The sequence below is a fragment of the Diceros bicornis genome, chromosome 6 (assembly GCF_020826845.1).
Source record: "Diceros bicornis minor isolate mBicDic1 chromosome 6, mDicBic1.mat.cur, whole genome shotgun sequence".
In the NCBI taxonomy this organism is placed as follows: Eukaryota; Metazoa; Chordata; class Mammalia; order Perissodactyla; family Rhinocerotidae; genus Diceros; species Diceros bicornis.
Window position 1 is genome coordinate 82302994 of NC_080745.1, and position 57723 is coordinate 82360716.

At 47.4% G+C, this 57723-nt stretch overlaps 1 protein-coding gene across 2 annotated transcripts; it reads right to left on the bottom strand.

Moving 5' to 3' along the window:
* Positions 1 to 4704: 4704 nt before the first annotated feature.
* RGS10 (regulator of G protein signaling 10) lies at positions 4705 to 39700 on the bottom strand. 2 transcript variants are annotated; one of them, XM_058544113.1, is made up of 6 exons: positions 39592 to 39682; positions 34104 to 34300; positions 28823 to 28941; positions 27290 to 27376; positions 17594 to 17737; positions 4705 to 5054 (listed from the first exon to the last, which is right to left on the bottom strand). In XM_058544113.1, the coding sequence occupies exons 2-6, from the start codon at positions 34108 to 34110 to the stop codon at positions 4908 to 4910; spliced, it is 504 nt and encodes a 167-aa protein (XP_058400096.1). In that variant the 5' UTR covers positions 34111 to 34300; positions 39592 to 39682; the 3' UTR covers positions 4705 to 4907. The 2 variants fall into 2 exon arrangements, with proteins under 2 accessions (XP_058400096.1, XP_058400095.1); XM_058544112.1 differs by lacking the exon at positions 34104 to 34300 and having other exon boundaries at positions 39592 to 39700.
* Positions 39701 to 57723: the final 18023 nt, after the last annotated feature.

The window sequence follows — 57723 nt, forward strand, 5'->3', positions numbered from 1 at the left end:
GGGCGAAGGCAAGGTGGGGCTGCGCTCAGTTCTCTTGGCCTTGGTCATAATCAGAATTTTTATTCTGAGAACAAAGAAGGGCACAGAAGGTGCTTATGCAAGTGAGCAGCATGGTCAGCTTTGTGCTTTTAAAAGATGGATGCTGGATGAAGATGGGGACAGGGTGTGGAGTGAGGAGGACTGACCAGCGAGGAAGCTGTCACAGCCATCCAGGCAAGAGACAAGGGAGGCGGCTTGGTCAGGGCCTGGGGCCGTGGAGATGGGAAAGCATGGACACATTCAAGCTGGATTTTGGAGAAGAATCTAGAGGACTTACTGATGGATGGGAGACTCTCAGGCCACCTCCAGGTGCCCCTACCCAGTGGCTTTGTGGGAATTGGGAAAAGGGCTCCCTTTCTCCAGGTGGATGCAGCACCATGAACACCCACCCCTCATCCAAGCTCCCAGCGAGGACGCGACCTGCCAGACCTTCACTCAGAGGCCCCAAGAGGAGGGAGCCCCACGTTTCTGCTTGAACAACTTTGGATTTACAAAGCTTGCAGTGCTATGGGAATCCAGGGAGAGCCCTGGGTTCTGTCCAAGGTTTGGGGACCATTTCAGTGGTGATTCTGCCCTGCCCCGAGCTGTGCATGAGGTTTCTCCCCTCCCCACCCAGGCGCCAGCCCTTTTACAGTCCTCACCGCATTGCATGCAACCAACCTTGAGAAGAAACACAATTTAAAAACCCTGGAAGCTAATGGTACAACAAGACTATTTAGCACTTAAATAAATGCAAGTTCTAGAACATCTGCAACTAAAATGAAAGTAAATAATGACAGAACGTGAGTCATGATAGCACTTGCCTGGTAGTCTGCAAAGCTTGTAAACAAAGCATGCTCCCGAATGCAGAGATGGTACCTGGGAGCTGGGTACCAATTCATCAGCTCTCAACTCCATAACACATTAAGGGACCTATGTCCTCGTCAGCAACACCATCATGGGAAACTTCATTAACTAATTCTTCATTCTCTAGAGTTCACCTGAGACTGGAATGAAAAACCTTATCCCCGTAAGAACAGAGTACTCATTCTTGTGTTTTTCAAAAGAAATCACCACGGGTGTCAACATGAAGCTTAACCTCCTGATATTTACGAGGAAAACAAAACAACTGAGCTTGTAAACTTCAGAGATAAACACAACTAGCCAGTCATGTCCCATCAGTCCCTCTCCCAGGGACTGGTCACTTTCTTTCTCGTAGCAGAGTTTTTGGTAAGGACCCCGTCTCATCTCCTGACCAGCTGCTCCCTGCAGGCAGGGTTGATGCCTCCTGCTTTCAGCCCCTACATTCCTATGGCTAGCATCTGGCCTAGGATGTAGCAGCTGCTCATTAAATATCTGTTGCGTGAGTAAATGAGCATCTACGCCAAAAGGCCGGTATTCACCCCAGCCCTGGGTTTCCCTGGGGCCTGTCCAGGCAGAGGATGGACCAAAAAGGGAGATGGGGTCAGGAGTTGAGGTTTGGTTCCAGCCTCAGACTCTACTGGTTTTCCCATCTCTAAAATGGGAAAAATAGCTGTTCTCCCAATTTTTAAGGTTTTGTGTATGACACAATGGGAAAGAAGCACTTGGAAGGTGCTCTGGAGGTGTGAGGTGGTCCCCACCACGCCTCACAGGGAAGTTCTGCAATGGAGAAGGTGGGATAGTGCAGGAAAATGGACCACAACTTACTCTGAGAAAGCCAGGCGGGACAGCCGAGTGGATTTGGAGGTACAATTAATGACTGCAAAGTCACAGAGAAAAACGTCACCCAGGCCATGCTCTCTGTACATGGGAAATGGAGATCAGGGCACAAACCACAGAGCTAGCAGATAACACAAATATGTGAGAGGCCTATTATAAGGCAATAGGGAATGATGGGGCCTGCAGCCAACTGGACAATACACTCACGCTCTGCCCAAGGCGTTTGCACTGAAAGCTTTAAAACACACAGCCCGTCAAACACAACATCTATGGCCTGCAGGCTACGAGTTTGAGACCCTGCAGGCTGTTATATTAAGTGTGTTTTTTATTCTGATGCTTTGACATCTGGGGCCTTGCTGACACTGCAGGGACTGTCCCTCCCAGGGCTAGCTAATTCCTAGAGATAGTAAACAATTTCATATGCAAACTAACCAATCCAGAGCTCTGCTGCCAACAACCTCCTTTACTGGGCTCTCACACTCTGGGCCACCTGCCCTCATCACTCAGGGCCAGTTACCAGACAAGCAGGGACAGCCCCTATGCCCCAGAGCCCACGGAAATTATTCAAACTAGCCAATCCTAAGCCTGCTTACCTTGCCCTGCCTTTCCCAAGGAAACCACAATAAAGGGTCTTGCCCACAATTTCCCTGCTCCCTCTGCCTCCTGACTGACGTTGGTGATTCCCCACGTGGCCCTGCGTGGTGTGGCCTGCCCCCTCCTCTTAGGAACTGTAACAAACTCTCTTTTCAATGGCAGTAGTCTCCTGATCTGTTGGCCTCACCATACCTGAATAATAATGAAACCTACGTTTTAAAACACCTGTAAACTCCACTAGAGCATGAATCATCGTGGCAGGTGTATTCCTCCCATCAAATCTCAGAACCTGACACAGTCCCTAGTACACTGCAGACACAATTTAAATACTAATCAATAAATTGATGAATGGATGGATAGACATAGGGTGAAAGTGAAAAGCTGGTAGAAGCATCTGTCAGGCTATGTGGATTCCCTTCACTTCAGTGTGACTCTTGCAATGGCCTCAGGAAGCTAAATTCTGTACATGCCTCAGTTCTGCAATTGGCATAGACGTAGGCAGCCAGGCAGGAGCAAGCTGGAGGAAGTGGCGTGAGTCCACGCTGGTAGGAGTCAACTGTGGTTCAACCTATAGGCTCACCATCCCACTGACATTCAGCCTTTCAGGCAGCTCCTAAGCAAGAGGCTTTGCTTTTGGTAGACAATCTTCCAGCTAACTCTAGCTGTTTCCTTTCTTCAAATGCTTATGAAGAGAGCGCCACCTCAAAGGGTCTCTGAACCCAGAGGTAAAGGGTAAAAGCCAGAAAGAGGGTTCACAGCCCGCCTGCGGTCTCTGGGACCTGCCTGGCACAGGCTCTCCGGGAGCACTGAGTGGGTTGTTCAGCTCCACGGGGCCCCAAAATCACCCTATATCTGCAACTGTGCAGTGGGGTGGGTCTGCATCCCTGCACTTTTCTGGTTAGGAAACTGCAAGTTGAGCTAGAAAACCCATGCTGTTTTTAATCTTTACTCTTAAAAGTGCATCAACCTACTCTGCTTAAAGGTGGATCGAATTTCTCGGATGACAAGGCCTTTAGGTGTCATTCTCAGCATCAGTGTCTCTCGCCCCAGGCAGAGAGAGGGCCTGTCTGGGACCTGGGGAAGACGGAGAACCCCTGCTGGGGGATCAAGCATTTGCTGCTTCTGACGAATGCTCAGTTGGATGACTTGGTTCTCAGCAGCAAATGGCTCCTTGAAGGCCATCCCTTCCCCAGGCCCAAGTGAGGACAGGAAGCATTCGCTCACAGTGAATGGACAATGAGGCTGGAGCTTCTGGAGGACCACCCAAGAGGTCACACTAGGGGAGGGGAGGGTCATCGCTAGGGTGACCATGCGAACTGGTTCACCCAGAACGGAACCAGCTTAAACCTTTTATCCCAGTGTAATTATTAAACTCACTCCCCTTCTCTCTCAAAAGTGTCCTGGTTTGATTGGTAAATTATACAGTCACCCTCAACATCAGGGAGTTTTGCAAATGGGAAAGTCTGAGTCAGAAGGCTCACAAGTAACCGAGGCTGGTTGCTTTGTCTGTACGAACGGGAGTTTAAGGTCTGGCAAACCTGCTGGCGAAGGTCTGGCTGTAGCAGACGGCGGGAACCATTAGCAGAAGGGAACTGTGCCTGACCTTCGGCTCTGCTGGGCTCCCCTCTAAAGGGGGGTGGGGGTGCCCAGGCCGAGCAGGACTTCATGCACAGCCTCTCCACCCGAGAAGAGACTTTCAGAGACAGCACGTCTTTCCCTTGTTGAAGTCTCATGCCCAGAGTTAACTAGTCCAGCAAAGGAGAGGTGCAGAGAAGAAGGGGTTCCAATGTCCCCAGATGGGCTACGGGAGAAGGGAACATCCCACCAACTCCATTATCGGCACGGGCCACGTGCCGCATCCCGTTCAACACCACCTTGCGCTGCCATGGGGACCCTGAACAATTCTCCATTTGTCTCTCTTCCTGGTTGAGATCTTGTTTCTGTCAAGATGAACTATTTGTCTGTGTCACATGAAATGTCACGGATTGTGGGCAAAACCCGGACAAACTCACGTACAAGAAATAAGAACCCTCTGATGACGCTCACATGCTGCTCCCCAAATCCATAGAGGCTGTCAGTGATGAATTTTCTTTTCCTAGCACTGAACTTGCTCTTGAGAAGCATTTAAGCCAAAAGGAGCCTGACAGACAACATCCCCAGTGGCCCGAGTCCGTCAGATCAACTCATTCTCGAGCTGAGTCGCCAAGGAAATCTGCGGACATGCATGACCCCTCCCACAGAGGCAGGGCAAAGACTTAAAAGGTAAGAGGTGGCTATAAGTTTCACCTGGTGGCCTCACATGACATTTAATCAAGCTATAAAATGCTCAAAGTGTCCAGTGTTTAAGGACTCTCTCTGCCTTTTTTTGTGCGTGTGTGTGTGAACTAAAACTTCAAAGCTATTTGTTTTTTTATGTAAGATTAGCCATCATGCAAAACTTACTGGTCAAGCAGTTAATAAAATACACATATCCCATGGAGGGGTTTTGTACATTTCGGTCCTTGCAGATAACAAAGCAATTAAAACCCCACATGGTCCTGAGGGGGAGTTCCTTCACTTCTGAAAGCTGCCAGTCCCGCCAGCTCTTTTGGGGCTCATGTGTTATAAATTCTCGAAGCTCTTTTAGCTGCAGTTTGAGCATCGGGTGGATCTTCTTCCTCTTCCTCGGTTCGCTTGTGTTTCAAAAACAAGTCAGACTTCAAGAAGCGGCTGTAGCTGTCGTACTTCATGAGGTTGAAGATCTAAGGAGGAAAAGAAAGAGTCTGAAGGATGAGGCTAATCAGGCCATGAACCATCCTCTTAAATATTTATCAAATACCTACGTGTGCCAAAGAATACAAATATGTGCAAAACACACACAAAGAAAGCTAAAGTCAGCCGCATGCTAGACGAGGCGGATTTCCTGGATGTTTTTGGTCATTATGAAATAATCTCAGTGGAATATATAATAGCTTAGAGAGTCACATGAACAAATCTATCTTTATTTTCCATGGAAGTATAGATTCACACAGCACTGATTCATACCCTGGCATCAAGACGTCCTTTAAGAATCCCTACTTTATTTGGATACATAATCCAGGGACGTATTTCTTCAGGAACTTGAGATAGTGAAAAGAAACTCTTCCTGCAGAGACAGTGGTGCTGTAAAGGCTGCTGTCAAATCAGGTGATGCCAATGTTGCTGAGACCCCCCCCAGAAATCTGGCATCCAAGATCTCAGACAAACCTATTATTATGCCTAGAAGCAAAATGGGGCTTATTCAATGCAGGGCAGGAGAGTGAAATTATAGTCTTAGCAAGGAGAGGTTTCAAGAACAGGCCCTAATTAAAGGAAACAGCAGTGGGCTGCAGAATGCAAACACCTGCACACACACATGGGCCCAGGAGCACGTCTCGGGGGAAGAAATGATTCTAAGGTATGCTCATCAGGTGCGAGAGGAGGACCCTTGTTGGAGCCTCCGTCCTCTGGACTAGAGGGCTGCCCCTACCACACTGCAGGTCCTCAGAGGGTTGTCCCCCTCTCTTCTCGGCCCCGGTCCCTATTCCCAGCATCCTCTCTCCCCCTCTCCCACTCAATCCTATGCCCCCTCCTCCCTTGCCCTACAAAAGGGGCGGGGAAAGGAGATGCGAGAAGAAAAGCAATTTCCGGCTGTGGAGGGGACTGTCCCATTTGAGAACTCTCTCCCCCTTCATCTCTCGCTCAGACCTCTCGACTGAGTGTTCAGGACATTCTGTGGACTAAAAATCCGCACAGTGCACCCTGGTGCCTTCACTTACTGCACTATCATGGGCTCAACCAGTGGAAAGTTCCAGAAGTGTCTAGAATGTAGATCACTGCCAGGTGGGGTTATCAAGTGGGTGGCAAAACTCTGACATCTTTTAAATCCGCCCTCTCCCAACATGCACACAAACTATTTTGTACGTTAAACCTCTGATGGAGTCTAGGACTCAGAACACCTGCCTGGGGGATGGGAGAGCGGGAACCTTCAGCCTTTCCACCTTCATTTTCCCAAGACGGCTTCAACCACAGGAGAACTGCCTAAATCATTTGGCTATCAGCCAGGTCCACAACCCAGGGAAACATTTAGGACTTTGGGTTTTCTTTAAACCCCTAAACTGCTGCCTGCGCTTCCCCAAGCGGCCTTCCAGTCTTCTCCAACTCTCCAACTGTTCAGAAAGACCATGCCTCAGTAAGCCCCCACTTTGAGCCTCTCAATAGCAGTCATCTATTTTGTAGCAATCTGGTAATCCTAGACTTATTTGTTGAGGTTTGGAGAAATTATTCATTAAAAAAAAACACTCCCAGAAAATACAAAAACCATAGCCAGGGGCGAGGTGGAGGATGAGGAATGCCACTATCGTTCCGTGGCCTCCCACAAATGTGCTAGCAGGCGTCAGCATCCCTCACCTGCATGATTCAGCCCTTCCAGGCATGATAGCCCCCAAAGGGAACCTGGAGATGCCCACCTAGTTCAAAGTCGGGAACGGACACCCAAAGAGTGACTAATGAAACCAGCTTCGTGAGTGCCCCTCCTGGCACCCAGCCCTGCACCCCCTCCCACACTGAGTCCGCAGCAGATGGGACCCACCACTGCCAGCAGGATGCGGTTGGACCCAAGCGGCTCATCTGAAGTCTCTGTGTGTGGGAGTGGAACATCCTGTTTGCCTGTGGTGGCTCTGAGGCTCACACTTCAAAGGAGAGAAGAAAAAAGGCCGGGGCTGGAGGCAGCCAGGGCCAGAGGAGGTGGGGCAGGGAGGGGAAGGAGGTTCAGCTGGGGGGAAGGCTCAGGAGATGCTCAGGGGCTGGCAGGACGTTCAGCCTCCAGGAGATCCCAGGGGACCACAGGCTCTTCTCCCCCCACCTGGCACTCCAATGGTGCCTGCAAGCTTGAGGGGAGGGGGCTGCAAGCTATTTAACAGGAGCATAAGGGCCACTCCCTGCCTGGGGCAGGTGTGAAATGCCCATGAAGTCCTTCAGGCTGGGCTCCTTCTCCAGGAGCCCTTGCCACCTCCTGGTGCGGCTGTGGAGTCACCGGGAGACAACTGCAGCCGTCAGACCCCAACAGATTAGGAAAGAAAAGAGATGCCATTCCCAGCGGCCTCCTTTTCTGGGGCTGTGAGTTGCCTGATATCTCTGTGCGGGGCCTGCAGAGCAGGCTTCCCACTGGCACCGGCAGAGTCCTGGGCGCCAGCCTAGAAGCACACAGCAACAGAGTGCTCCTGTTACAGGCCCTTGTGGGTGGTGCCCAGCAAAGATGGCTTAGAGGATAGAGAACGCTCCTAAAAACCTCCTCCAAGAAAGTGACCAACGACAGTGTACCCAGCTGCTGCCCAGAGCCTTATTTATCATAGGGCAAATGGCCATGACCGGGGTCCAATACATGTTCACCCAGTGAATGAATAAAAACTACTCAACGTGCAACAAAAGAGGGCTGGCAAAATAAATCAGGCAAAATAAATAAAGAGCTCCTTCTATCCACGCACCAGGCAGAATTGTGAGGGAGGCACAATTCAGCCCATAACAGTGAGCAAAGAGGTAGGCGTGAGCAAACACTGGCCGTCTAGCTCTGGAGCCCACACTCCTAACCACTAGGCAACACTGCTGCTTATATGGCAGACCAATAGGCAGTCATTGAAAATGAAGTCTACAAAGAGAGTTTAACAAGGAAAAATGTACATGAATGTTAAATGGCTAAATACAAGTTTTGAAAACACACTAAACCTAAAAACAGTGATCCTGAATATGTTTTTTAAGGGTGTGTTTGTATGCATAAATGGGAAATAAATACCCCAAAGGTCAGTGTAGGGGTTGAACAGTGTCCCTCCAACATTTATGTCCACCTGGAACCTTAGAAAGTGACTTTATTTGGAATTAGAGTTAGTTGAGGATCTCGTGACGACATCACCTTGCCCAGATTTGGGGTGGGCCCAAATCCAAGGAGTGGTATCCTTATAAGAAGAGGGAAGGACACACAGACACATGGAGGGAAGAGGGCCATGTGAACACAGAGGCAGAGGTCGGAGTGATGCAGCTACGAGCCGAGGATCGCCAGGAGCCACCAGAAACTAGGAAGAGCCAGGAAGGATTCTTCGTTAGAGCCTGCAGAAAGAGCGCAGCCCTGCCAACATCTTGATTTTGGACTTCTGGCCTCCCGAACTGTGAGAGAATAAATTTCTGTTGTTTTAGGCAACTGAGTTTGTGATAATTGGTTACAACAGCCCTTGGAAACTAACTGAGTTGGCTTATCGATTTCACCTAACTCCCACTTGAGCACAGAAAATGAGATGGCCCTAGGGGTTCCAGAAGGTTCTACAAAACCAGGACTCTCTGATGGGGAGAACTGGCCTCACCGGGGCTGGACTGTGACCATCACCTGACAAACACACCTCAAGCTGCCTGCAGGGAAGAGAAAGAGGGAGGTGGAGACAAATCTGGGAGGAGGGCTGGGGCTCCAGGTGGGCAGATGGCATCGGAGCAGAGCTAGGAAGCAGAGGGTTCTCTGAGACAGGCAGCCGATGAAGCAGAAAACTCAAGTTGGCAGCTAAGTTGCATTCCATACCTTTTTTTCTTTTTTGCCAAGACAGCTGTGGCTCAGCAGGTTCGGGTTTTGGCAGCCCCACATCTGTGAGCTGCGTGCCCAGAGTGTAAACTGTTTAGCATCGTTGCCTTGGGATCCAATCCTGCAGGCTGCTGGAGGTGGGACTCTCGGTGAAAAAGGAGAAGGGAGCCTTTCTGCCGCTGTGCAGCTATGCACAAGGGCCCCAACACAAGGTCATTACACAACCTAGGCGCCCCTCCCTCTCCAGATCCCAGCCAGTGAGTGATTGATCAGCACCGGCCTTCCTGCAGGGGAAAATATCCGTGTCGTGCTCCAACTTGAGAGTGTTCCGAGTCCGCTGACCTGGGAAAGGACTCCCTCCCTGAAGCATCCTCATCCACGTGGAGAAAGAGAAGCCTCACTAGCCCCAAAGGCCCCTCAGTGAAGATTTCATCACTGTCTCAATTAAGTGCATTCCAAGCCTCATAAATCTTTTAACACTTCTCAGAGGACAAGGACCTTAAAAGACCTCAACTACACATGCGTCCTCCCTTCTTTTCAAAACCTTCCGCCATGTTATTTCAACTGGGTACGAGGAGGAAAAAATAAATCCTTTAATACAACAGAAAGCTTTTTAGCGGGATTTCACATCTGCTTCAAGAACCAGCTTTAGTTCCTATACAGAAATTGCCGAGAGAAGACAGCAAGTGCCGCCGTCTCTGAACTGAAGTTCTAGAACGTGTTCTCCTCCCCACACACCTGGACCACAGACGTGCTTTCACAGCACACAGACAGGCAGAAAGTGCCAGGAAAGCAGGCCCCTCTCCCCCTAGCCTCATTCCATGAAATGATGACAGAACCGGCGGGGCATCGAAGAGGCTGTTGGGACAGGGCACAAACAGGATGTCCCCACCCCCTGAGTGGAAGACTGCCTCCCCCTCTCCTCAAGTGGGAATGGGGGGCACCCAGGAGAAGGTCTGAGGGCCACTGGCAGAGAGCAGGTGAGAAGACAAAACAGCTCAGGTCAGCCCTTGTCCCAAAGCTCCAGGGAGGGCCACCAGAAGTTTCTGTCACCCTGGACACTGCTCCTCCTTCCTGGATAGGTCTGCCAGAGATGGGCGATGTGCCAGGGTGGGATCAGAACTCCAGAAAGAGGCTGGACATGGACAGAGACAGAGAGACCCCTGCTCAGTGTGAAATCCCCTCACATGCCCGTGGGTCCAGGGCTGTCACGTGGAGGGGGGCGATTTGTCTTCTTTTTCCTGGAGTCCATAATACCCCAATCCAAGGCCCAAATGACACACTTTCTACAAGGGGCAAAGGTATCTTATTTTTGCCTTTTGCCATCAGGAGGAGAGTTAAATACTATTCTGGCGTCCACACCCCATTCTTCTTTCCCTAAATACCATTTTAAAGTCATTAAAAAAAAAAAAACTCAAAGTATTTCAAATACTGTCCTTCCTGCCCCACCCCTCAGAAAGCAAATGGCTGTGGCACATGCAGGGAGCCAACTTTCCTTCCATTTGAATGAAAACCCACAACCTGCCCTTTCTGGCTTTGCATGTTGGAAAATGCTGATTTCTGGACTGGGCTTGATCTTTGGGAGCACATGTCAGCTGGCACCCAGGAGAGTGAGGCATCCAGAATCCCTGGCTCCAGCCACCACTGCAGATTTGGAGAAGTAGGGCGTTGGGGGAGAGATGGAGCCCCAAATGACCCCCAGAGGCATGGCTGCCCCTCCCCCACCTCTGGGTCCTCACCAGCTGGTTCAGCCCGTCTTATTGATGTCTAAAAAGGAAGCGTTTCTCACTTCTTGGGTTCTGGGGAAATTCAAAGAAACGACACTGCTAAAAAAGGGCCGATGTACGGGTCTTTCTCTGTCAAGGATGTGGCTGGGAGCACTGACAACTCACTGAAGTCTTTCAATTTTTTTTAAACATCAGAGGTTGAGGACTTCCTTCTTAGTGGAGAAGGCCGCCTCCACTCTGCCTTCCCCAGACCAGACTTAGCACCAACCCCGAAGCCTGGGTGAGGGCGTCCTGGCAGCACTCGAAATCCACTTCAAGTGTAGGCACTGGGGTCCCTAAGATTTAAGGAAAAAGAATGAGCACCTCTGCTCCCTCTCAAACCTGTGGCCTTCTCTTTCATGGCCTGAGAAAGCAATGATCTCAAGTTGCCATCTGCAATGACCTTGACCCTTCCATCTTCTCCAATCTCCTTGCTGTTCCAGAGGGAACCGATCAGGCTATGCAGTGGAATTCAAACCAGAGGCTTCAGAGCAAGAAAGGTGTGTGACTGGTGCCGAGAAACTTGTAAGAGGAGACTTTTGTTTTAAATATTTCATATGGCACAACCTCAAGTCACTGAGCAGATTTCAAAGTGTTCCATTCTTAAATGTTCAGGGAAGGGTCTGGAAGGACACACAACATAAGGGAGTTACCACCAGAGAGTAAGGGGGAAGAGGCAGGGCCTGGGGGATTTTAAAGTTTCACTTCACACCCTCCTGGGTTGTGTGAATTTTCTTTTCTTCATCTTAACAATGTGCATGTAGTAACTTAACAATTAAAGATAATTTTAAAAATTAACTTGTCCGGAATCCTGAGTGACACAGTAATAGGGTGTGCTCATGGCTAGTGCTGGCTTAGCTGGTTCCTGTGCTGGCCTTCCTCCCTGGAGTTTGCAGCCATGTGGGTTAGCAGGACACATGTGTTCAGGCCACTAAGCTGACAGGGCCAGCACAGACTGACGCTGTAATTTCTTGTACAAAGACAAGCGTGTTAGCGTGCTGTGACTCATTTGATCCCTGCATGTTGTGGCTGACTCTCAGTGCCTGAGTAACTAGAATCAGCCAGGGCTGGAGGTCCAGGAAAGCACACCTGAGCAACGGAGACGAAAGTGGGAAAGGAAAAGCAGGTGACAGCCTTTGTGGGTCTTTAACTGACAAAGACAATGCTGCTGTACCAGCGTCCATGAAAGGAAAATGGCAGCACAGACCAGGAGACCCATAAAAACAAAGACCGCTGCTTCCGGTGGAGAAGGGTTCTCTCATGGCCACAGTGTGGTAGGACGAGTCTTGCTGAACCAGAAGCCCCGGGCTCAAGCTCTGTGTCCCTCTCCCAGCTCTGTGACCCCGAGTACTCGTGCCGCCTTCCCATGGAGGGAACTTTCTCACTGAAAATGGAGGTGCCAGGTCCCACTTCCCCAGGGCTCCTTGAGAGTCCAACAACACGGACACAGGGAAGCACGGTGAAAACTGTGGAGAGGTTCAGTCTCCACGTTTTCTTGGAATTTACTAAGGTGCAGAAAACCGACATATACATCATTGCTGTTTTTTAGGTGGGGATCTGAGGCTCAGCGAGAGTAGGCAGGTGAACTCTGCTACATTTTGGGGAGTCACATGAACCAGGGTTTCTCAATCTCGGCACCACTGACATTTTGGACCAGATACTTCTGTGTCGGGGGGCTGTCCTGTGCGTTGTAGAGTATTTAGCAGCATCCCGGCCTCTACCCACTAGGTGCCAGCAGCACCCCCACCCCAGTTGTGACAACCAAAAATGTCTCCAGACATTGCCCCATGTCCCCAAGGGGCAAAATCGCCTCCAGTTAAGATCTGCCACATTAGGCTCAAGTTCATCTTCGTGTTACCTCCTAAAGGATGCGCACAGTTAACCCTTACGGAGGGCGGACCGCACGCAGGCCCCGCACTGAGTGAGCATTCAAGATATGGGTGCATTTCATCCTCACAACCGCCTGATTATAACCCGCGTCTCACAAATGAGGAAACTAGGGCACAGAGAGGGATCGCCTCTTGCCCAAAGTTTCACAGCTACTAAATTCTAAAGTCAAAGAAAAGAGAAAAAAGTCAGGTCTAAGAAAATAAGGTTGTGGCCGTCAGGGAGCTCCTTTTTAACGTCGGGGCATTGAAGGCGTGTGGACTGCTTCACAGCGTAGCCTGGGAAACAACAGTGTTTGCCAAAAGCCCCATGTTCCAGATGATGGCACGGAAGCCACACCAGGAAATAGGACTCACCTGGGGGGTAGGATGGAAGCGGGACTAGAACACGAGCTCCCACTTCCCCGGCTGGGCTGACCTAACATACAGAGATGATGACGCTGAATCTGAGCTCAGAGTCCAGGAAGCGATGGGCAGGGAGGGCGGGGGGGGGGGGGCGCAGGCGGGACACGGGGGACAGGCCGTCTGGGTACAAATGATGAGCCACAGTCAGGAGGCCACGGGGTCTCAGCTGACTTTCTAGTAAGAGAGATGGCTCTGCACTGAGTCATCCACTTCTCTTGCCCAGCAGATGAGGGACGGGCACAGCTGGAGCTGGGGATCAGAGCCAAGGTGCCCAGTTTTCAAGAGGACCAAACCTTATTAACCCAACTGGCACATTCTATAAATAGTCACCGTTCAAAATCCTTGACATTAAACTGGTTACCACAGCCTCAGGGCCTAACCCTAGCCAGTCCTTCCCAACTCAGCTTCTAGCCCCTCACCACTCACTACACTCCAGCCACAATGACCTCCCCCAACACACCCAGTGATTCCTGCCCCAGGGCCTTTGCTCTTGCCATTGCTTCTCCCTGGAAAGTCCTGCCCCCAAGTCTTCTCTCCTGGCTCCTTCCTGCCACTTAGATCTCAGCCACCTCTTCAAGGAGCCCTCTCTGACTACTAGACCCAAATCAGGCCCCGCCCAGTCACTCTTAGCCTGTTTTATGTCCTTCTTAGCATTTATCTTTGTCTTCTCCATGGGAGGACAGGTGCTCCGTGCACACACAGTTCCTAGCACAGTCTCTGGTACACAGTAGGCCCTCCATCAACATTCACAGCATAAAGGAGTAAATGAAAGAACAAATCCTCACACCAGCAAACCAACCAGAACTCAAACAGACCTGCCAGGAGTGGACTTTCAGCAGAGAAAAAGACACCGCAGGGCACTGCAACACAAGGGAGACGCCAACTCTTTGTAAGGTCGCCTCCTTCTTCCTGCTTCCCACAACTGGAATTTGTCCAACAGCAGCCTTCGACTCGAGGCCAAAGTACCCCAGAGATGCCCACTCTCGGCTCTCCTGGCCTTACAGCACGTGCTGGGCACACACGGGGCCACGTTAGCAGAGCCGAACTCAATCAGAGAACAATCTGCAACCACAGGAATTTTCCAGGCCACAAAGTTTTAAGCCCCCAAACTTCTCTTAAGACATCGTTTTGGATGAAATGCCTATTAAAATGTCTCATGCATTCTTCACGGAATACGCTGACCACAATTTAAGTTTTGCTTGATGCTTTGGGGCCATTAGGATCACTAATTGTGTCACCATCCCGCGGCACAGGGATGCCCCAGTGTGGTCTGTGGGCTGTGGGCCCCCACGCTAGGTGGCTCCAGATCACTGTGCTGTGGTTTTGGGTTTAGTATCGCTTTTCTGTCTCCTCCCTGGCTGTTAGTTATCGCTTCTTGCTGCCCACCACTCCTCAGCCTCTACCAGCACTTCAAACCTGCTGTGAATGAAGTACCAGCCCCTGTTAGAACTCTGTGTAAACCAAGAACAAACAGGACCTGAATGAAGACCCGAGAAGCTCTCCTTTAAATAAGATGCACAGATGTTGGGCCATCTAATTTGATGCTCAGGGCGGATTTTCCCATCCTTCTAGGTTCCAGCTGTGCCCCAAAGTCCACACTGCCCTATCAGCAGCCTCCAGGGCGAGGAGCACTTCCCCCCTGCCCCCCACCCCATGAGGAGGGGTTGAGTCTCCCTGAAGCTCTCCTGGTGAGCAAGCGCTGGAAGCACAGAAGCAGCTGGCTCAGACAGCTCGGCGAGAAAGCCAAGCGGTGCCCAACAATCCACAGCTGCTGAGGAGGCTGTTGCAAGTTATGCGAGGGCCGGCCCCGTGGCTTAGCGGTTAAGCGCGCGCGCTCTGCTGCTGGCGGCCCAGGTTCGGATCCCGGGCGCGCACCAAGGCACTGCTTCTCCGGCCATGCTGAGGCCGTGTCCCACATACAGCAACGAAAAGGACGTGCAGCTATGACATACAACTATCTACTGGGGCTTTGGGGGAAAAGAAAATAAATAAATAAAATTATTAAAAATAAATAAATAAATAAAGTTATGCGAAACCCTGTGGTTCCAGACACGCTCCCCTCAGCTTCACGCTCCTTCACTTAGGAAAGCAGGGCTCTCATGGGGGCCTTTTGGGAGCAGAGAACCACAGACCATGCTGCGCACACATCTCGGTGGTTACCAGCAAGGCCCTTGAGAGCAGAGTTTTCTGAAGCGAAACAGAACCAGAGGCCCCGCACAGGGACTCACTGTGGAATCAGCTCAGATTCCAAATACCTTGTTTTCCCCCCATTATGCTTCAGGAAGATAGTTAGTGCCTCTTTCTCCCTTTTCAATAAATGACATTGAACAACAGGGTATAAAAGTACTTTCTTTACATTAAGTGGCTTGAACTGCACTGTGCCACATTTGTTATACGTGCGTGTGTTATGTGTATTTATAGGAAAAAAACATGAAAAGTCCAGAGATCAAATGTTATTTAGTGGTTATCTCCAGGTATAGAATTATGAATTTCTTCTTCATCTTTATATTTTGGGTTCCCAAGTTTCTTGTGTTGAGCGTGCATGATTTATAGTTAGGTAGATAAAAGTTATTTTTTAAATATTTTTCTTTGTCACTTAAAAAAATTCCTCCTCTGTCCCCTGCGTTTCCTCCTTCCTGTGCCAGCTAAATCCTCCAATGTAGGAATCCAGCGGGGTGTGCCCGGGTCACAGAGGTCCAGCTCCATTTTGAGATGGGTCACAGGCCTAACCGCAGGAGAACTGGGTCCTTGGGAGCCTGAGGCCCCACCGCCCGGAGTGATGTCAGCCTATCTCCTTCCTCACCACCTTGGCTTCTGCAGCCCTGGGCAAGAGACTGCCTGTGTTCACTGGCCTGTCCACCCCCTCTGCTCCAGCTGTCTCACAGGGCTTTGAGGAGCAGTGAGAGGCTGCCCACAAGCCCAGGAGAGCCGCACAGGCTGTGATGGGACAGAACACAGCCCTTGAAGGCAGGGGGGCGACAGTGACCCGGCCTCCAGCACTTCCTTCCTTCACACAGTCACCCGTGTGACTCTGCTAACAAACCACTGAGTCTCCTGAACTTTGCTTTTCTCATCATCAAAATGGAATAATAATACTCGCTGGAGATTAAATGAGATGATACATGCCAAGTGGGCATCAGCACAGAAGGGCACCCCTGAATGGTAGATACTGTTATTACTGAAAATGCCTAGAACACAGGGGCTTCAGGACAGTTTCTCAACCCTGGCTGTGCTCTAAAGCACCCTAGGACGCTTTTAAAAGATTCTGAGTCCAGGTGGAATGGATATCCCCATGTGACTACAGCCACAAGAACTGCCTTTTGATCAGACATTCCATTTCCTTTCCTTCCACAAATCCATGGCATCCTTCCCAATGGCTCAAAATCACCACCTCCAGGAGGCCCTCAGCAAGTCTCCCAGGCTAACTGGAGTTCCTTCAACACCAGCTGAAATTTGATTCAGAATTTATGTGGAATTTGCACTTGCCACTGTATCAATCAGAAACCATTCTCAAACTACTTCTCATATTTGTATTTTCTACCTGTGTATTTGTTTGCTCTCTGATGCTGAGCAAAGATGAGGCCTCCTGGGTGCCGGGACATGCTCTGGGCTCTGTGCACACTCCAGGTGATGAGAAAAGGCCAACTAATGCAGTGGACCAGTGGTTCTCAAAGGGCAGTCCTAGGGCCTGCAGCATCAGCATCACTGGGGAACTTGTTAGGACGGAACAGTCTCAACACTCCTGGGAACCATGGACTCTGAGGGTTAATTCTGGGGGTGTGCCCAGCATCTGTTTTACAAGCCTTCCAGGTGGGTCTGCGCTTGCTCCCGTTTGAAGACCGCTGAATTAAGCTAAAAGCTAGTCTCCACCTGTGTGCCAAGGAAGGCCTTTGCTTCCTTGATAAGGATGGGGCCACCAGAAGTTTGAAACTGGTCTGTGTTCCATTATCTACAAGTGCGTATCTAACATTTCATAAGAACAGAGCACGCTGTGAATAGTCAGATCTGCAAATTCACGTCTAGAAAACCTCCGGAGTGCAGTCTCATTCCTTTGCCTATGACTGCCGGCATTCCTCAAAAGAAAATTTGCCAGAAAACTAAAGTTTACCCCTTACAGGTCCATTCTTCAAACCTAATTTTTCCTGTTTTAAGTGGAATATGCCGCCAGACGTTAACCTTTCATTATGATGCAGGAGCCTCACTACGATCTAGCTCACGGTCTGGGGCCCCCAGAAGTAGGTGGCATGTTTGGATATTTGCACAAAAACAGCCCCAGGTTCCCGCCACTTTGAGTCCTTGTGCTTGCTTTCTAGATTTTTCTGTCTGTTCCTACAGTCAGTAGTGATCATGTTGCTTCCTCACTGTGGGCCCCTCAAATAGCCCCAGCCTCCCAGTCTGGGCTGAGAAGACAGAGAACCCTCCTGGTTCGAGTTGTGTGTAGACCAAGAGTAAACAGGCTGAGGGAGACTCCTCGGGGTCAAATCCTGAGCCTGGCATTCCTGTCCTCTCTCTCGCCAACCCTGCCTCCTCAGGGTGCCTCAGCCTGCCCGGCTGGATGGGACGGCTTCTAAGGGCGTCTAACATTTAGTGCTTCGCTGAATTCATCCAGGCCGGTCATAAATGTCAGTTTTCAAATCAAGGTGCAGGTAGGGAAGTTAGGTTACCTGGTCCTGGAGTTTCTGGAACATCAGTGGGTGTGGTTCTTCCAGTATCTTCTCATTGAGCCGGGACTGCCCCTCAACGTTGACTTGTGATGAGGCCTTGCTGGACAGAAAGGTCATGTAGATCTCCTTTGCCTTTCCCTGCATCTGGGGGAGACACAGAGAGCCTATTTGTTGTCTGCGAGCACAGCCTTTCCCAGCCTGCGCCCAGCTCTCCGCTCCGGCCAGACCCAGCACTGGGGGCTCTGGCTGCCGCTCCAGAGCTAAGCTCGATCTTGGGGGGCTCGTGGTCAGTGTAGCCCCCATCCCCATCCCTTCCACGCATCTGTACCCATGTCTCCCATCACAAAATGGCTACACTGCCCGTTGGGAAATGATGACAGAAAGAATCCTGGCCCAGAGTGAGTGACATTCTGTACCACTCATGACCACTCATGAATTCTCCAAATTAAGGACTCATGGGAATATTATTCAGCCATAGAAAGGAATGAAGTAATGCTTTAATGAAAGCATTACGCTAAGTGAAAGAAGCCAGACCTAAAGGCCACATATTACATGATTCTATTCATGTGAAACATCCAGAATGGGCAAATCCATAGAGACAGAAAGATGAGTGGTTTCCCAGGGCTAGGGGCAGGGGAAATGGGCAGTGATGGCATAATGGGTAACGGGTTTCTGTTTGGGGTGATGAAAAAGTTCTGGAACTAAACAGTGGCAATGGCGTACAACAGTGTGAATGTACTTAATGCCCCTGAACTGCACACTTTAAATGGTTAAAATGAGAGCCCTAAAAATGGTTAAAATGGTAAAATCTATCTTATGTGTATTTTACCACAATAAAACAAAATCAAGTTAAACCACACACACACATCCCCACCAGTTATCAAGCACCCATTGTGCTCCAGACACATGCTGGGTGATTTACAGCCATGGTCCATTTCCTGAATCCCTGAGCATCCAGCAAAGTGCCATTTCCTGTTAGCACCACTTCCCGGATGAGGATACAGAGACCAGGAGAGGTGGCTTATCCAAGGAGACTGCAGGGTGACTTAGGACTGTTTGGCTCCAAAGTCTTGTGTTTCCACTTAGTTCCATGCCTGCGAGATACATTATCCCCTTCAGGTTGTGGGGATAATGTGTGCTTTTTTCAGGTAACGAGATATGAGTATAAGCAAGAGAGAGAACATTCGCTGCCTTCCCTGAGTGCCAAGTGGGTCCTGCTGGAAAGCATCAGCCCTAAGTAGGTACCGGCCTTTGAAAGGCGTGTATGCAAAGGTGCACCCACCTGCACTGATGTTTCACCGAAAACCAACTGTGGCTGGCCCGGGAACACTCTCATGGTAAGTGCTTGTCTTAAAAACAGCGTGCCTCCTTAAGGGGCTGCAAACAGGAGCCTGGTCCTCCAGGGCGAACTCTGAGGGTTCTATTTTCTCTTTGAGAAAGGAGACTTCCTGTACTCACACCTCCAGCAGCAAAGATGGGGGCTGTTTCTCTAAACATCAGAGCCTGAGTATTACCTCACCCTATAGAGCAAGCCAGATGATAAACGCCTCTGAAAGGCAGCTGTGGAGCTATGATTTGTGGGGGGAGCCAGGGGGCTTTAGGAGGTCTGGAAAACTGCCATTCTCTCCAGAGAGCCCACCCGGGGCCTGCACATGCTGCAGAGCTTGCCTTAGGAAATCCCAGGCTTTGAAAACCTTTGGCCTTATGGAAACCACCAGAAGGCTTCAATACCTGGTGCTCGAAAGGAGGGGAAAAGCAGTCTTTTAACTTACCTTGGTTCTGGGGACTAATTGACAAAAGACCTCATGAGGCTGCAGTCTGACCATCTCCCGTCCCCCAGAAAGAAAGCCTTGACAGCTCGTGCAAGAAGACTGCCCAGGTGGGGGTCAACGCCCAAGACCATGGTGTCTGTTCTTGATCAACTATCAACATGAACAAGTAATTGATGCTAGACTCAAAGGCACAAGGAGCATCTCAAGATAAATATGGCTATTCCAAGGGACAAGTCTGGAGACCATCATGGAGACCTGGTGGGGCAGCACTTTGGGGCTGTCTGCCTCTCAAAGACCCACCCCCTCCGTGAAGCCATGAGCCTCCCTCCCACCACCCCCATTCTGTCGGGAGGGAACATTTTTGGAAAACCACTTCCTGCTTTAAAGATACTTCATAAATGTCGAGTTTCAGCCAGTCAGATTTGCAAACTCCACGCAGAGCTGTGGAGGCAGAAATCACTCCAGGCCTCCCCTCCCCCTTGAACATTCACACATACACGTTTTCCGGCCGAATCCAAGCTATCTTGAGTGGTTCTGAAAAGGAGAAGTGTAATGAGTAGCTTGAGGCTTAGAGGTGGGGGCGGGAGGGGCCAGGAGGAGAGGAAGCAGGTTGTGGGGGGGGGGGGCCTGCATGTCCACAAGCCTTGGGGTCGCTCAGCCCACCCTCCCGCCCCCAGCCACCCCCCTGAGTCTCTGTCTGGGAACGGCGTGGGGTCCCCGAGGCACGCAGCCCCGGACTGACCTCTGCCTGTCACCCAGAGTGACGGCTTCAGCGGCAGAGCTTGTCCGTCCAGGATGGGAAGCGTGACTGACCAGGGAAACCCCGAGACTGCTGACCGCAGGCCGGTCACGGGGATGCCTGCTGTCCATGTCGAGAACACAACAGAAAAGAAGAACCGGTCTCTCGAGTTATTTTGGTAGATTTTCCAGAGCTTTGTTAACCCTATTCTAGCTCGTGTCAGGATAGGAACAGAACATCCATCCACTGGTGGAGCTGCCCAGGGGCGTCTGGGCCTGTGATCTGGAAGGATAGCCAGCTTTTTCTCTGGCCCTCACAGCCTCCACCAGAGCACCTCCTCTGTGGAGAGCAAATGTGCCCGGCGTCCGACACCGCCCCAGAAGGTGCCGGAAAAGGACCCCGTCTGGGCCCACGTGATGACTCCTGGCCTCCACTCGAGGACGGCCTGTGGGAATGTTTGCACCCAGAGGAGCTCCTCCCTGACACCCACGAGTCCGGGGCTTTCCCTCCAGGCCGGGCAACTCCTCAGCCATGGTCACGCTCAGGTAAAAGCACGTGCAGGAGAAGCAACTTCACTTCAGTATCAGCCCCAGAAACAGATATCGTCGACTCAAGAACAGCAAAGGCATCAGCAGCCCCAAGCTCAGAAGAGCATTGCTTCTCATGTTCTGGTTCCTCTCCCTCATCCAACAAGCTTCAACTTTTTCCACTGGGAAAATAAAACAAAACCTCCCTTTGCTCCACATCCCGCTATAGCTAATGACGACCCCACCCCCTGCTTTCTTATTGAAACATCTCAAAAGAAAGTACGCACTTTGTGTCTCCGTTTTCTCCTTCCCACCCACTCAGTCTGGCTTCCGCCCACCTGCCAGCTCAGCCTCTACCAGCTCACTGATGTCCTCCAGGTAGCTAAGACCCTCAGACCTTCTTCTGGACTGCTCTCTGGCCCTGGCCCTGCTCACCACTGCTGCCCTCTAGGGATCCTCCAACACCTCCCTGTTTCTATCTATCTCCTTTGCCAGCTTCTGTCCCTCTGTCCCCCCATCAATTCTGGGGTTTCCCAGAGTTCTGCCCTTGGATGACTGCTTTCCTAACTACATGCTCCCCCAAGCTACTGACCATGTAGCCAACTGATTTCTAGAAATGTGGGCTTGGATGTCCCACAGACGCCTCAAACTTAACACCAAGGAGAGAAGTGGTCCCCTTCTGGCCAGTGAGTCCTGCGGTCTCTACTCCAGGAAGCTGAGAACCACGATCCCCTGACACCGCCCTCACCCCCACACCCTGCCCATCACCGAGTTCTGCTCACTTTGCCTCCCACACGTATCTCCATCAGCCCGGTCCCCTCCACTCCCATCACTCTGCCAGAGATGGGCAGTGGGAGAGGACACATAAGAAAACTGAAGGATCAAACCATTAATAAATATCAGCTTCAGAAAGAGAATGAGGCAAAGAAAATCTCAAGTAAATGATTCGGGAATATGTCCCAGAACTGGCTCCGGAAATGGACAGCAGACAGAGGGACAGCGAATGACTCCACAGAGAGCAACAAGAGCAACCCTAAGCACCGGCAAGGTTGGGGAGCAAGTGCCAACAAGAAAGGTCCGAAAATGGCAGGAACTCAGGGGCATCTGGTCACCCAGAGGGAAGCGACAAGAAGGGCATCAGAAAGAAGCCTTTAGACCCCCAGGTCCTTGACCCCCCCAACCCTGAGCTGTTTCCTCCCTCTCCTCTTTCCCTCTCTCCCCAGGAGACTGGAGTTTTCTTCTCTAAAGAAACTGACTTAGCAAAGCTACAGAACAGAGGCAGGAAGGTGGGCAGCAATGAGGTACCAAACTGACTATCAGGGTTACGGGAAATTCTGCACCCCCAGCAAATTTCTCCCAACCCAGTTGATTGGAGATGTGTTTAGTTTATAAACATATCGGGCTTGTGGCCACCAGGAAGAGACTGGAGGGTCCTAGTCTAGAGAAAACAAAAGCAGAAAAAATTCAACAGAAAGATTTGAAGATAAAGTTGAAATCTCCAAAGAAAAATAGGAACCAAAAGCCAAAGAGATAGGGGCCGGCCCCGTGGCTTAGCAGTTAAGTGCGCGCGCTCCGCTGCTGGCGGCCCAGGTTCGGATCCCGGGCGCGCACCGACGCACCGCTTCTCCGGCCATGCTGAGGCCGCGTCCCACATACAGCAACTAGAGGGATGTGCAGCTATGACATACAACTATCTACTGGGGCTTTGGGGGGAAAAATAAATAAATAAAAATCTTTAAAAAAAAAAAAAAAAACAAAGAGATGAAAAAATAGAAAGGAAAAAAGACAAAACTAAGGGCTCAGTCCAGGGAAGGAGAGCCAGCATTGGAAAAGGGACCAGAGAAAATGGAAGGAAAGGAGTTACTAAAAAATAATGATCATAATTATAATAATGTAAGAACATTTCCCAGAACTATAAAATTCCAGATTAAAAGGCTCTACAAAATGCCCACACAATGAATGAACACCCCCCCCAAAGCCTCTGACTGTACAGCTTTAGAATATTGGTGATGAAAAGAAGATCCTATGCTATTCCAAAGAGAAAAAAGCAAAGAAAACAAAACAAAATTAGCTTACATATAAAATACTGATTCTTAACAAAAATGGAAGACGATGGGACAATGTCTTCAAAATTCTGAGTGAGTTTCAACCTAGAATTCAATTCTATGCTCCATCAGGTTATCAGTGAAGTAGAAGAGTAGGAAAAAAATAACATTTTCACTCAACAAAATCTTTAAATGTCTACCAGCCTTTCTCAAGAAACTATTGCTTCACCAAAATGAGGGAGTGACTCAGGACAGAGGGGGTGTGGGTCCAGGAGGCAGGAGAGAGGCAAAGGGAATGGCCAGTGGTGGCAAAGAAAGCTCAGGGGATGCCCCAGTGGGAGCTGCGGTCAGAAGTCCCCAGGAGGACCGTCCCCAGGGGAACCCGGGCTGCAGAGATGATCTGAGAGGCCTGGGCCCGTGCAGCTCCGCATCGAGAAGCATTTTAAAGGCTATTGAAGAATGTGAAATAAGAAAAGCAAAAAATGGTCCAAGAAGAAAAAACGTAATCGTAGCATCCTCTTTGGCTCAGCAGCGAACAATAAACAATGAAGTCTTCACAATGAAAATACAGTACACAGGGATGGAAGTAAGTGAAACCTCGGTTATAGTAAAAGGAAGTCGGTAGATAACATCTAAAAGTGATGAAGTGAGCGCGGAAGGAACGGAGGCTCAAGGCACGCCAATGCCAGGCCCAAGACCGTGCCGTGAGCAGCTGAGCTCCAATCGGTCCAGCCTGGACCTGGCCAAGTCCACGCTGAAAGGCCAAGGTCAGAAAGAGACAGCCCAAACCAGAGGCAGAGGGAAATCTCTAAATGCCGGTGCAAGTTGTTCTCAGAGCTACGATTATTAGAAATCCTGTGTTACCCTACCACTTCCCTACCCCCGCCGTCAGTTTGGTTTTTACAAATATGTACAAGCTTCCACGTCCATTTCAATCCTTGTCCCATAGTAAACAGGCCCAATATGCATGTGCTGGTGAATGAATGAATGAATGAATGAATTCAGGGGTAGCCAAAGAATGAACACCTTGTTGGAGCTTTTTCTTAGGTTTTACGAGATATAAATGCTGCTTTGTTTTATAAGATAGATATATCTCATGTGCTAATTCACAGGGAGGAAGCACTTTACAGAAAAAACTTAAACCGTAAACAAATTGCAAAGGGAGAGAATTGCTCTCTGAAAGCTGACTGCTGAATATGAACACCTGGAAAGGACAACCACCACAGCAATCCCAAGGAGAGGGGGTGGCGGGCGTCACCCTCCCAACTTCTAAGGCCCCGCCATCCCCACCATAAATGCAGAGTGTCAAGACCCTCCCAAACCAAGGGGCTGCTTTCCTGCCTAGCAGGGGGAAAAGCCCAGACCAGGAAAGACAGTGAAGTCAGAGCACCGTTCCTTGGTTTGGATCCTCTGAGAATACAAGACCCAACAGAACAGACTGCACGTTCACCTCTCAAGTCCATCCCTAAGGCTGCCACTGCAGCACAAGGTGAGAGGGAGGCCAGCACCCCGCCTCGTGGATCCTCAGGTGTCGGCTGACTCAGGTGGAGAGAACTGGAAAGGCACAGTGTGCCAGGCTGTGTTCTGGGCACTCAGATACAGTGAGGGAGAAGACAAAGGTCTCAAATCTTATGGAGTCCGCATGAGAGAGGGAAAAGCAAACACAGAAGATAAATAAATAAGTTGTACAAGGTACCAGATAAGTTGGTAAGTACTATGGAGAGAACTGGCTGGAGAATCCAAAAAAAAAGAATGAAAAAACCAACCAGCACAGAGCCTATTTAAATCAATGGAGGCAAAAGATAGATTCACATGGATCCAACTGCCTTTGCTCACTGTAGAGATAAACCCTTGACAAACTCCCTGCTGGACCAGACGTGATAAGGCTGATTGTGAAATTCAGTTGGGCGGACTCTTCCCATGCTTACATCCTCCTCTGCTTTTTAAAATTAGTGACTTAGAACTTAGTCCTGGTTTTACTTCCCCTGCAGCCAGACACACTAGAGATACATGGGCCCTGGAGTCAGAAACCCGGGTCTGCACCCTGCCTCTGTCTGCAGCACCTGGCGAGCTGCTGCTTAACCTCTCAAACCACAGCCCTGGCATCTGGAAGGATGGGAATCGTCAGGAGGCTCAGTTGATACCCAGACTGAGGTCTAGATACTGCGGGCCTCAAGGACGCTTCCTCCCTTCCCAGTACTGTGTGCATTCTCAGGCTGCTGACGGTCAGGCAGCATTCGCTGCACCAAAGCCATCACAGGGCACATTCCAGACCTAAGGACACAAACCTTCAAGGGGTCATATGCTGGGCGTCAGGGGTGGGGGTGCAGGGAGGGGCTGCCAGATTCTGGAAGCTCCCTGGAGGATGTAGCTGGGGCAGTATGACCCAACACCATGGCTCTCCAGTGTTCGCTTGGCCCCCAGGGTCTCCCAGGGTGGTCCCACCTCCCTCCCAGCCTCAAGCACAGCAGAGCCAGCCTGCCACTCAAGCACGACCCTCCCACCATCTGGTCTTCCTTCAGCTCTTTTCTCCAGGCCTTCCTCCCCACATGCTGTTCCCTCTTCCAGGAACACTATCCCCATCCCCAACCTCTGCTTCAGGTGTCAGCTTAAAAGTCACTTCCCTTGGGGCCTTTCCTGACTGCCCACTGCCTGTGCTCCCACGGAACCCGCACTTCCCATTTCTATACTCGTCACACTTGCAAAGGCCTGTTTTGGCTTCCCCTCTCGATGCCTGTTCCCTAAAGCTCATCTGTCTTGTCCCTGTGTGTCTCCTGTGCTTTTCACAAGGGCTGGTCCGGAGCAGGCACTCCACAAAGATCTGGTGAACTCAACTGAATTGAAAGACACCCCAGCACAGTGTGCAGGGAAAAGAATGGGTGACCCCTGAGTGCTGGTTCAAGTCCTGGCTCGGCCGTGGGGGGACCTCAGCTTCCTGGTTTGTACAATGCAGGTGTGAGCTGGCCGACCTGTAGGCCCCTCTCACCTCCAACATGCAAAGAATAAGGCAGAGGAATGGCCATGTGTTCACTTGCTTCACCCTAAGCTAGGATTTTAGAGTGAGGCTGGACGAATTGGCTGCAAAGTCCAGCATTTATGGACGGTTGTCCCTGGGCACTCCTGCCTGAAGGGCGGCAGCCCACATCCTCGCTTTCCAAAGCAGCCCCCTCAACCCGCTCACTCACTTTTCCCCTGAGGCTGTTCCCCACCCAGGAGGCTTAGGCAAAGTCATCCAGGGAGGAGAAGAAGCCAGAAAGAAGCAAATGCCAAGGGTCAGTCATGCCCAAGACAGCTGTCTAGGCCGACCCGGGAAACTCAAGCTCAGGGACCTATCTTAGAATCCATCCTTACCCCCACGGAGAGGAAGGTGATAGAGGGAAGGCCATATCGCTCCATCCTGGGGGAAGTGTGTCTGAGCCGGAACAGCCTTTGAGCAAACCAGTGACGGACATTTTCCAAGCTGTTGTCTTCAAACGCACAATGACTGACGGCCCTGTGGATTCCAGCTTCTGGAGACAGAGGCTCAAAAACTGGCAGCCCACAAGCTGCATCTGCCCACGGATGTGTTTTGCTGGCACACAAGGTTTTACATTTTTTAAAAATTAGTTCCAACATTTACAAAATTGGATAGTTTCGCATAAGAATCCAAATGTCCAGATTCCCTGGAAAATTGGCAGCACTGGGCTGAAGACAGGAGAAGATGCCTTAGGAAGAAAGGCCCCTCCAGGTTCTGGGGATGACGGTGGGCAAGCAAAGACCTAAGTGGGCAGAACTCAAGGCAGGGAAAGCCGAGACAGCCACAAACCCCAGGTGTTCACTGCCCAAGTCAGCTAACCAACCAGCCGCAGCCCCTGGAGAGAGGGCTGGCTGCCCCCTGGTGGCCCCAGTCCCCACCACTCCCTACAGCCTCGCACCAAAAGCCTCACTCAAGCACATTACTTACCAGCCCCTGTAGGCACTTAGCCGGTAGCCTCTTAGAAATACACAGGCTCGGGCCTCATAAACACACTCAAACCACAGGCCTCCTTCCTCATAATCTTTTCCACCTTACCCCCAACTTTCAACGTCAGGAAATCCACTGACATTGGAATTAAAAGCTACCTCCTGCAAAGAGGACACATCTACCCAGAAAACAGTCAGAAACGTTCTGTGTGGGATGCCTGCCAACCACCGGATGTTTTGTAAGATATATTAAATAATTGACAATCCATCTGATGCATGATCTGCTTTTATCACCATACATCTGCTTATCATTTTACTATGTCCATACAAAATGGCGACATGTCAAACTCTAGGGGGAAGCATCCTCATAACTTATACATGAAGAAAAAAACCATATACGATGATGAACTCGAAATGACATAAATCGTTATTTTTACTTTAACTATCTGTCCATTTGAACAGCTCTATTTAAAAATGGATTAACGCACTCTTTTTAAAATTATTTATATTTGATCAAAACAAGATACCTAATCTGAAGCTTAAATCTTCCCCCCAATCCAATATGGACCAGATTTCTGGAGGCAATTTCGAAATCTATTGGAAAGGCAGCTGTAACTTTATAAGGAGAGAAAAGAATTATCAAGACCGTGATTACAGGGTGTAAGAAATACCTGCTTCTTATCTTGTGTTTTCTTGAAATCTTCACATGCAAGCCAAAATAACACATTTTCTTCACTGAATTCCTTTTTTAAAAATTCCTATGGATAAAAAGAAGAAAAAAGTATCAAACAGTATTCTACTTTAAACAAACAAACAAACAAATAATGCATTTCCCTTCAAGGACTGATTTGGCCAAATCTAACAAACGAGCATGGTTGGATCACCCTCTGAAAACTCCACCCTCAAAAACAAAGTGTAGGGCCGGCCCCGTGGCTTAGCGGTTAGGTGCTCGCGCTCCGCTGCTGGCGGCCCGGGTTCGGACCCGGGCGCGCACAGACGCGCCGCTTCTCCGGCCACGCTGGGGCCACGTCCCACGTGCAGCAACTGGAGGGATGTGCAGCTATGACCTGCAACTGTCTGCTGTGGCTTTGGGGGAAAAAATAAATAAATAAATAAATAAAAAGAAAAAATCCTCTTTAAAAAAAAAAGTGTATGTTTAATGTTAAAGCTAGAATTTCATATGCATTTGAACTTAATGGCTTTGACACAGTAAGGAAAATTAAAAATGAAGCAAGAATCTACTCACAATTCTAAGCTGACAATAAATTACCAAAAAGTAAATTAAAGTGGAAGATATATTAGTTCTTTCTAGACAGTGTTTAAACAAAGTACATTCCTCTAAAATCAGGCCCATTTTTTTTTAAACAAAAGAAAAGAAAACATATTAAGCATGTCTAAAAACACCATGATGAAAACTATTTTAAGTTGGAGGTGTGTTTTTCTTTTGGCAGTGTTGGGGGGTTGGTAGCACAGCCAGCTATTCGGCTATGCACAGAAAAGCGTCCTCCCTGAGCTCTCGGCAGTGCTCACCGTGGCCTGGTGTCCAGGAATGTTAGTAGCCCTGCCCGCCACCGCCGTCCCTGGAGGCTGCAACACGGACCAACAGCAGGAGGGCTTATCCTGGCCTGACCCAAGACTTAAAGAAGAAGTTGGTGGGACTCAGGCAGATACAGGGCATTCCTGAAATTCACATGTGGTTCTCCTAACTAACACCTGGGGTTTCTGTCAGCCAAAAAAGTTATTTCTAGGCAGCGCCGACATTTCCCTATCCATCAGCTCTTCTCTTTGAGTTCAACTTCATTTTGCCAGCTGTTGTTCAGCCTCCCTCACTTGTTAATAATGTATCCTGAGAATCCCTGACACACAAGAGAAGAAACCTTCACATCAGAGAGACCAAGACCGCCCCCCTCCCAGGTGTCACAGAGCTGGAAATTCTTTGTAGATTCTGCCAGTGTGCATGGTACCTCTTCCCCATCGCCCCCACTCTCTCCCCTCCAACTATATAAAAACCAGAAACAGTCTGTGCATGCCCCTCAGGGCCGGTCCGTGGGATCTGGAAAGCGTTTTCCTCTTGGTCATGCCAGGTGAGAAGTTCTTATTCTCAAGTTGGGACAGACAGTGTTAGAAACTGGCCTGTGCTCCCCCCATGCATCTAACTTCTTCACGTGTTGCATCAATCCCAGCCAACAATGAAAAAGGCAAACCCTAAATCTTTTCACGCCTTCTGGGTCTTCAAGCAGATTCTCCAGAGAGGCTGCCCACTTGGCTGTGCTCTTGGGGTTCTGGTGGCCACTGCTGGAACTCCCATCACTGTCGTGGATGTCTGCAAAGCAAAGTTCAGACTGTATATGTGGCCCAAAGACACTATCATTTAAAAATATCTGCCTATAATGGCCATCATCATCATCATCACCACTGTGGTGATGTTACATGCCAGAATTACTCTAGGCGCTGAACACAATGAACTCATTCTAGTCCTGACGACAACTTTAGGAAGTAAGCCCTACCATCCCTCCATTTTACATGTGAGGAAAACTGAGGCTCAGAGTGACGAAGGGACTTGTCAACACTCCCCAGACATCCTTCCCCCACCAACGTGGCCACTGGCCAACTTGCAGGCAGCCCTCAAGTCTCACTCAAACCCTCCTCCCAGGGACCGTGACTCAACATAGACTCCTTCCCCATTACACTTTGTGCACAGTCTTATAACTATCGTGCTGTGTTGTGACTATTTGCACGACTGGCTCTCACTAGTCTGAAAGCTCCTGTATATCTTTATCTGGTTTTTCCAGCACATAGCTCATTGCCTGGCAGATAAATAAAAGTATGTCTGAGGCCCGGGACTAGGGTGGGGAAAAGGAGGCACTGGCCGCAGGTGCAACATTGAAGGGGGTTGCCAAAAAACTCAGGCATCAAGATAAATGACATTTTCACGCGATATTTTGAAAAATCAAAATTAATGCAAAAAAACTCCATAGTAAGCAAAATATCAAAATTTTAAATAAACAGGATCATTATTACTGGTTTTTCCTTTTGCCTCAGGCTCCAGTGTGGCTCAGCATCACCCTGTTACTATGTGTGTAGACTGAATGAATGAATGACTCTTGGTACCTGCACATCCGCTGCACTCTCCTACTCACACACCTAAAAAGCCTCTGGACAAAAGGGAAGGGGACAGGGCACCTCCAACTACACACTTTGGCTACTTGCCTGAGGAAGGAATTGACAACACAAATATGTCTCAGTCTACAGAATGTGGCCCCTTCCTGGAGTCAAGGAAAAACCATGGACTGTCACTTCGGGTGGGCCCAAGTGTGGCCAGTTCGAACTGTGTGACCATGGGCAAAATTCTATGTGTAAGATGAAGATAACTCCCTCTCTTTGGAAGGATTAAAAGAGAAAGTACCTGCTCAGGCGCCTAGAAGCTCACAGGGGACTCGCAACAAATGTTAGTTCCTCTCTCCCCTTTTTCCTTAAAATAATGATCTATCCAGTGAATGATCTTTATAGCTAATACTTTTTTCTCCATTGCCTTTTTTTTTAAAGTAGAGACATGTTTCTATAAAGAAAAGTTTGAATCTAGCAAAGCAAATCACTTTAAAAGGACACATTTTAAAAGTCTTATAAATATGAACTGCTGCAAATAGCTAGGGGGCCAAATATTTGAAAATATTTTTGGAGGAAAGTTCTATCAGAATACATTGGACTTAAGGTAACAGCCTCCACGATCTTCATGTTCTCCTGGGGGTCAACACACACGTTAATTTCTCAAGCAGCTGAGCCTCATCTCCCAGCACCTGGGAAAACTGCCTGGCTGTTAGACATTCACTGGCTGACTTGGGCTCAATAAAGCAGAAGCCAGAAGCCCAGTGGGGGGCTGTGTTTCAACACTCCTTGGCGATGGAGCATATAAGAGAATTATTTGGGACAAATCCATTCCCTTAATCGAGAACGAAACTCACTTGAACACAGAACAAATGGACCTGAGGCTTCTCTAAAGTGAATCTCCAGTTCATGGATATTAAATTAGTTCCCTGCTTTCTTTGCAAATGCTAGAATGGCAAGCTTCTGAACACTGAGTTTCTTCCCAACGAAGTATAAATCAAATTAAAAGATCATTATTATAAGAAATTTCTGCATCAGGGTTCATTTGCCAAGCATTTCACTAATTTACTCTTCTGTTCTTCACCTGGAGAATACAGTTTGACAGTTTACTCCATTTCCCGGCAGATCGTCTCTTAAGTAAATATACAGAGAGACACAAGTTCACTGTTCCAGGAACAATCTCAGGCAGCCGCAAATTTCTCTTGCCGTCGCAGAACAACTCCTTTGCCCATAAGTTTTCAACCTTGGTCTGAAAGGATTCCAAAACTCTTGACATTCTTTTCAATAATAAACCAAACCACAGTTGGGTTTTCACTGCCACTCTGTCTTGCAAATAAATACACTTGGTGGGTTCCCATTTAGCCAAGAGAGTGCTCTGGTTAACCAGACCTTCTGGTTAACTGAGAGATAAGATAGCTGCCCATGATTAGACAAGGGCTACTTCACTTCACCCTTTATTTCACACTCTAATCATTTTGCATATTAGGTTTCTGTGCCAGCCTTCATTTGCACAAGTTTTACAACTCAAAACCCGCTAATCTGATCTAGTCCCCTTACTTTATAGACTAGGAAATAAAGGTCTGGAAGGTAAAATGACCTATCCAAGGTGACCCAGTTAAGGAACTGCAGGATGGAACCAGTATTGGGACCTACATGTGAGGACAACTGTCCCCACCAGGGCCACCTCCACTGAACCCCAGGGCTTCCTGGGACATAGGAGTTTGCAAATGGATGGCCCTTCCTTTCAGTTCTCTCCTAGGCTACCATTGCCTTTCCATCGAAAGTAATGAAACACATTTACAGCTGACACTGTACAAAAGGGCAGAGAAATTTCAGGGCTGTCTCAGAAAGTACACCAAAATGCAACTACTCTCCACAGCTATGGTTATTGGGTTCTGGCTTTGGTGCCCTGGATAAAGAGAAATTCCTTCTTGCCTTTTTGCCCACCTTCTGCCTCAACAGTTGGTGCTTACTATAAGAATCTTCTGCCCACGTTCTCTCTGTCATGTGTTTTCACTTTTCCCAGACATATTGGTTTGAATTTTTCTAAGACTTCCTGATTGTCTTTCAATTTTGATTAAGGCTTTTGGCTATGCCTTTTTTTCTTAATCCTTCTTGATTGGCATCAATATAGATAGATCTGGATGGAGTAGCATTTGCAAACTCTATTCCCTTAATGGTGTCTCTCTTTTCCAAGTGATTATCCCTGACGTCTAAGGAGATGCACCAGAGGTCCAATCCATTTGGCACTGCCCTGGAGACTGCCCCCTAACTTGGGGCATTTCCATTACTCAGGGGCCCCCGCTCAGACTTCCACTATTTTCCCATGCATGTAAGTAAGGGCTTCTTAAGCCATCTCAGTTCGTTTTAAATGTTACAATCAGTCCAACAATGTATCGGAGAAAGAAATAACTGTTCTCCATAGCAAGAAGGTTTATCTCTGAATTTAAGAATAAAGCAAAACCAAGAGTTCCCAGCTTCCCAATTCCTGGCACTTGGAGCCACAAAGCTCCAATACTCTACTTTCCTTTTTCATTGATACAAGTTTCCATTTTAGATGGATTACACAAGAAGGTAGGTTTGGAATGCACGGGTGGAAAAAAAGTTAAACATACTGTTGTAGCAGCTTTAAAATCACTCAAGCTAGTAAGCTGTTGGTGAGAACAACAAACCATCATTTGTTTCAATTTTGCGCAGGTTTGTTTAATTTTGTTATTGTTTAGTTCAACTGGAAAACATTTTTTTGCAATGAAAAACAAAATTGTTTTTGTACCTCCTGGGCTCTTTAAAGCATTTTAGATCTTCATATTTTTGCTGGCACAACACTTATTTTTCAATAAACTATCTTCAGATTAATCTGCCATTAGTTAATAATGAATGTTAACACGAATTGTTCACAATGTGCTGGGTACTGTTCTAAGCTTTTTACATGGCTTAAATCATTTAGTTCTTATAATAACCCTCTGATGTGGTTAATATTATCCCCACTTCACAGATGAGGAAACTGAGGCACAGTAACTTGCAAGGGTCATCCAGCTAGGAAATGGAGAATCATGGTCCAAGCCCAGGCAGTCCTGCTCCAGGGCACGTGCTCTTTACCATGAGGCTCTACTGCCATTTTAATTTTTAATATTTGCTGATCTTCACACTCACAGAGGCCAGAACATGACAGCCTTGAAGAGAAGGATTACAATTACACTGTGGGAGAAGACTGAGAAAACCAAGAGTCCAATTCCACACAGACAACTCATGGAAGACTGGGCTGAATCTTCTAGCACGCAAACACAATGTACATACCCTTTCCATTTATGTTTATGCTATTCTGTGTGGTTTCTGACCTCAGTAAAAGCCATTTCGACGACGGCACAGCATCGTGGTACAGATGGCTGAGGCTGGTTGCTCGCAGCATATTGCATAATGCATTATTTATAGATACTGTGATGTCATATCTATCAGAGAACTTCTCCAGACATTAATTCCTTGAAAATCCATACTCAAAAGGCATCTGTAACACTCATCAGAACTGAACGCTTACAGCATGGAGTCCTGCTATTAATTAGTCTGCAGGAAGGTCTGGGTGACAATCCCGCATAGACAATTTCCACAAGTCAAAGCTTTTGGTAAAATCTCAATATCCAGCTTCCTCAACAGCAGTCAACTTACATCTTCAAGTACCCTCAAAATTCACAGCATATTAAAGAAAAACTAAACAGTCAAGCCCAGCAAAAGGCAGAGATGTTAACCTTAAATTCTAAAGTAGTTTGATATAACACACACACGTGCACAGGCACACACACACGCCATACTCCTTTAAAAAACTCAAGGGAAGTGCACACGCTGCAAAACTTACTTAAAACTTCATGTCACTGATACCAAATCAAACATATTACACTTAAAAAAAAGTCATCCCAACTTAGAGAATCAGTGTGTTACAACTGGTGGTCTAAGAAAGCTCCGGAGAAACTGGGTCATGGAAACACTGTCTCTAAATATTACTTAAGTGTTTATCCGCTCCAGTATCTAGCTTCTGAGAATAACTCCCCTTCAGGCATGCAATTCCCTGAGTAGGGAGGTTTGCATGAACTTCAATTAGCAGAAAATTATAAGAAAAATGAAAATGTTTTAAAATAATCATAATGCCAGCAAGTATCAAAGACCAGAGCAGGCAAACAGGTTGCAGAGGGGTGGCTCGGCTGAGAAACGGCATCATGGCAGTTTTCACACGCGGTCTGAGGCCTCAGACAGCCAAGCCCTCAGGCGGCGCCTGCAAAGGTCACCTGTGCACCTGCGTCTACACCACACTCCCCTAGCCCCCACTCCGCCCTGCCGGCCACGGCGGGCTGAGGACGTCCCCCAAGGGGGGCGGGGGCCATGCCTTACGTTCCATGCCCTGGGGTCCACTGGGGAGGTCCTCGCAGCCCAGAAATCCGCTGTCTTCTCAGAGACGTCTTGTGTGAGACAGGCGGGGGTGGGGGGGGCTGCAGGGCTCCCGAGCACCCTTGGGTCCGAAGGAAAAACAAGCCTCAACATCCTCTTTTGAGTGGACTAAACAACAGATGGCCACTGGTTTCCAGTTTCTAGAGAGGGAAGGAAATAAGAGCGCCAGACTGGTATTTGTAGCCTCCGTAGAATCCTCACTTTCTAGGCAAAGCCCCAGAAAAAATAAAACCACCCAGGAGCCCTATCCTGGGGATGAAAGTGAAGACCCTGTCCTTATTTTTTTTCACTTTCCAGAGCCTCCCTGCTTCCTCTGGGACCTGACATTTACCCATAAATGTGCCCTCATTCTCCCCTGGCCTACTTCGAGGCAAATAAGTGACTTTTCCCTTCAGTATCGGTCAGCTAGACGGTGCATTTCTTGAGAGAGAGCTGACCTCCTCAGGGTCAGTCAGCAGTGTCCGGTACTCATGTACAGATTTATATTGGTAAACGTTTTCTGACAGACTGGGGGAGGGCAGGGGTTGGGTAAGGCAGAGCGGAGGTGACGGCTGTAAAAGTAGCTGGCATTTACTGCACTTACCATATCCCATCTCAGCTTCACAACGGCTCTTGGAAGTAAGGCCCATTGTTAGCCCATTTTACAGATGAGAGAACTGAGGCACAGGGAGGTTAAATAACTTGCTCCAAAGGAGCAGGCAAGGAAGTAGACAAGCTGAGATTCAGCCCTAGGTTGTCTGGCTGCAGAGCCTGGAAAGGGAAGGGCAGTGGAAGACACAAGAAACAAAAGGCAGGGCCCTTTTTCTCGGGGAACTTAAAATTAATTGAGAAGATGAGACCAGCAGTTCCCGGATGGCCGTTGGCCCTCTATGCCAAGGCTGGCATGAAGTTTTCTTCCCTGGTCCATGAAGAAATGAGAATAAAGATAAGGAAATATTTACCAAGTGAGCTGTGTTGACAGAGTAAGGACAATCTTGGGTTGTTTTTTTAAAATAGATAGTTGTATTTATTTGCATGGTATAAAATTCAGGAGACACAAAAGGGAGCATAGTGGGACAGGTCTTCCTCTCACCTCTGTCCCTCAGCTACCCAGTGCCTCTCCCTAGAAGCAGCAACCTCTAGAAGATTCTTGTGTATCAGGACACTTCTTTATATGAGATTATATCTTTCCTACTATTTGGAGTGTTAAAACAGCCCTTCGTTTGTGGCATGATAAAGACAGTTGATGAGGGCATTGTTTGTTTTTAATATCCTCACTGGAGCAAGGAAAAAAGGGAAGAAGGATGGAAGCGAGGCAGGGAGGCAGGGAGGAAGGAGAAAAGTCATCAGCTCTGTATTTGTTCTCTAAATCCGTTTTAAGAAGATGACTAGATGGATGCTGTGTGAGGTCAGAGACTTGACTTCTCTGGTCTGTCCCTTCCAAAATGGGAGGCTCCGGAGCAGCCCCTGCCCCTTGGCGGCCTCTGCAGCTGTCCAGGGAGAGATGAGATGGACAAACTGCATCTCAGGTGCAGAGAGGGAGGGAGGCAGGAGGCGGCAGAGCAGGCCTGCTGGAGCAGGGAGACTCGGCTTTGGGAGAGGACGAAGGACAGAGGACACCCTCAGGGAGCGAAGGCACAGAGGTGGGAATGTCCAGCCACCCAGAGGCAGAGTGGGGCACAGGGGAATGGGGCTGGGAGGGAGGGCAGACCAGATTAGGAGTCCCTGAGCGCCACACAGAAGGGGCAGCAAAGCTGCCCACAGGCACTCAGCAGGGCCCTGGAGAGATGGGAACTTGCTTGGAAGGGAAATTCGTCCCCGGAAGTCTGCAGGGGACTGTTTCACTCCAGTGGACGCCTCCTGACAGCTCTTATCGAGGAGCTGCTGCTGTCGCCTGCCTGGACCCCCCTATGGCCCCACTGCCACCCCCAGGCTGCTGCAGTGGAGAGCTATCTGGGGGAAGCAGAAGAAACCAGTGAAAGTAAATTTAGTACAATTTAAACAGCACGTTTAAACAGAGCCCAACGTCAAGGGGCCAAGGGGGTTACTCAACCCCGGGGAGGGAAGTGACTCAGTTCACCCAGGAAGCCCTAAGACATGGCCCAGCCAGGCACCTGCTGAGGTTTCCAAAATTTCGAACAGTGAGGAAAGGGGACATCAGTTCAAATACAAAGTCAGCAAAGGCACATGAAGCACCATTCGCACCCGGCGCCCACGGGTCCGCAGGCTGCTCTCGGTGGCCTTCAGAGCTGGCACCATGGACTCACTGGCTCGTGGGCTGATCACATCTGTATAAAACGGCGCCCCTCAGCCCAGCCCCGCCTGTCTGTCCCTGCTCCGCTCTCCCTGAACCCGCAGGCGCGGGCCAGTGATGTTCTGCAGGGAAAGTTTCCCAGGCGGCCAAGACTGTCCTGCTGCTGGTTGTTAAAACAAAGACATTAAATTGCTATGTCAACTGTCATCTTTAAATAAAAACTTAAGCCCAGCCATAAATCTGAAACTGGTCCCAAGGGTTTAATGGGATCATGTATAACGGGCCCAGGGGGAAGGCTGAGGTCTGCCTGGCAGGGCAGGGATTCCCCCAGTGGGTCGCCCCTCGGTCTGGTCGCAGGTGGTGGAGGGCTGTGGCTGTGGCTCTGCTTTCAAGTGAGCAGCATCCCACTTACCATCAACAGTGCAAGTTGCTGTCAGGGGCAGGACGGGGGGCAGAATCCGTCGAGGGTTCCTCAGAATTCGGTGTCATAAGGATCAACTGGGGCATTGTTGAAAACGCAGCCTACTCTCCCTCCCCACCTGGGTCCCCAAGACTGAATCAGTGGGTCTGAGGTGTGGCCTGGAAAGCTGCATTTTATCAAGCTCCTCCCCCCTGCCATGTGGTTTGTGAACACACTTTGAGAAACCTCAGAAAGGAAAATAAGGAAATTGTACTTAGAACCGTGGAATTAGGGGTTAGGAACTCCAAACCCTCCGCTTACAGACACTGTCTCCTGTAAGATGTTGCTTAGAAGCAGGAAAGGTCTAGAAAGAAAGGTGCTAGGAGGCAGGACTGTAGCCAGGTCCAAATCAGAGGTCCTGCAATGGCAGACCCAGCTTATCCAATTTAGAGAGCCTCTTTAAGAAAACTAATTCAAAATTACCACACACAAAAAAAATTCAGTAGAGGGTCCCGTGGATTACTTGGCTGGCTTCCCAGGGCCTCCGCCTAGGGGCCACATACCCCTTTCTCACTGGGCTTCTTTTCCTGCTGCCGAGTGGTGATGACCAAATGGCAGGGGATCATTTGTCCTGTCCCACCAGAGGGGCAGACTTTAAACCTAAAAATTCTAAAGAAATCGGGCTCTTGGAGGCCAGGCATCCAATACCAATCGACAATGTTTATCTACCCACCTTTCTATCAGCAACTTCCCCACGTTTCAGCAGGCTTAAAAATTGCTGCCCTGGAAGAGGTGCACTCCCTAAAACTGGCCCAGCAACCTGTCTACATGCAACAACACCCCAAAACATGTATATCCCATAATCCAGTTGTTCTATTTGGAAGACTTCAACCTCAAAATGATCCAAAGCAATGAATAACTAATGCAGAGAAGTTCACAGCAGCTCTGTTTATAATAGGAAAAGGGGGAAAAGATAACAGCTAACTATTATTACTCATTTATTATGTGCCAGGCATTGTACTAGGGACTTCAGATGTTTTAGCGTACTTAATCCCACAACTCTACGAAACCCACGTTACAAATGGGAAAACACATGCAAAGGTGTGGTGGTAAACGGGCTCTCCTAAGAGGGAAAACCCTTGATTTTAAGCATTTGCTGATTTCCATGGTATAAATATTCACCAACAGTCAATTTCAAATGATCTATGATTTAGCAACCAGCTCCCAAATTTCCCAATAATTTAGCACTTGGCTCAGAGGTCAAGTAACTTGCCCAAAGTCGCTGAATGACAGTCAGGGTGGGAACCAGGAGTTTAACTCCAGAGTCCTGGGTCTGACCACCGCTCCATGGGCCTACGAATATCCAACAACAGGGAATGGCTACAATGCACACCCACAGGGGAATCCTTTGACCCACAGGCGACACGGCAAGGTTTACATGCCCACTAACATCAATACAAGTTCTTTACGATAACCCTATGAGATCTTACTTTATTACAGTTGAAACCCTACTTTATTAGAGTTGTCTTAAATATCAAATGTGATGATTTGCATAATTTGATGGATGGGAAAAACAGCGCCACTGAAGTGCTTAAAGAGGGGTAGCTATTTTATTCCCATTTTGCTGATCCTTAACTGCACACAGAGAGGTTCCACAGCCGGTAAGTGGTGGAGGCAGGATTCAGACCCAGCGAGTCTGGTTCCAGTCCATCCTCTTAACCACAAAGTCCCTCATAAAATATACTAGGTGAGAAAAGGACACAGACCAGCATGTACAGACTTTTAGTACTACGCAGGAGTGACTCCTGGAGTGGGAGGCGGCACAAATGCCTCTGGACTCCAGAGTCAGGCCAACTCGGGTTTCAAAGATTCTCCACCACCTCTCAAGTGTGACTTGCAGCAAGTTACCCAACAGCTCCTGGCTTCAGGTCCCTCCTCTGGAAAGTGACGATAACAATACCCATCTCACAGGGTTGTCATAGGAGTGAAGAGAGAATTCACAGAACCTGGTGAACACAGACCCGGGCCCACATTAAGCACTCAAAGGGGCGTAGCTATTATTATGAACAAAAAGGGTAAGATGGTTGGAATCAAGTGCATGATTTCTTCTTCACCGTGGGTTCTTTGTCCTATCAAATTGCTCCAAATTGTGGCTCAGGCTGGTCCACTGTGACAGCCAAGCCGAATCTTTTGTAATGTCTGCGGGCGCCTTCCCTGGTGTGAACCACTTCTCCACCCTGGTGTTCACCCTCCTTCGCGGCCCCACACTTCGGCTCCGCCGCGCAGAACTGAAAGCGCCCGGCACCCCAGGCCGGGCTGCAGTCGGGTGCGCGGGGTCCAGCCGTGCCTCCTCCGGGCGCCGCGCGGGCATCATTCGCACCAGCGCCCGCAGCGGAGGCAGAGAACTCCAGAAGCCGGGGACGCCGCGCGACGTTCTGCTTTCGGAATCTAGAGCACATACTACCTCCAAAGTTTGGGGCTGTTTTGGATCTCCTTTTTCTCCCAGATCATCACTAAAAAGAAAACTACTGTTGCTTCCCCTTTCGGCCAAACTTCCTCCCCGGGGTGCCTCTCCGGGCTCTGCGCTCCCGCCGCGGCTGGGACCAAAGGGACGCTGGACCAGGCGGAGAGAAGTGGCGCGGTCAGCTGGGGCTCCCGTCCGGGCGGCATCGCCAAGCCGCGCCCGAGCCCAGGAGGGAGGGAAAGATGCCCCCGGTGGGCAGCGCCCGCCTGGGCTGCTCCTCGCGGTCCCTCGGGGAGCCCCGACACCCAGCCCACGGGCCCCGGGAGCCGCTTACCTGACGGCGGCCGCTTCCTGCTCAGCCGGCTCACCGCGCGGTTAAACATCGCCGCGGGCGCCCGGGGGTGGAAGGAGGAGCACCCGGGCGGTGCAGCGGCTGAGCTGGAGGAAGGCGAGGAGGAGGAGGCCCAGGAGGAGGAACCGGCTCAGCACCGCCCCGGCGCGCCCGGCCCCCGCCCCGCCGCGCTCCTCCCCGCCAGGCGCCGCGTGGCGCGCTCGGTGCGCCCTGCCTGCTCGCCCACGCGCCCCGGCGTGGGCCCCACGGTCCCCCCCTGGGGTACCCGGGCGGGCTGGGGCAGACCCGGTGACTCCCAAACGCCAGGACCCGGCCCGGCGCCCTGGAGGGAGCGCATTCGCCCGGAGGGAGCCCACGCCGCCCGGGATTTAGGAACCCTGCTCCCGGCGGTTCGCGCGTCCCGGGGCCCCCTCGCCGCTCTGCGCGGCTCGCCCAAGAAGCTGCCCTGGGCCCCACCCCGCCCAGCTCCCGACTCCAGCGCCCATCCCAGTCTCCCGCCCTCTCCCTGCAACCCCGAAAAACGGGCAGGGCGCCCCGCGCTTCATGGCTCCACGCGCCTTCGCGGGGGCGGCAGGCGGGAGTCACCTCAGGCCTCGCGGTTCTGCAAAACCTGGGCGCGGCCCATGGCCTTCGTCTCCGCGCGCCAGGCCCTGACCGCCCCGCGACTCCGTGGGCGCTGGGCCTCCCCATGGCCGCGATTGCCAGTGGGGCGTCGCCGGGGCCCCGGCCGCGGTGCCCGCGCGCGGAGCAGGCCGAGCCGCCGCGGGTGGGCGCCCTCCCCCGGGCCGCGCTGCGCGGGCGCCGGAACTTCGGCGCCTTCTCCCCTTGGCCTTGAGGCTCCAGAGGCGGACCTCGGGGGAATTCTGCAGGAACCTCTTGGGTTCCAGCGCGGAGGGATGCCTCTGCCCAGCACACGGGTTGGTCGAGGACACTTCTCTAACTTTGGGGACACGTGGCGCACGTTCCGGCAGGGCCTTTGCGCGCAACGCTCGGAATCACTCAGGTCAGCTCTGCGCTCTTGTTCTGATTTCACCTCTCCCACCGCCAGTCACCTGCTCAGCGCCGCGCGCTCCTCTCTAACCTGTTACCTCATTTCTTCTGCAAAACAGCTCAAGAGGGGTGTCATTAGCCCCATATTCTTGAGCATTTGGTTTGCAAGGAATTGTCTTTCTGGCGAGTCTTTTTCTCCTTGTGTATCTGGCTTTGTCTCTAAATTGGCCTTTATTTTTAGCTGTACTAATTGCTATTTACCGTTCCCCAGTTGTCGGCCCCCTTTCACCCATCCTTTTGCAGTATTTTCACTAGTTGGCACTTTTTTTATGTCTTCTCTTCTGAGCTTCCCGTTCTGCTAATTTTTCCTCCCTCCCTCTACTCACCCCCTCGGTCCCAGTTCCACCCCGTCGCCGGCCTTCTATGGTTGCTTCTGGTTTCTCTCTCTACTTTTCCCCTCCGAGTATTTCTAAGCGCTCTCCCCCTCTGCTACCGGGAGCGGCTTTTCTGGCTCGTGAAGGTTACAGGGGTTTTCAGCTGCAATTCGAGGAGACCACGGTGACCAGGAACCGCTTTTTTAAAAAGCTCAATTTTAAAAACCTCTCCCGTGGTTGGCCTCCTCCGGGCGTGGGCTCCCCGCAAGCTTCCACTCCGTTGTAAAGGGGCAGGGCTGCGATACTTCAGCTACAGGCAGCAAGAGCAGAACTTTTAAACTCTGGATGCAAGTGAGGTCGCTGCATTCTCATAACAATAACAAGGGAATTTGTGCAACACACCTCCCCAGAAAACTTCTCCGGAAACCAAATTACAAGTAATCTAACACAGGAAATAAGGAGACGCGCACAGTGGGTAAAGTTGGGCGTAGCTAAAGGTTACTCCAGTTGCCGGGTCCACCCCCGCAGTGTCCTGAAAAACCCGGGAGTGGCCTAGGACATGCTTATGAATCCCTCTTGAGCTACGAAGGCAGCCAGGCCGTTCTGAAATGAAGGAAAACAGAACAGCTTCAAATCACTTTTACTGTCCTGTTGGCATATCAGATGCTGAGTACAAAAATAAAGACCCATGGTTAAAGTTTAATGTACACAGTTTCAAATTTTTGTTTCAGGAAATTTTTGTTTCCAGACGTTACAAGACCGTCTTCAGAGTTCCTAAAGCTTGCCAAAAGAAAACACACAGACACACACACACACTTAAAGTTCTGCCTGTGGTTTGCAGATGGGCTAAACGTGCTTGCCATCCAAATAGCATCATTCACTTTCTGCAGCTCATCTCAAGCCTTCACTAACAATGGTAGCCCATCTGGGCAAGAAGAGGACAAGCAGTTTGGCCCCTTCCTTACCTCTGGTAGTCTCACCTTTCATTAACAACCTTCATTCAGACCAGACGAGGAACAAGAGCCTAGGATGTCTTCTGGTAGAGCAGAATTTCAGAGTGATCGTTGACTTTAGAGTTCAGTATTTTTTATTCTATTCAGAAACTTTAAAAATTTAATAAGCTGTGAATATATTATAGTTTCTTATAATAAAATGTATTATGTAAAATATATTTTAGAGACTCTTATAAAGAATATTCTAGGCTATTTGAGGCAGGTGAGGTATATAGTAAAATAAGTAAATAAATAAGTGCCTGACTTGGACTCAAGAGACCTGGCAATCCTAGCCATATAGCAGACCAGCTGTGTGTCCTTAAACACAGCCTCACAGGATTGGACAAGGAAAGGATGACACCTCCATTCTAAGGGTGTGTGCTAGCTAGCAATAAACAAGGGAGTGCCCGGCACAGTGCCAGCACATGTAGGCACACAAAAATGTACTGGAATCTAATTACTCTTACTCCCCTTACACTGCTGTTTCAATAAACTTTAGCCTATACACCTTGAAAAGCCACGTTTTTAAAAGAAATTATATGAAGTTGGCAGGGTTAGTAACAGTGTTGCAACTGACAGTGAAGGGAGGAAAGTCAATTGTTACAACTTGTCTGAAAGGCAAGAGAGAAGATGTGGTAAGATGCATATTTGGCAACATGTATAAGAGCCTTCAAAATGTTTATATCTATTGGACCAGTGAATAATTCTACAACTGGTAATTTATGCCAAAGAAATAATAAGAGATGCACAGATTTATGTGTAAAGTTGAATATCATAACACTTGTTTTATCAGTGCTATTTATAGTAGCTATAAATGCTCATTAGTGGAATGACTAAATTACAGTATATTCCTATGATAGAACATTTAACAGTTGTAAGAACTGTGTGAAGAATATTTGATGATGAAGGAACATGCTTATGATGAAATTTTCATTTTAAAAATCAGGACATAAATATAGAGAAAATGTCCAATGGGAGAGGGGAGGAAATATAGTAGATTCATGTATAGAAAGCTTATGGGAAACTATACCAAAATGTTACCAGTATTTATCTCTAGATGATGGGACAATGGGTAATTTTAAACTTTTATTATTATATTTTCCTGTTTTGCAAAATTTCTGCAGTGTATATGCTGTTAAATTGGGGGGAAATCAGTAGTTGGAAACTGGTCAAAATCTCTACTGGGTTTAATCCACAAATATTTAAGCCCACGTTTTTACAACATTTAGTTTTGCTTTCTTTAAACTCTTAATTTCCCATGGAAGCAGCAAGCAGACACCAACTGCTTTTCCCATCTTTGATCTCCCTTGCATTTCAAGTCACACATTCACGGCATATCACAGCTGGAGGGATCCTGGGAGATCAGCATATTGTGCTGCAGATCAGGAAAATGAGGCCCAGATAGCTTTAGCTGGGATGTGACACTAGGTTTCCTGAGTGGTAGGCAGGTGTTCTTCCTGGTATAGCCCTCTCTATCTTGTGCTGTGCTGCATCCATGAAGATGAACCTAAAAAGGAAGAAATTTATGTACATTTAAGATTCTAATTGGGAACAGGGCAGATTAATTTTATCAGCAAGCAGTCATACCTGTATTTCTCCAATCTCAAAACCAAAATAAAACTCCTCTATTGCCCTATTTCACTACAGCACTTTTCAGCAAAGTGCCTCAAATGAGTTGTCTGTACTCACTGTCTTCCATTCATCTCCATCCACTCTCCTAAACCCTCTCCGGTTTGACTTTCAACTCCACCACCCCACTAACCTGCTCTTGTAAGGTCACAATGACTTCCACCTTGGAAAATCTACGGTTAGTTCCATCTCCATCTTACTTGACCCACTGTCAGCATCTGACCCTGTCGATCCCTCCCTCCCTCTTGAACCACTTTCTTTCTTTGACTTCCAGAACACCACGCTCTCCTAGTTTTTCTTCTGCTACATTTGCTGTTCACACTGACACCTTTCCTTCCTCTTTTGGTGAGGAAGATTGGCCCTGAGCTAACATCTGTTGCCAATCTTCCTCTATTTTGTATATGGGTCGCTGCCACAGCATGGCTTGATGAGCAGTCTGTAGGTCCGTGCCTGGGATCCGAACCCATGGACCCCAGGCCACTGAAGCAGAGTGCATGAACTTAACTACTATGCCACTGGACTGGCCCCTCTCATTCCTTTTAAAGGTGGGCACTGTACTCTTAGTCTTTGGATCTCTTTTCTCTTGCACACTTACTCTCTTGACCATCTCATCAAGTCTCATGGCTTTTAATACCATTTTTTTAAAAAAAATATTTATTTATTTATTTTGTGAGGAAGATCAGCCCTGAGCTAACATCCATGCTAATCCTCCTCTTTTTACTGAGGAAGACTGGCTCTGAGCTAACATCTATTGCCAATCCTCCTCTTTTTTTTCCCCAAAGCCCCAGTAGATAGTTGTACGTCATAGTTGCACATCCTTCTAGTTGCTGTATGTGGGACGCGGCCTCAGCATGGCCGGAGAAGCGGAGTGTCGGTGCGCGCCCGGATCCGAACCCCGGGCCGCCAGTAGCGGAGCGCGCGCATGTAACCACTAAGCCATGGGGCCGGCCCAAGACTTTATTTTTTAGAGCAGTTTTAGGTTCACAGCAGAATAGAAAGTACAGAAAGTTGGCATATAGCCCTTGCCCCCCAACACACACAGCTTCTCCACTATCAACCTTCCCCACCAGAGTGGTATCTTTGTTACAACTGATCAACCCACATGACACATCATTATCACCCAAGTCCATATTAAATACCATTTTTATACCACAGAACTCTCACATTTCTATCTCCAGCCTGGACCTTCCTGCTTGACATCTCCTCTTGAGTACCTAATAAGACATCTTAACAGATCGTGTCCAAAACGGATCCTCCTCTTCGTGCCCACACCCGCTCCACCTGACGGCTTCTCATCTCGATTAAAAGCAATTCCACCCTTCCAGTTGCTCAAACCAATTATCTTGGAGTCATTTCTGATCATCCTTTTTCTCACACCTCACATCTAATCCATCAAGTAATCCTGAAGGTCCTGCCTTAAAAATAAACCCAGAAGCCCATGCTTGCACCATCTTTATCTCCACCACATCACGCTCGTCCGAGCCATCATCCACAGCCTGGATTATTACAGCAACGTCCTAACAGGTCTGCCTGCTTCCACCTTTGCCGCAGCTGATTCCAAACCCAGCAACCAGAATGATCAGTTCGGAACAAAGGAAGTCTCACTATATCAACCCTCTGCTCAAAACTGCAACCGCTCCCCATGGTGCCTGGAGAGAAAGTCTGAGACCTTATAAAGACCAAGAAGGCCTCAGGTGACCAAGACCTCCTCCATTCCCCTCTGACCGCCTTTCCCACTTCCCCACTTCCCCTCATCTGCTCCTGCCAAATCTCCTCCTTATCCCTCAGTGCCTCCTCCACCCCCGCCCCCACCTCATGATCTTTGCACTGGCTGTTCCCTCTGTCTGGAACACTCCACCCTGGGTGTGCACATGGCACATGCCTTCAGTTTCTGCAGGTCTTTATCCCAATGTCACTTCATCAGTGTTTAAAATGGCAACATCACTCCCGTCCTTCCACCCCCCTTTTTCCTTCATCCCTGCCCTGTTTCTCCATAGCATGTATCACCTTCTAACATGCTACATTTCCTTACTTATTATGTGTGTTGTCTGTTTCTCCCTACAGTCCTACCTTCACCCTGCCTTCCATTCTCCCTGGAATGTAAGCTCTGCTGTCCCAGCACCGAGAAGAAGGCCTGTCACCCAGGAAGCACTCAAGAAAAATGTGTTGATGAATCAAGAGAAGAAATACCGGGGCCGCCCGGTGGCGTAGCGGTTAAGTGCTCGCACTCCGCTGTGGTGGCCCGTGGCCCAGATCCCGGGCACGCACCAATGCACCGCTTGTCAGGCCATGCTGTGGTGGCGTCCCATATAAAGTGGAGGAAGATGGGCATGGATGTTAGCCCAGGGCCAGTCTTCCTCAGCAAAAAGAGGAGGATTGGCAACAGATGTTAGCTCAGGGCTGATCTTCCTCACAAAAAAAAGAAGAAGAAATACTTATCTCCTCTCTCCCCAAACTCCACTAAGATGACAGAAAGGACGGTAAAAACAAGATGTATCTTTATAACAAGGTATAAACCCACCTGGACAAGGTTTATGGGAAAGGAGGCAAAAATGGAAGCGAGATTTCAACCAATCTGAAGAAGACAGCAAAGCAGAAACTGATTTAACAAGAGGAAGGAGCTGCAACCCAAAGGCAGGCAGCTGGGTGCTGGGGAGAAGAGGCCAGTTTACCTTGCGAGCCTCACACGAGCCCCAGACTGAAAAGCACAGGGCACAGACAGTGGGGCAGGCAAGGGCTGGAGACAGGGGTGGGATAACAGTCTGCATAAGAAGGCTTCGGGCACCCTTCCACCCCAGCCCAGGAAACCAGAAATTATTGTGGGAAATACGGAGGCACAGAAGCTGTGGACTTAGGGACCGCTGACTGAGCTGAGGTGCAGATGAGGCTCTGGGCTATCGGAGAGTTAAGTGCAAGTCTGCGTCCAGAATTGTGAGGCTCCTTCCCCTCCCTGCACCCAGAAGGCCAGCAGCCAGATGTCCTAGAAAAATTTAATATCTCCCTCCCTCCAAATAAAACAAAACACAATAGATATTAACATTTAGGGGTTCCCCAAAGTTAGCATGCCCAATCACAGAGAAATACATTGTCTTCAAGCTTCCTTCACATTCATACAGCTTTGACACCTCCCTCTCAAATATGAGGAGTATACAAGGATCACAGACATTTAAGGAATGCCTCCAACACGAGAGAGACACCAAAGTAAACAGAAGATAAGAATTCAGGGGAAAACCAATAGAGAGAGTAGAACAGATCTTTTTTAAAACTATAATTATCTTAGAGAGTAGAAAAACTATTGTATCCATAAAACAAGAAAGAAAGGTTGGAATATAAAAAATTGAGAGAACAAAACATTTTGAAAAAGGGTTGGAAGAACAAGTCAACGAAATCTTCTAAAAATTAGAACAAATGAAGAAATGTAGAATAGGAGAGAAAGAAAAAAATTAGAGAATCAGTCCAAGGAATAGGAGTTCCAGAAAGACATTACAGAGGAAATAGTAGAGAGGAAATTAAAGATATAATTCAAGAAAATTGCCCAGATTGAAGAAAACATCTCCAAATTGAAAGACCCCCACGAGGTGGGCCTACAACAAAGTATACCAGCATGAAATTTCAGAACACAGACAATTTCCAAAAATCTTACAAAGAGCACACTGTTGGTGGGAATATAAAATGGTACAACCACTTTGGAAAGCAGTTTGGAAGTTTCTTAAAAAGTCAAACAGGGGCCAGCCCAGTGGCGCAAGCGGTTAAGTGCACGCGCTCCACTGTGGCGGCCAGGGGTTTGCAGGTTTGGATCCTGGGCACGCACCAACGCACTGCTTGGTAAGCCACGCTGTGGCGGCGTCCCATATAAAGTAGAGGAAAATGGGCACGGATGTTAGCTCAGGGCCACTCTTCCTCAAGAAAAAATAAAAGGAGGATTGGTATCGGATGTTAGCTCAGGGCTAGTCCTCCTCACACACACACAAAAAAGTCAAACATATACCTACCATAATCCAAGCATCCCACTCCTAGGTATTTACCCAAGAAAAATGAAAGCATATGTCTGTAGAAAGACTTGTACATGAATGTTCATAGCAGCTTTATTTGAAATATCCCTAAACTGGAAACAACCCAAATGTCCATCAACAGCTGAATGGATAAACAAATTGTGGTACAACAGAATCAATAAAAAATAATGAATTATTGATATATTCAACAATATGGATGAATCTCAAAACAATTATGCTCAGTGAAAAAGCCAGACCAGAAGGGGTACATATTGTATGATTCCATCTAGGTAAAAGTCCAGAAAATGCAAACTCAACCATAGTGACAGAAAGTAGATCAGTGGTTGCCTGTGGGTAATTGGGAGTCGGGGTGGGGGCTGGGGTGAGAAGGCTGAATTTCAAAGGGACAGAGGAAAGTTTTGGGGTGATGGATATGTTCATTATCTTGATTGTGGCGATGGTTTCACAGGTGTATACATGTCAAAATTTAAATTGTATACTTTATATATGTGCATTTCATTGTACGCCAATTGTACATCAATAAAGCTGTTTGTAAAATCACTTATGAGTTGAGAATGTAAACGGTGCAGCCCCTTCGGAAACAGTTTGGTAGGTCCTCAAAAAGTTAAATGTATATACATATATACATATATGCCACATAACTCATAAATTCCACTTCTACATATCTACCCAACAGAAGTGAAAATAAATGTCCACACTAAAACTTCTACACGAATGTTCATAGCAGCATTATTGATAATAGCCAAAAAGTGGGAACCACCCAAATATCCATCAACTGATGAATGGATAAACAAATGTTCTATATCCATATATTAGAATATTATTTGGCAATAAAAAAGGATGAAGTCCTGGGGCTGGCCTGGTGGCATATGCGTTAAGTTGGTGCGCCCTGCTTTGGTGGCCCGGGGTCCGCAGGTTTGGATCCTGGGCGTGGACCTACGCACCACTCATCAAGCCACGCTGTGGCAGTGTCCCATATACAAATTAGAGGAAGAAGGGCACAGATCTTAGCTCAGGGCCAATCTTCCTCAGCAAAAAGAAGATTGACATCAGGTGTTAGCTCATAGCCAATCTTCTTCACACACACACACAAAAAAAGGATTAAGTCCTGATGCATGCTACAACATGAATGAACCTAAAATGTGTTACGCTAGGTGAAAGAACCATCACAGAATACCACATATTGTATGATCCCATTGATATAGTAAAGTCCAAAATAGGCAAATCTGTGGAGATAGAAAGTAGAGTAGTGTTTACCTAAACTTGGAGACAAGGGGAGAAGGGGGAGTGACTGCTGATAGGTACAAGCTTTCTTTTGGAGATCATGAAAAAGTTCTAAAATTAGATTATGGTGATGGTTGCACAACTCTGTGTACTAAAAACCATTTAATTGTAGCTTTAAATGGGTGAACCCTATGGTATATAAATTATATCTGAACAAAATTTAAAAAAAATTTTTTTTAATTTACAAAGATAAAAAACAGGTCACATAGAAATCAAATTGTCACTGGACTTCTTGGAAAGCTGCTGGAGCATACGCTGCAACAAAAATGAAAAAATGCAAAAAAAGAGGGAAACAGGCTCCCAGGAACTGGGGACCCAATGTGAGAGGCACAGTCCCCGTTGGTATGACGGGTGTGCGGCAGAGCGAGGGCAGCCAGTCCAGATGAAAGGATGACAGCGAAGCCTCCAGGAGCCTCATTTGACGAGTCTGAATGTTTAGAAATTGTATTGAAAAGCATTTGATAACACTGTTGCTGTATTTGGTTAAAATTAGTGACAAGTATATAGAAAACTAAGTAAAGAAAAATCAGACAATTACTAACTCTGGGAAAAAACCCAAAAAGTACAAGAAAGAAAACAATCAAAATATAGTATTTGTGGTCAATATTGACATATTCATAATTAGTAAACACTATTAACTGAAAACTTTGATATATTCAGGGGAGGGGGATTGAGAAGAATGAAAAGTAAGACAGTTAAATCCTCATCTACTGTATAGGAAGTCAGCAGAAAAATTCTGAAATTGTTGCAGGAAGAAACAGCAGTACTGTGCATTGTTCATGATCTATGGAAGTAAACATCAGAAGAAACAGTTAGATATAAAAAATGGCGGCCCCTGAAGAAAAAGGAGTATGCTTGGGAGAGGATGGTGAAGGGGAGTGCTATTTTTCATTGACTTTTAGTACTACTTGACCTTTTAAACCATTTTAATGAAAATAAAAAGTAATTTAAAAAATTCTAGTAATCACCACATGCCAAGTGCATAACAAAAGAGGTAAGACTTGGTGACATCTCCAGTAATAGCAGCAGCTGGATTTCACTGAGCGCTTACCCTGTGCTCAGCACTGTCCTAACAGTATTTTAAATACTGTTCTCATGTAACAACCCCCTCCAAGGGTCTCAATCCTAGACCGCCTCTCATGGTGGCTGGCTCACCAACTGCAAGTAAAACCATGGCTCTTCATGTATTAAAAAGCACATTCACACATATTTCCATTTGATCTTCACTAAACCTCGTGATCTAGGAATATACCGACATAGAAGCTGAGTCTCAGCGAGGTTTGGAGAACTGCTCAATGTCACAGGGACAAGTGCAAATGGAGGGCTGGGCGTCAGGTCTCTTGGCTCCCCGTGCTCCTTACACAACTGCCTCACACCCGTGAAAAAATGATTTTTAAAAATCACTGTTCCAGGTGTTACTTTGTAACACCGTTCCCTTGTGGTATTTTTAAATGTTAAAGGAGAAAAGGGTTTGGCATTTCCAAGAATCTTAACCTGGACTTGGCTTCAAATCTAGATATAATATCCTCTGAAGAGCAAAAAAAAAAAAAAAAGATACATTTGTGCACACATCCTCACACATATACATATGAGGCGTGACCACAACACAACACTGTTCTGGGGGTTTTGATCAATCGTACTGCAACACACACCTCCCACTAAGTGTTGCCCAGTGTGATCACGCAGACACTCCCTGAGGCGACTGGGCAGCTGCCCTTGCTCAGTCCTTTTCAAAACTTCTCCTTTGGAATGTCGTATTCTTTTGGGTATTTCTAATAGTGAACAATATCTTGTGGACTTAACTGGTTTTTGGAAACCGCCAAAAGCTATTAGATGAAAATTGGCAGAATGAGGCGGTTGATGTAGTGGTGAAATGCTGGTGGGGGGATGTGAGACACGCTATAAAACAGCTGAGCCAGTTTACTGGTGTGGCTTATAAACCATGCCCGAAAATGACTTCACAAGAATCAGCATTTGGGAAGAGGATTACAGATGACTGCTTTTTAAGACAAACACATAGTTCATATTTTAGATACATAAAATCTGGTACGATTAGAAGAGATTCACTCTATAAAAGCATTAAGTTACATTACTAAAGTTTATGGCCATCATATAATACACTCACAAGTGTTTCTCACCACTTAATAAAAACAATGGACATTTTGTGAATTAATCAGCCCTATAAGACAGAATTCAAAAAACATTTAAGAAATTATTTTTTTTAACCCAAGCCTAATTGATATAGAAAAACAGAAAAGTTTTAATGGTTTTTACTAAGTCTTCTGGTTATTCATCTATGCTTATAAACTAATCTCTAAAACTCTTTAAAATGTTTCGTAAAAATCATAAAATCCAACCGAGAAATAGTTAGAAAGCAATCTTCAAAAGATAGATCATTTATCAATATGTTCCCATTTACGATTTCCAAATACCTTTTGATCAGCCATCAAATTTCACCTAAAACAGGTGTTTACATGTGCTTGTAGGAAATGTGTCGAAAAAGGTAGTAAACACATAAGAAAATCATCTGACAAAAATGCAGGGACTACAAATCATGTTGTCCTAGCTTAAATTTTAGCCAGATAGAAACTTTCCTGAATCACTACTTCCTGGATGTACATTGACCAAGTTCTCAGGAAAGTACTCTGGCTCACAAGTTTAACATTTTTATCAGGTGTTAAAGGAATATTACATGTGAATTTTTTGTGTGTGTGTGAGGAAGATCAGCCCTGAGCTAATATCCATGCCAACCCTCCTCTTTTTGCCGAGGAAGACTGGCCCTGGGCCAACATCTGTGCCCATCTTCCTCCATTTTACATGGGACGCCGCCACAGCATGGCCTGACAAGTGGTGCCCCGGTGCACGCCCAGGATCCAAACCCGGGCTGCCAGCAGCAGAGTGCACACACTTAACCGCTACGCCACAGGGCCGGCCCCACATGTGAATTTTTGTACCCTAAGGAAAAAAAACATGAGGCTGGCCCCGTGTCCTAGTGGTTTAAGTTTGCACGCTCTGCTTTGGCAGCCCGGGTTCTCGAGTTCAGATCCTGGGCACGGACCTACACCACTCATCAGCCATGCTGTGGCGGTGACCCACATACAAAATAGACGACGATTGGCAGAGAGGTTAGCTCAGGGCAAATCTTCCTCAGCAGAAAAAAACAACACTGCAATAATATACGAAGCCATAACTCAGATTTTGAAGATACGTGGGGTGGAAAAATACATGTGTGTATACATACACATATGAACATATATGTATATATGCACATTATGCATGCATATATACATATTTAAATGAGTTTATAAGCGAGCTGAAAAGCAGTGAGCGTTGTTGGCACTCAACCAGCCAGATAAATGCATTTTAGAGACAGTCTGTAAAGCCTGCATCTCTCAAGGGTAGGCATTACTTCCACACAGAGATCTGGCAATCGTCAGATCCACAGTTTTAAGCCCAAAGATCTTTCCATAAAAAGGAGTTACCTTTATGGGGAGGCAAATACCACACATTTCTGGTTATCAGAATCATTAGATGATCTCTATTGATAAAGACAGGAGACTCCGTTAACAATACTGAGTTTTATATGCTTCCAGTCATAAATACCAAAATACTTTAAGAACTGTAAATCCCACATATTTATATAAAAGGCTATACAGTGCCATTTTAGATCCAGTCTGTATTTTGAAGAGATTTATAGATACAGGTGATATTTGTTGCCAGGCACTCTTTACAACCTCAATCTCTCCAGCTGAGGCCAAGTCTGTTCTCAGCTACCACTAACCTCGACCTTTTTTAGTCAGGGTCACCAGAAAGTTTTTTCACCCTTAACATAAACAGCAGTAAATTCTCCAACTGCAAACATACCATTCTCGACTTTACGGGCTAAATGGACATGTGGCAGTTGAGGAATAAAGACCTTTATCTGCTACGTTTTGCAGGCATTTAGAACCTCCTAGTATTGCTGAGGTTGATGATCCACCTTATTTCTTCAAGCCTAATATTTTATGCCATTGGATTCAAAGTGCCAGTAGATTAAAATCACCTTAAAGCAATTTAAGTTAAGAGGAAATCCACTAATAAACGGATGATTAGCTGAGACCCTGACTCACCTAATGTCTTAACTAAGTTCTGTCATATAAAATGGACACTTGATAAGGCAAAGATGTACCGTTTCTCTAAAGGAAAAGCATCTAAGAACAGTCCCCTAACAAAAAGAAAGCTGAGTCAATTTACACGGAGACTCTAATTCTGGCAGAGAGAAAATGAGAAGAGATTGGAGTGCAGTGACAAACCCAAAAGGAAAATACTATCTAGGACCAAGCAGTAAGGATTCTGCTTATTTTTAATGTGATCTATAAAATTAAAAAACTATATACTTCATTGTGGTGAAAATACACAACATAGAATTTGCGATCTTATACTCACATTTATATATATTCACATTGTGAAACAGATCTCCAGAACACTTTCATCCTGCAAATCTGAAACTATACCCATGAAACAATTTCCCTTCCCCCTTCCCTTCAGCCCCTGGTAACCACCATTCTACTTTGTTTCCATGAATTTGACCACTTTAGATACCTCATATAAGTGGAATCATACGGTATTTGTCTTTTTGTGACTAGCTTGTCTCACTTAGCATAATGTCTTCAAGGTTCATCCAGGTTGTAGCGTGTCACTTTCCTTCAAGGGTGAATAATATTCCATTGCATGCATATACATTTTGTTTATCCATTTATCCCTAGATGGACATTTGAGTTGATTCCACTCTTGGCTATCATGAATAGGGCTGCTATAAACGTGGGCGTACAAATATCTCGATAGTCTGCTTTCAACTCTTTTGGATATATACCCAGAAGTGGAATTGCTGGATCATATGGTAATCCTATTTTTAATTTTTTGAGGAACCACCATACTGTCTTTCATAGCAGTTGCACCATTTTACAATCCCACCAACAGTGCCCAAGGGTTCTAATTTCTCCACATCCTCACCAACACTTGTTATTTTCTGTGGGGTTTTTTTGGATAAAAAAATTATATACTTTTTACATCCACAGTCAAGTTTTCTAGTTTATGTTACCAAAAGTTTTTTTTTTTTTTAAAGATTTTATTTATTCATTTTTTTCCCCCCAAAGCCCCAGCAGATAGTTGCGTGTCACAGGTTCACATCCTTCCAGTTGCTGTACGTGGGACTCGGCCTCGGGTTGGACGGAGAAGTGGCGCCTTGGGGCGTGCCCGGGATCCGAACCCGGGCCGCCAGCATCAGAGCGCGCGCACCTAACCGCTAAGCCACGGAGCCAGCCCCAAAAGTTTTTTTAAAAATTGGAAATAATTGTCTAAAATTTTTCAAGTATCTAAACTGTATATAGTTGATTAGATCATTGTTCCCAGAACTTAAATTTTAAGATCTTTTTGTTAATTTTATATTTCTTATTCTTTCTTTTGAACACCCTGTGCTTATTCTAGTCCATCAGGGAGCAGGTAAGAGGCCATTCAACAGTAAGCCTAGTGACAGCTGACAGTGGTAGAGAAGGGGAAGAGGAGGGACATGCATGACGAGGGCAGAAGAGAAGATTTTGCATCCACGCTGGCTTCCCTCTTGGATAGTTCCTTTCCAGCCACTGCCACAAGCACCTTCAGGAACACCGACAGGAGCTCCTGAAAGGAAGCTAACTTGCCTGTTGCACAAAACAGCTGAGAACAGAGGCTCCCATCACCAACAGAGGACACCTTGGTTGCCAGAGGAAGCTCTCAGTGGCCGGCTTGACTTTGGGAGATATCCAAGCAACAGGTGGGAGGTGCAGCAACTCTACCTTGGAAAACAGACCTATACTGCTTCCTTCATCTATGCATTTACCTTATTCTAACAGATATAACCAGACTGCTGCTCCAGGTTTGTACATAACGCATCTATTTCCTTTCCGTCCCCAATCCTATGTTATTATTTGCCATTAAGCCTTTTGTATAAGTAATAGTTTGCAAATTTACCTCATATAAACTCATTCATTCATTCAACAACTATTCATTAAGCATTTAATACATAGGCACTATAAGTGGTAAACAAGAGAGAAAATTCCTACCCCTGTGGAATTTATTATCTGGTAGAACTTCATGAATCAAATAATCACATAAATATATATGTCTATTGTTTCAAGGACCAGAAAGAAAAAAACAAAGGGATAATGAAAGTATAACTGAGAGATCCTTAAATGAGATGTGGGGATGAGGCAGAGTAAGGCAAGCCTTTTCTGAAAAAAATGACAAGTTGATGTAAATAGCCAGGTAGACAGTGGAAGAAGAGCTTTCTAGATTAAGTAGGCACGTGCAAGGGCCCTGAGGCGGGAAAGCTCAGTGAATAAAAGGAACTAAAAGATAACCAGGGTGACTGGAGCTTGCTAACAAAGAGGGAGAGGGGGAGAAAGGCTAGACGGGCGGTAGGCACCAGTTGTGCAGGACTATAAAGCAGGTACAAGGACTTGGGATTTTATGCTAAGTGTAATGGGCAGTAAGTTACGCATTTTCAGGCTACGTGTTAGTAGATGTTTTTTTAAAAATTAATGCAACTGTTATAGAATAGTCTCTAAGATTTATTAAGTGAATAAAGAGAGGCACAGAACAGTGTATACAATAAGCTATCATTTTTGGGAAAAAGGGAGGGAGAATAAATGTTCATCTGTAAATAGGTATCTCTGGAAAAACAGAAGACGCTGGTAACATTGGTGCCTTCTGAGATGGGACTAGACGGCTAAAAGAGATGAGAGGGAGGAATAATTTTTTACTGTATATCTGTTGTACCTTTTGAATTTTGTATCATAGTTAAGAATTACCTATATAACAGTAAATTCAATTAAAAAGTCACTCTGGCTGTTGTGTAAAAAAGACTAGAAGGGTTAAAAGCTTAGGTAAGACATAGATAAGATATCAGAACAGTTAAAATGAAAAAGACTGACAATATCTAGCGTTGGCAACGTGGGGAGTAACTGGAATTTCATATGCTGCGTGCAACTGCCAAGTGATGCGACCACTTTCGGAAACTGTTGGGCAGCATCTACTTAAAGTATCAGATACATACCCTATACCCCAGAATTCCTTCCATAGGCATACACTTAGTATGTATGTGTACTTATGTTCCCCAAGACATTCATAAAAATTCGTTACAGCACTATATGTAACTCCCAACGGAAAATCAAATATTTAATGAAGAGTAGAATGGCTAAATTGTAGCACATTCACACAATACTACAGCATTGAAAAACTCAGCTACATGCAACAAGAAACTCATGGTAAACCAGACAGAAAAGAATATATACTGTTTAATTCCATATTTATAAAGTTCAAAAATAAGCAAACTAATCTCTGGTCATAGAAATCAGACCAGTGGTTATCTTAGGGGTAGAGTGGAGGTTAGAGACTAGTAAAGAGCACGAAGGCTTCTGGGGTACTGGCAATGTCTTATTTCTCAATCTCAGTGCCACTACACGAACATGTTCACTTCGTGAAAATTCAGAGCTGTACACGTGTACTTTTCTGTGTAATGTTCTAATTTTTAAAAGTATATACCAGGTAGGAAGCTACTGCCGTAGTCCCGCTGAAAGATGGTAGTTTAGACTAGGGTAAGAATAGACAGTAGGTGAAGACAAGATCTATAAAGTGACATGTTTTTGTTTTTAGTTGTTTCCGCTTTTGCATTTTGTCACCAGTCTAGTAAATCTAATAAAACCATCAGCAAATTTAATGTCAAAACAAAGCATTTGCTTGAAAGAGGTAATAAATTGAAAGAGTAAGGTTATAAATATCTTAAGTAAATGCAAGTAATTTCCAGATCTTAGAATTTAAAACTTTTGCATTTGACAGCACAACTAGATTCAGTGCACAATGAAAACTGAACCAAACTAAGGATATAGAATATAAGGCCTTCAATAAACATTTACCCTTCGTGATAGAAGGGCAAACCAAACTTTAAATAATACACTATTTTAATTGTACACTCACATGAGGGATACCATACCATGAAACACCAACACTATTTTCCTAGGACTGCTACAAGTCTTTTATAGGGTAAGTTCTCTTACCATTCTCACTTAAACAATTAAGAAATTTCCTTCTATTCTAACCAGTTTACCAGTAAATATGCTGAAGCACACACAGACGTTATGTGCTATTTACATAATAGCCACTTCAAGAATCCCTCCCATTGCGATTTCCAAGTTGTCTGTTATACACAGATGCTGCCTGTCCGGGAACCCAATTCTGCCTTGCTGGTAGCCCCTCTTCCTAAAAAATAACCCTCCCCAAACTATCGGCACCATAGCCCACTATAACTCACATTCTTGGAGAGCTATGCAGGAGCAGCTATGGTTCCTACCTGCTGTACCCAGGTACATTACCATTAGGAGTGCACCCTAATCACCTTTGAAAGATGCTTGCAAACTATATTGGGTAGCAATCACAAGATCATGAACTCCAAAATACTAGTTTTTCTGGAAAATGTCTGACCATGGCCAATAGGGTTTTCTTCCCCTGACAAGAGCTAGAAGAGAAAAAAAGGAACCCACATCAGTTAATTTTATTTTAGATTACCTTCACCCATAACTGTGGAGCCTCAGAATCTGCATTTTAACAAGCACTCAGTTGATTCTGATCAAGTTCTACTCAAGCAGAACACCAGGTGGTATTCTGGTTTTAAGAGGGAGACTAAAGGGGCCGGCCCAGTAGCTTAACGGTTAAGTGCACGTGCTCCGCTGCTGGCGGCCCGGGGTTCGGATCCCAGGCGTGCACCGACGCACCGCTTCTCCGGCCATGCTGAGGCCGCGTCCCACATACAGCAACTGG

What these genes read in the sequence shown, in the direction of transcription:
- RGS10 (XM_058544112.1), bottom strand. Translation starts at nt 39,640, where the DNA reads ATGTTTAACCGCGCGGTGAGCCGGCTGAGCAGGAAGCGGCCGCCGTCA. An exon ending in CAGGAAGCGGCCGCCGTCAG is followed by an intron (nt 28,942 to 39,591) that starts GTAAGCGGCTCC and finishes TTTGCTTTGCAG; the next exon opens with ACATCCACGACAGTGATGGG. An exon ending in AAACACAAGATAAGAAGCAG is followed by an intron (nt 17,738 to 27,289) that starts GTATTTCTTACA and finishes TGTCTCCCCCAG; the next exon opens with ATGCAGGGAAAGGCAAAGGA.